We start from the raw sequence: 60,948 nt of genomic DNA, 5'->3' as shown, positions 1-60,948 counted from the left end.
TAATTATATTAAGCGTGCTTCCATAAATACAAAAAAAATTCAGGAAACAGCTCATCAAATATAAAATATTTGCGTATAGGGTTGCCATTCAAAGTTCCGAAAAGTCGAGAGATAGTAAAATTAATATCTAATTATATCACAGAATCATAATACTGTACGATATTTTTCGACGTTTTGTATGCCCAGTTTTTCCATAGTTAAAAATTTAATAATTATCCTTCAAATAATTTAAAATGAAAGCTGCTTAAAACGAGTGATTAAAACGATCTGAATGAAATAAATAATCCAAAATTTTTTAATTTATTGATGAATTTATGTTGATATCGGGAGTCGGGAGAAACTACACGATTTCTGGAATCTCCCGATCAAGTAATAATATTGATATGCAATAAACGTGCGTAATTTTTAGTAAATAATGTTTATCCTTAAAATTGAGTCAAGAATGATATTAATATATTATTTTACTTTTTTTACTTCTACGCAATTAATTTAAAAACTGCACACATAATAATGGAAGTTACATGATGTACATACAAACTTTTGATAATTTTACAAATGAAAAAAATTCTATATTAATATTTGTAATAAATTCGATTAATAAATGATAAAAATACATAAATATAATCAAATGATACAAAAATATTTTTAATCATATTAATATTATTTTATAATAGTAAAAAATATAAAAAATATATCTCTATTATTGTATAATTAAGAATGCAGGCCGATAATACCCGAAGTCTCTCAATAGAAATGGAGTCTTGTATCTAACATTCATATATGGTGTGGATTTAATAAATGATAGTTGAAATTACTCTAAAATATTGTGATTTTATTTAAAAAAATACAGTGTACGTACATTAATTATACAAAAAGACTATAATCAAAGGTTAGTAATGTGCATTATATTTATTAATTCTTTAAAAATTATTTAATATGATTATTGAAAAATAATAATAATCTATATAATATCGTATATAGTGGGTACAGTCCAAATGAAAATTAAATCATATAGAAAGTTTTTATTTACTAAAATTGTATAATATTCGTATAAATAAAATACGATACGTGTTCTTTTTATTAATAAATAATAATTATTGTATCAATTATATTGATTTTTATTAAATTTTTTTTAAAATAACTTCTAAAAACAATATGGCAATTTTAGTAAATAAAGGAGTGTTTATTTCCCCTCACCATGTTATATACTTATATAGTAAACATTATAAATGTTATATTAGATTTTTTTACAATAGTCAAACAACTTTTATGTATTTCTAACGGTGATTGTTTAAATGGTTGTGATTCTCGTATTTAATGTTCAGGTTGCTTAACATTTTAATACGGTCACTGACTAGGCTAAAATTACTTATTATGCTTCGGAAATAAAAAGACAATTTTATTATTTTAAGTAAATGCATTTTGTCCTAATTAGATTCTAATTAGATGACTTAAAATGCGTATCCTAGTGGTTGAAAACTGCTAGAAAAAAAAATTATTTTTTAAAAACACACCCTTATTTTCTATTTTGTGTATATACAGAGTCCTCTGCGATGTTTTGTAAAAGTTTTTACTTGGTAGACAAAACATTATATTTTCTTTTAGTTTATTAATGGGGCTTCATTAAATCTCATCGAGGACTATTTAAAATTCTAAATGTAAATTATTAGAATGTAGGTAGTTAGTTATTAGTTGAAATAAAAGTATTTTATCATATTAGTACCAAGGATATCTACAATACTAATTCTTATCAAAGAAGCCTTAACCTATGCAACTAGATAATGCACTCCTATGTACTATAAAATTGCAAGCTATATCGCGGTATAATTTTTGTTGAATATTAAAAATATTCCTCAAACTGTTACGCTTTACGAGTCTAAGACGATGAAGTAGTTAGAGTAAATAAACTTTTTCTTTTTCTGTTATCGTACCAAGAATTCCTGAATCTGGGAGTGGCTACGACAAGACTGTGATTTCATGATATAGTTCAAACTATGCATGTCTACAACAGATTCTGTTCGACTGCTCGATTGAAATTTACTTGGTTCAGTTGAGAAGGATAGTGAGTTATTAGAAAACATCGATTAAATCACCGCCTTAATAATTTGCAGATCTGAGAGATTCCTCTAGATAGAGTGTTTATGGAAAACGTAGCCATAGACTCCGGAAGAAAAACTGTGTGATTTCTACATTGACTCCAGACGACTCAGCCTCCGTGGCGAGTCTCAAGGGGGGCACAGAGGAATTTTAGGTCTAAGTGCTAGGTACCCGATTGAGTTACCTCTCTTATTGTTTATTATTAAACGGAGTAGAGCAAAAATCTTAAGGAGAGTGACGAGCCAGTAATTATTAATTTAAATGAATTTGACTGAATTTTTGTTTTATATAATATGTTTCGTTAACTGATCTAATTTCGTTAACTCATCTACTAATTAATTTTTTTTATTACTGGCAAGTCACCCTCCTTAAGTCTTTAAATTTCCGAGAGGAACAAAGATTATTCATACGGAATCATCTCCAGGCGAGTCCAACTTGCACTTGACCGCTTTTTCTTTAAGGAATTTTCCGTGTCAACTTCTCTAGCGACTGATAAGGCAGAGTAAAAGGGCAAAGTGCAAATTACCGTATGTTATAATCTATGTAGGTGATTAATCACCATAATATTAATGATTGAAAAATCTAATAAGATTCAATCGCAATTTTATAGAGTTTAATGGATAGTTCTAAAAGAATTTAAAAAAATTGTTTAAATCGGACAAAAAAAATCTTTTCTCTTTATTCAGGGTGCAATCTTAAAATGCAAAAAGCGCTCACACAAAAATCATAAATCATCATTATTTTTATTAAAAAAATATCTGAATGAAATGTAAATAATTTTTCAAAACTTAATTTTTGTTTATGAAGAGCACCATTTTTAGTAAACAGTTCAACTTCATCTTAATTCAATTCCATAAATTTTTTGGCTCCGTATTTTGAGTTTGATATTTTTAACGGATTGAAGTTTCCAACTATTATGCTATTCTATTTAACATTATGCAACGCTTTTTGTTAATTACAAAATAAATTTTAGCCACAGTTTATACAATTTTTGAAGTTTTATCATTTTATCAGAATATACCCATCTTATCTGTAACCAATAATAATGTATAATGTTATCAATTTTGAAAAATTATTTAATAATGTTTAGTGCTATTTCATTAATTAAATTATTTGTATTTGATTTACATTACATTACAAAATTGAGTTAATTTTAATTGATAAATTTTTATTGAGAATTTACACATCATTTCAATTATGTGTGATGGTCTTTTAAAAAGTAAACAGCAACAAAATTAAATATTGCAACCAGGCTTGCCAGATTGTTTCGTACAATAAACGAAAGATGACACCTTAACAAGTGAAAACAAACAATTGACTGAGTTAATTGTTGAAATACCATGTATAGTCAGTGTTGATTTCTTTATCACATTACATATACCAACATGTGACACATACATAACTGATAATCAAGTATAGTACATATTATAAAATTTCCGCCCTAATTGTCGCCCTCATGGGTAAACAGTGATGTTTACGAAAAAATGTTTCAAACTAAAGTTGTTTAATTTTTGATAAGGAACATTTTTTACATTTAAACTTTTATTCTATCTCTAACGGTTTACAAGATGGGTACTACGGACCAATGACCCCTATTACTGGCAAGTCACCCAGAATTCTGAAGTCCCTGCAGACAGACACTCTCAGTTTCCTACGGCTTGATTTCTTTTTAATGGCCATAAAACTAAAACTTAAAAATATTTTGACGTTTCAACTTAAGGTAGTACGAGCGCCAAGACAAGTTTAGACTTGTGGTTGAAATAAGTTGTACCTTGTTTTCAACTTTGATGATGAATTTTGTTATAACTCACTCATCAAAACTCTTAAACTTACTCATCAAAATTTAAAATATATATATTTTTTAATTTGTGTCCCCACTACCATACATTCTTAATTAGTCGGGCACAACGGGTTTTTTTTTGTTTTCAATAATTTATTAAGGTTATAACTTAAATAGTTTTTTTTTTTTTTTTTAATTTCCATAGACTAGTTTTAGAGAAATCTATGAAATATGCCTACTTTTAAAGTCCTTTAAGTATTTAAATAATCCTCCCTAAAATTTTCAGAATTGATTTAGACTTAGTCCAACTTCATGTGAAAAAAAATCAAGCCTTTTATCCAAAATTAACATAGCGCAAAAGAATTGTTTTTGATAATAGCCGAAATCAGAATCTGTTTCGACTTTAGTTTGTACTTTAGTAGAACAATCCATATCTGGACGTTACAAATGCGAGAATATAATAATTAAAATTACCCTTCGTAATACATTGGGTATATAAATAACAGTCAGTAACTCACTACTCACTTGTGACTTGAATTATTGCATTTATAGGAGTGCATTCATGTCACGAGAATGTGTAAAAATAACATTTAGATATAATTATATTGATATTGTGTAATACAATTTAGTTTTACTTGAGGGTAGGGTAGATTTATTACAACTTACAACTGCCATCCAATTTCAATCTGACTTTTTAAGCAAACTTATAAGGTAAAAAGCTTTGATTTTGTTGCAAATATGTACGATGTGACCTTGTAACTTATGCAGCTGGTGGTGGTTTGAAATGTATCACTTACCTTGTTTTCACTGTTACGGAAGATATAACCATCTTTCTCAGATATGTTACAGACTATTTACAGACTTGCAGTGTATCTTTATGCCTCCTCCTATGGTCTATAGTTTATCTGTAGAAAGTTAATTTTTATAAATTTAGATCAATTTCAATACTTGCATTTTTAATATTTTTTATCCAACAACAATATGCGAAAATTATCGGTAATGGGTACGGTTGTCACCTCAAAGTTCCGGGAAATAGTGAAATTAATCTAATTATATCACCGAATACTAATACTTTTTCATAATTAAAAACTTAAATATTTTAAAATAAAAGCTGCTCTAAAATGTCGAATTTACCTGAATATGAAATACATAATCAAAAAAAATTTTTATTTACTGAACTCAGGAGGATTTATGTTGAACACTCTTTTATTGCATATCAGAAGAAATGATTTAGCCATTTATTATCCGATGATCTTCCTATCATAATTAATAACCAATAAACTGAAAAAGTGGGCTATCAAAAATTTTCCGTGAAAGTAAACGCTTCGCTACCGAAAATAAAGAACTCATAAGTCTCAATGTCTAAAATTTAATAGTCAGCGCGGTTAAAAAGATTTCTGATAGACCTAAGTTAGTAACTCAGCCATGGACATAAAGAATGGACTACGCAATATGTCTCTTTTTTTCGTAAGTCTGTGCATAGACCAAAAGAAGAATCAACTTGGCCATTCTCTATGTCTGAGGAATAACACCTACTTTACTAGATATGAGGTAACTGAATTAGAGTATTAATCCTTCCTTTTGCAAAAAAAAGATTCGTAAAAAAATTCAGTTTTGAGCTTTCAATGAAAATATCTAATCAATCATTGAATTAAAACAAAGGGCGCAGGAGAGAAGCATTTGATTTCTGAAGTTCTTTCAGGTTAACGGTCCTGCGTTCGCTTCATTACCTGAATTGTTAAAAAAATTCATAATTTCACACTTGATCGATATAATTTGCATACTATTTTGGAGAAACGGTTACCAATTGGAAAATAACATATCCTAATAATGCATACACGTGTTTATTTTCACCACTAGATGGCTAACATAACTACTTAATATAAAGTAAATAATTCCAATATTATGATACTTTATAATAATAATAATTTTTAAAGTTAAGAGACATTTCAACTTCTTTTGATATTCTCAAATCTAGTCATGTCCGGCATCTAGCAGTGAAAATAAAAACGAAAATATGTATACATTACAATAATATAGATTTTTCCAATACATCTCCACAAAAAATCGATCCATCTAAAAAAATCAATTCCCGTTTTTTCAAAATTTCAAACAACGGTAAACGTCTATATAAGAATAAGTAGTATCCCTTTGACTGAAAGGCCTCTTGCATTTCGTTTGTGCAAGTTTCTTGGAAATTGAATTTTTCAAAGTGGCTCAATTTTTGTTTAATTAGTATAATATAAAAAAAAATCTAGTATTATAGTTAAATCCTAATATTCCATCTTTGTTTTTCACAAGCATGGTTATTTTATAAAACATATCCATAGACCATTTGAATAATGATAGCAAAACTTATTATATTTGCATGTTAACAAGAAGGATCGAATATCATGATATGCGTATAATTCTTACTTTTTCACACACTATATGGAATATATTATTATTATTGTAATACTGTTTTGTTTGTCGTTCAAGTGAAGCGAGTAGCGAGTAGCGAGCGAGTGAGCGAAAGGCGAACTTGGTTGGGCATAGCAACAAGCTTATGAATAATAATAATGTTATTTTATCATAATAAAAGATAACATATACTATTTTACACGTTATAAAATTTTATGTCTTTGTCACCCATGTGAATACTTATTAACTATCTTAAGTATTATTAAATTTCAGTGTAGCATTATAAAAATAATATAGGTATATTTTTTTGTCACTATTACTAATTTTATTAAATCTTTTATTTTGTAGTGAAAAAAATAATTTTACACGAGACAAAATTTCCTTAACAAGATAAAAATTCCGGTTATTTAATGAAAATTATCATTCAGAATTTATGGAATATACCTCATTTATTTATTTTGTATAATTTACTATCAAACTTATAAGGGATGTCCAAATTATTGACAAAATAAAAACAAGCTGTTTTTTCTCTACAGAATGAATTTATTTCTTGATATTTAACATTACAAAAAGTTTATTTAGAGAAAATTAATATTATTATTTTGAAACTTAAAAGTATTACTATATCTCAACCAATTTTAGAACAGTTTGCATTACAAAATTTCTATTTTAAGGTAGTTCAACGTGAAATGGCTTTCGTTAAGAATTCGATAAAATTAATTCAAGTATTCTTTATTTAATAAAAAAAGGAAATTTGTTCACAATCTGTGGACTAAGAACATTCAAAATGTGCATAATTAAGGTGTTTGTCTCCCTACAATATTGTAAAAAATGTTTCGGATTGTATACAAAATTGCAGTAAAATAATGAATAATTTCTAACTATACTGTACTATTTAACTGTTTGTTAAAATTATGTTAATATAGTTATTTCTTTTGAACCAACATAGTCCAACTATAGACGTTTCTTATCAACAACAAAATGTTTTAACTTTGCGTTATTATATCTCAACAATAAAACGGTCAATTATTTTGGTTTTTATTTTTTTAAATTCGAAACAAATATATCAAAGCTCGTTAGTTTTTGAAAAATATTTGACATTGAAGAACTTTTGCTCGGCACAAATTCAAAATTTGTGATTCGAAACATTTTACACTATTCATAGATGACGAAAATGAAATTTATAAAATACTCCAATTAAAAAAAAGGCTAAAATAACTGCTGGTTGCGCCAAAAATAAATTATAAATGAATAAGAATCATATCGATGACCACTTCCTGCAACCATCAATTGATAAAAATCCCACAAACAAATATTCCTGCCATTACCCAATAAATAACACCAGATAACACTATGTACACGTCGACGGAGGTATTTTGCGCAATGTTAGGTTTCATAACTAAAATTTTTTCTTTACAATTGTTTCCACATATTCTAGAATTTTTGAGCTAAAAGTAGGTACCTATAAAATAAAATAATATACTCATCAAATTAAAGGCAAGTTTTAAAAACACAAACTTTTACCAACATTTCAAACAGCTGAATCTTTGCGAAAAATATTCGGGTTGTACTGAGGGTTGAAAGGGTAAGAAATGTAATTCCTAAATTTTATATAAAGTTCAGAAGCGTAAACAAATTTTTTAAAGTTATTTTTACAGCAAATCTTCCAAGACCACTCGAAAGTTTTTCTTGAAAATGAGCTATAAAAAATTCTCTAACGGGCCTTTTTGGCCATGATATTTAGGTTAGGTCAGGTTAAATTGGCTGTCCATGAAGGACACACTTAGGCTGTAGAGCCCATTGTGATACCATATTGTATATGTGTCTCTCTTTTTGTTTTTGAGTAATAGTGATGACAGGTGGACAGACAGACAGACAACTGGAAATGGACTACTTAGGTGATTTTATGAACACCTATACCAAAATTTCGTTCATATACCTTTTCATATACATGGTATAAACATAAATAATAACACTTTTCGATTTTATTATCACTAGAATTTCATACTCAGGAAAAAAAATCTTTTTTACTTTTTCGACCAAAGTAACTAAGTTTCAAAATTCGGTTCAGAGCACTTCAGAAAAAGTATTATTATTATGACTTATTGACAAAATAATGAATAAAATGGATAGCTTTAAAGCAATATTAATTTGTTATCATATTTTAAAACAAATACATATTATGATTCTTAATGATTCCCCTATTAGCAAATGCATGCATACATGTGGTTGCTTAAGGTTCTCTCATTGTACTTAAATATATGTATTTGTAATTATTTTATTCCCAACTGTACTTTCTAAAAACTTATTTACCTTTTATGAATTAGTAAAGAGAAAATCATTGTATCTCTTTTACTATATACTTTTCTTTGTTTAGCATTTTGTCCTTGTAGTTTGTATTGAAAAATACTATCAATTTTAAAATAAGGATTATAATAGGTAGGTATTCTAAAAATTCAATAGGATTTACCTAAAATATTTTAAGGTAGTTATGCCTTTAGAGAAAATCAATCATCATAAATATAATTTAATATCCGATGAGTAAATCGGTAAAATATTATTTTATAAATCCTAAAACATTCAACCTTAAGACCCAAAAAGTTTAATAGCAATAAGATTTTTATTTTCTTAATAAGGGGAAATCGAAAGAATTATTTTCAATAAATTATTTTCTATCGGAAGAAAGTTATTCTATTAAAATAGTAAAAGTAGTAAGAGGGAAAATTTAATTTTCCCATAATTTTCCTGTGTACTTATATGAAATATACATCACGGTATATAAGTTTAGTCCCAAGCTTGTAAAGCTTAGAAATATTGATGATACGAACAAAATTTTGGTATTCGTTGTGTGCGTAGTCATGGTAGGGATAATAAAATCGATGCCAGCGCTTTAAGTGAAAAATTTTGGAGATAAAGTGGGCTGTTATGACTAATTTGCAATTATTTACATGTTAATGATATAGAAACTGTCAAATTAAAATGATTGAAAAACACTAATTAATTAAACTTAATGCATTAAAAATTGTGAAAATAAGAAATCAAATTGTACAAATATTATTTTTCAAATGTTAATTATCGTAATTATTTATTTAAATTTGTGAAACAAGAATATTAAATTTTAAATGTAAGTTTTCAATGCAATCCACACAATTATATATGCATCCATTAATTCTATAATTAAAGTAGTGTATCGTTGTCATGGAAACGAAATTCACGCTCGGAGCGAATAGAATCAACTAATTAGTCCATTTTTATAGCGTGCTCAGTACATAAAAAGTGAATTTGAGTTTGTAAAAAAGCAACATAGGTCAATTAAGTCTTGGGTGCGTAGGACCCATCTTCTAAACCGTAAGAGATAGAACAAAAGTTTGAATACAAAAAATGTTCCTTATAAAAAAATAAACAACTTTTGTCTTAAACATTTTTTCGTAAACATCACTGTTTACTCGTAGCGGGACAAATTAGGACAATGCTTAGGACGTAAAAAGTGAGGGCGAGTTCGTAAATGAGCAACATATTGGGTCTTGTAAACCGTTAGAGATAGAAAAGTTTGAATGTAAAAAATGTTCCTTAAAAAAAATAAAACAACTTTTGTTTGGAACATTTTTTCGTAAACATCACTGTTTACCTGTGAGGGCGTAAATTAAGCGCAAATTGTATAGTATGTATTATATGGGAATATCAGTTATGTATGTGTGACATGTGTGTGTGTGTAATGTGACAGTGTAATCAACACTGTCTATACATGGTATTTCAACAAATAACTCGGTCAATTGTATTTTAATTATCTTGCTTCCAGACGAACAGACAGACAACCGGAAATGGACTGATTAGGTGATTTTATGAACACCACTATTTACAAACTTGGTACTAAACTTAGTATACCTTGATATATTTTATATAATATACATGGTATAATATTTATTCTAACGAAAATATAAGAAAGAAAGTATTCTTGATAGTAGGATGTTGTTGATTTTTTAACGGGTTGTTTTCGGTTACACATAAATGGATAACAATGATCGTTAAAGAAATAATATTTTTAGCTGATGAATGTGAAAAATAAAATTTTATGCTAATTAATTATTCACAATTTTTAGTTTTTTTTTTTTTTTTAATTTAAATAAAATATATTTTATTAAATAATCAATATTTCTAATTATTATAATTTTATTGTATTAAATTGAATTATTTGCAAAGATATATAAAATGATTTATAAACAACTCAGCAGAAATATGATCGTTTTTGTTATTTATTAGTAAAAGATGACAATAATTTCGTACCTATTGATTTAAATATTATTATTTAATAATATTATTATGTACGATGCAATTTATTTATGTAAATTAAATACAATTACAGTCAAAACAGATAACGGCGTAACGTGTAATCGCAAATCGGCGAGATGGCAATATCTATAACAACAATCGGATAAAACGATTAATCGAGGCAATAAAACCAAAAAAAACAGTCTGACCCAGGGATCGATTTCTCGACAGTTGATTTTTATGAATTAGAATAGATGACAAAATTTTAGCTTAAAAAGGCGAATTTTTTTTTCAAACACTTATATATATCGAAAACGGTGAGGTTTAGTGAAAATTGCCAAGAGTCAAAAAAATGCTTAGAATCGTCCAAAATATAATATCTAATAGCTTTCAAATTAAATTTTTGGTCGAAACCACAAAATAATCTTTATTTTCGTCAATAACGAGTTTTCGGCGAATTTTTTTCTTCAAATTTAAAAATTTCAACTCGGTCAAATGCCTTATTTCCTCGACTAGATATAAAAGGTCGGTTACAACGGCCAAAAATTTTATGAATTAAACAGTATTTTGGCATAAATATATACTTAGCCAATAAAATCAAAGACAATTATGACCTGCATTCCTCTTTGTACGCCCATGAATGTCGAATATGTTACTAGAGGTTTATTTAGTGGCCCTTTGACTAAAATTGCTCTTCTCCAAACAAAAATTAAACTCCGGCTGATAAAAGACAAGTTTGAAAACCAAAGGGTGGGGTCTTTACGCTTTCATTTTTCATCGGATAAGTGTGATTTTTAGTGAAAAAATCACAAAATTAACTACTGGTGATATTTCTCTCATAAGATTATTATAACATTTCGATAAAATGGATATTTCGCTTGCCGACACCTTTCAATGTCGTCATAGCTTATTTTGACTGTATTACAACTTTGATCAAACATACAACTATTATTATTATCTTACGAACCATTTATTTATTTATTTACGTAACTTATGGGACCATTTATTTATTAATAAATAATATTTTTATATGATTTTTTTTTAAATAAATTATTATTGTTTGCTGCAAAAGACATTTTTATATTTTGTTGTCTATATCTATACAACATTTGTATGTTATATATGTGTATGTAAGTATGTGTGTATTTACGATTTTATATCAATGTTAGTACAATGTTTTAAAGGTATCTACTAGGGTTGTAAATACACGTATTAAAAAAACTAATCTATTGGTAATCCGGGAGCGAACCGCAAAATCTTTTGTCTCATCGGTAAACCTCTTTCCTGTTTGTCGCCTTATTAGCTCAGTTGGTTAAGGCGTAACCAATTCCGTTCGCGGTATGCTTAGGGTAGCGGATTCGATTCCCGCCGTCGTAACAAAAATTAATTTAATTAATAGTTGTGATGGGCTGGTGTAGTGCATGATATATGCATGACGGATGTGCACTCAGCTTCTGAAATTGAGGAGCTGATAAATGAAATTATCGGCGGAAAGGTGGTAAAACACAATGGTATCCCAATGGGCTCTATAGCCTCAGTGTGTCCTTCGTGCACAGCCAATATAACCTAACCTAAACCTCTTGTTTGCAACTGTGACAACCCAATGAGACTGGTTGCAAAAATGAGGAAGGGGCAATTTTCAATGCAAAATATATCAGGCCTTAGTCGAAAAACTTTGACTACCTTTAGTTTTTTTTTTTTTGCGGTACCATTTTGGATCATCAGGTAGCCGGATAATTTTCATGTAAAATTATAGCTTTCAATCTGGCTTTCTAGAAAAAATAGGTTATTAGGCCAAATCAATTAGAAAAGTTAGGCAACCCCTATACATAGTATGCATGAATTTGTATATTCCGTTATTTACGATATGAGCATTTATTACATTTAAAAAAAGTTTAGACGGAATTAGATATGAAAATTTAAGTGCTAAGTAGAATGTCAATATATTATTACGAAACAAATTATTAATTTAAATGAAAATATATTATGCGTAAAATTTATAATACAAATGCATAAACACTTGCGGAAGAAAAGTGACTAGTCATAGACAACTTTTATAATTTTGTGTTTCTTAGAACACTGAAAACTCTAAAAAATCGTGCAAAATAAACCAGATTTGTTGAGAATGGCTTTAAGTTACTGTTTTCAAACAATTATATATTTATTTGTAAACCGACTTCATAAAAATGGAGGAAGTTATTCGACTGTTTACGTGATTACTACGGCAATTATGAATTGATTTTGCTGATTCTTTTTTTGTTTGGTAGATCCTACTTCAGAGGTAGTCCCATATAAAATATCATTAACCTCCTTCAAAAAAGGGTAAATTTTATATGGGAACACTTCTGACGTATTACATACCAAACAAAAGAAGAATCAGCAAAATCAATTTATAATTAGTGGGAGTAATCGCGTAACAAGTATGCAAAAACAAACAGTTGAATAACTTCTTCCCGTTTTTTTGAAGTTGATTAAAAAATAAATATACAATTGTCTGAATATAATAATCTAATTCTCGACATATCTGGTTTCATTTGCGCGCTCTTTTAGAACGATCAAAAATGCCATAAAAGTTTTAGATCTTATCTGACCAGAAAAACTTTGATTGCAAATATCTTCAAAACTATTTGAAATAAAAAATTTTTTCATTAAATTTAACCATATTTTTGTCTACAAAGTGGTTAATTTCAGTTATGTATATAAAGATAAAGAGACTTCATTTATCGATTGAAAAAGATAATAATTTTATTTAATTACCAGTTTTCGTGAATTAGTTTTTGATTTTAATAACAATTAAAAATAAAATTTAAATTATTGCGTTTAGCTAATAAATTGGAAAACCCTTGTTTATTTATACTGTATTAAACTCTAGCGCACCTGCTGTGCGCAAGTCGGAGGAATAGATGTTTGGGCCTCCATACCTCTTCTCTGTCCCCCCTTACCGTGCCGTGTGCTACTTTATTGCCACGTAAACCAGCGATCAATATTTTAATACCAAATTTAAAATTTGTAAGACTGTCATATTAAATATATTTCATCACATAATTTTTAAGTAAATACTCTAAAAATTAGTAGAAAATAGTTGGATAAATAAATTTTCATAAAAAAAATTTTAATTTGCAAAATATAATTTTCATATAAAATAATATTTACAAAATGTATGTACGACGCGGTGAATGTGTTCGTCAAACATACTACTTTATTTTTACTGGTTGTTAACTTCGTTAATCTTCGTTACGCCTTCCATTACTGAAATGTAAGTGGAATCTTTTGACGAAATTTCATTGTTTTTAATCAATTTTAAGGTATTTTTTACAATAAAATTTCTTAATTAACAAATATAAATATGTGATCAATTATTATTTTTATAATTTGTGTAAATTTATATGTTCATATAAGTAAAATCTGTGTTTTTAAATTTTTGTTATTACTTCGGTTATTTTCGTTTTTGTTTGCTTGTATGTTTCTTCAGTGTAAAATTATTTTCTATGTTCTTGTACTATTTACGAATGTCGTATTTATAAATTAAAATAATGTGTTTTCAAAAAAAATTATTATTACAATTTTGGTAAATTTTAACCTACTTTAATATATTTTATTACCAAATTTTCATGTGATACTATTAATTTTAAGTGTTTACTTAAGTTTATGATTATTTAAAAAAATTATCAAAATTTTTTTTTTTAAACTAATATTTTTTTTCTTTTATTTTCTAGATCTCCGCGTGGGCAGACTGACATGGAGCACTAGCCACACAATGAGTGAGGCAATAAAAGCCAGTAAGAATAGACCCGCGCGCTTCTCCGAGCCATCTCGAGTATTTACCTCCCACGTACAAAATATAAAGGTAAATATATCAAGAAAAAGTATAACCTTTTTTAACTTAATTTTATTATAATAAAACTATGGTAAAAACTCAAATTTTGAGTTTTAGTGTCGTTTATAAACTAGGGTTAATGCTTATTCTCGAAAGACTCTTAGAAAAGAAGAGTTACTTAGGGCAATGTTTAAATTAAAAATTGCCGAGGTTCCATGACTATAAATGAGGGAGATTTTAGTTTTCTATGAGGAAGAGAACACATATTGTAATTTGTAGAATTTTTTTTGTTATCGAGGCTCTACCGTATTATCGATGTTGAAAATCGATGTAGAATCTCGGAAATCAACTGTCTTCTAGGACCACTTAAGCAAATAATACATTTTCGAAAGTTTTAGAAAATATTTCTGTTTTATGGTCAGTATAGACCGTGTCGTCTTTAATTAAAATTTAAGTTTTTGTTTCGGGAAGACTATTAAACTACTAATTTGCCTAACAAATTACTAATATCTCTTATTTTCGTAATTCAGTGTAAAATAAACAAGTGAAAACAAACAATTGACTGAGTTAATTGTTGAAATACCATGTATAGACAGTGTTGATGACGCAATCGTCTGTTTTTTAACGTCACGTAAATAACAAAAGATATCCACTTTTAAATAGCCACACACACATAACTGATATTCCTATATTAATACATACTATAAAATTTAAACAGGTAAACAGTGATGTTTAAAAAAAAACCTTTCAAACAAATGTTCTTTATTTTTTTATAAGGAATATTTTTTATATTTAAACTTTTGTTCAATCTCTAACGGTTTACAAGATGGTTTTTGAGTTATCGTGTTGACAGACAGACGGACGGACGGACAGACAACCGGAAATGGACTAATTAGATGATTCTATGAACACCTATACCAAAATTTTTTTCGTAGCATCAATATTTTAAGCGTTACAAACTTGGGACTAAACTTAATATACTATGTATATTTCATATATACATGGTATAAAAAGAACCATAATTAAAATGGAAAGGACTAATAGAGGTCGATTCACAATTCATCAAATACCAATGTCATGATACACAAATCGCTAAAATATTAGATATCATTTATACATCTTTTATAAACTTATTTGTTTCAAATTTCGTTATTAAAAAAAAATTAGGGCCAAATTTTTAAATATGTTTTCAAATTTGAGAATAACATAGTTCAAGGTTGTATCTAAGGTGGTAGAGAATCTCTCCTCCAGGAAAATGATAATAAATGTGTTACTATTTATTTGTACAAAAATTAAACTTGTAGTATCTCTGCTCAAGTTGTAGTATTCTTTGACTATAGAGATAATTTTAAAATTTCCACTAAATTTCAAATCAGGTCGATAATTTTATAAAAAAATTTTTGTGGGTTAAATATTTTTTTTTACGGTAAAAGTTCTACTTTTTTTTTATGAAAATATCGTTCCAAAGATTATATAGTTAGTTGTTTGTATGCAAATGTATATTTATGTACATGTATTTTTGTTGAAAATTGTTTGAAACAATTTTAATTTAAAATTTCAGGAGGATGTAGTACGTGTGAAAGCACAACATTGTTCCACATTTCCTACCGATCAAGTGCCTCAGCCTGTTCCGAGGGTAAGGGTGTAATTCATTGCTACTTTCAATGTGTGAGTTTATTTTCTAATTAAAACTAATAATAATTTTTAAAACGATTTTAGGACACAATCGTTTTAACAAGAATGGCAGCTCCGACTGATTTCCGTGGCGCCGCCTGCCTGCCTCAGAGCGCACCCACAGTACAAGCACAAGTTAATAGCACAGGATGTGTAATCACCTGTGATGACTGTACTCAAGCAACCTTCTATCAATATCAACGTGGGCCAATGTGCCCCGTGGACCCCCGGGGGGATCGAGCTGGCCCCCTTGTGGCCCTACAGCCCCTGTCTGTGATACCCAGCTCAAGTTGCCCCGCCTCCGCCCGTCCACTATTAACCTCAAACCAAATTGACAGTATGTCATCTCTCACACCCTTGACTACCTTTAAAACACTATTAAATCCCATTTTTAGCATCACTGCCACCTCTTCATTTGTTTCAGTATATTCGTTCTCTGTGACTTCATCCAAATCAAATCAACAATCCTTTTCTGATATTCCTATAAATCCTGTTATCCTTTTCGGCGGCAGCTCTATTCTTAAGTCTAATAATAAGATGCAATCTGTGAACGTTAATTGTAGTTTAGCGGTAAATAAATATAAGGGTAATAAAAATAATTTCTCGAGCGAAACTGCTGTTACCGAACCAAATACTACTGAACCACAACGTAATATAATTGTAGAAGCGGCTGAAGTCGACGTAACTAGCACAGGAATAGACAACGTCGTCACACAGCCAAACAATAATTCTTATAATAGTGTTAAGTTGTTAGAATTAGTTAATGTTAAAAACGTTAATAATAATGGTGCTTTAAACCTGTTCCCGAATGATGATGATCAATATAAAGCAAATCAACTATATATTCCTGATATAGACATTCCCGTCGTATTATTATTGCCAATTGTCCAGGGTAACAAGTACAGTAATTACTACCCACCCAAATGTAGCTTTAAAAACAATACAAAAAAACTGTTTGAGATTGATGAATACGCTTCGAATTTCGCTGAGTCTGAGAGTAAATCAGGGATACATCAACAACACACCATTACTTCCAACGATATACAGAGCAATACTTGCGAGAACCACAACGATTTTATCTACATGACGACTAAGCATACCATAAATACTACAATGAGTATTAACAATGCAATAAACAATAATTTAATTAAAAATACCAATACCAATGTTGTGGCTTCATTCAAAGCTGCTAAACACCGTCACCATGACCAATATTATACGTTTAGTCAATTGATTGAGCAACAGAATGAAGCACAAACCAGGGAGAAACAATGGATACGCTTACATGGAAATGGAAGACGATTACGTTTATGTGGTGGTGGAGAAAGTTCATTGAATACAGGTACATCCGGTTGGGGTACACCACCAGCAACTAATTCAAATAATAATAATGCAAATAATTCAACTGGTTGGGGAAGTACTCCTGCTGCACAAAATCCAAATAATCAAAATAATTGGAATAACAATTCAACTCGTAATAATACCACTGGACCAGGACAAGGTCCACCTAATTCACAAGACTGTAAGTAAATGAAAATATTGCTTTCATATCTTAAATTCTTTCTTACAAACATTTTTGATGTATCTCATTTATAATTTTTTTCAAAAATTTACGACGGTTAAAAAAATTCAAAATAAAAATTTGATTTGCGAACACATTTTTGGAAAATACACTCTCAAGCACAGAGATTAACTAAAAGATATTTCCTATAAAAACGATGAGGCTAGTTAAAAAATGTTAACGATCAAAAAAATCGCCCAATGTATACAATCCAATAGTTTTTTTAAATGTTAAATAAATAAAAAAAATGGTGTCCGGTAATAAGATACTTTTGGCCCACTTTATGGACGAAAATCGAACTTTAGTTTGTACGAATATGATATTGTTAAGAACAGGCAAATATTTTCCACCGACTTCCATAAGAATATAGTAAAGGCGAAATCGATTCCTAGTTCAAATGCCTTATTTCCTCTATAAGTTAATATTTAAATATTTTTATATTTTTGGTAGAAAAATCTCGCTTATAAAGGATACTCGAAAAGTCGAAAATATTTTATCGTTTTAACAGAAAAAAATCTTGTACCCGATAACAACAAAAATATTCGCCCAATTTAATTAATATTTTAGCCATACTATTAAATGATGATCTTTTACATTTACCAATGGATCCTTATGAACTCAGATTTTTCTGATTAAAATTCTTATCTGATAAATTATAAAGATTCATAAAATCATTTTTAGATATTCTTAGATTTTTAACAATAAAATATTTTTTAGCATCAAATACAAACAAAACCGGAAATTCAAACGCAAATCCATCACAAAATGCGAATCCAAATCAACCACCGACATCTAACACGGCTGGTAATCAAGGATGGAATCAAAATAATGCAAATAAAACCTCTACTAATGCCGGACCAAATCCTACAGGTCCATCAAATCCGACAAATACAGTAGCTCCAACTACAACTTCAACTAAACAACAATTGGAACAATTGAATTCTATGCGTGAAGCGTTGTTTAGTCAAGATGGTTGGGGTGGTGTAAGTATTTATTAAAAAATTTGTATTTTAATCATATTTCACATACATTTATTTGAATGTCGTTTCTCCACGGGCCTGAAGACACTGTCAAGTGATATATACTAGTTAAATAAGGGATCATAAGCTAGAAATTCGGCTATATTCCGTTCGTGCCCGCTTTGAGTATTTATATCAATACATATTAGCTCAATGGCCATATCCAGATATTTTTAGCCACAATCTTGTCTATATGATGATCTTTTTCATGTACCAATGGATCCTTATGAACTCAGATTATTCTGATTAAAAAATTTATCTGAAAAATTTTGCACAACTATTTTCGATCGTTTAATTCATTAAAATACCTGTTTTTGATCAAATTTGTTTTATTTTAGCAACACGTTAATCAAGATACAAACTGGGATATACCATCATCTCCAGAACCTGGTCAAAAAGAGGGACCAGGTGGTGCACCTATTTGGAAACCACCTGTAAATAATGGTACAGAACTATGGGAAGCTAATTTACGTAATGGTGGCCAACCTCCAGCACAACCAGTACAAAAAACGCCATGGGGTCATACACCAACCACAAATATAGGAGGAACATGGGGTGAAGAAGATGATGTTAGCGATTCCTCAAATGTATGGACTGGTGTTCCGAATAATCCACAACAATGGGGTGCTCAAGGGCAAAATAATAGTAATGCCATGTGGGGTGGCCCTAAAAAGGAAAATGATTGGGGAAATAATGGTACCGGTAATAACTCTGGATGGGGTGATCCTAGAGCTGATCCACGTGCTGCAGCTATGGATCCACGTGAAGCAGCAATGCGACCAACATCAATAGATCCCCGAAATTCTGGAACTGGTGCTGCTGATCCAAGAGAATCTATGAGAATGATTGGCGGTGATCCAATGAGAGATGGCATGCGTGATCCTCGTGATTTACGTGGTATTCCAGATATGCGTGGAGATCCACGTGGCATTTCTGGTCGTTTGAACGGTGAAGGTATGTGGGGAGCGCCTCCACATCCTCCTCATCAAATGAGCCATCATCAACCTCCTGGAAAAATGGTTGGACCTGCACCAAATGGTATGTTAACAATAGATATATCAGATACTAGACCAAACTATTACTTTTTTAGAATACCTACTTTATCACTTAGAAAAAAGAAAAAGTCTTAATTGATTTTCTACGTGTTATAAGTACTTATGTATTCCATTCTTAATGATGATAAAATTTCTGCCTAAAATGAATGACGCTGATTAATTTCACTTCCTTGGATGTCTGATAACAATTTAATAACAAGGATTTTAACGAATTTATTTATGATAGTTACTTTAAACCGTTTTAATTTTTTAGGTGTAAATCAATGGTCAGGACCGCCACCCAAAGAAATAGGGATGACTAATAAACAATCTGGTTGGGAAGAACCATCACCTCCATCTCAGAGACGAACAATGCCAAACTTTGATGATGGAACATCGTTGTGGGGAAACCCAACTCAACAACCAAATCGTATGCCTGGTAAATATTTCATTGCACAGCCACTGCTTACGCTTTTCATTAATCATTCCCCCACCTTTTTAAAAATATTTATTGAGATTTAACATTATATAATTTCATCTTTTCACATTTTATCGTAAAATCAAAACGGTAGACAGATCTTGCGCATTTTAATCATAAAGAATTGCTTTCTCGAATAGATTCAAATGGTACGAGGAGTAAAGTCCCATTGCGAAACGATCCCTTCTTTACGTTATCAAAATGAATTTTTGGCTATAACCTTATCTAATTTTAGTGTATCGTGAGCTTTACAAATCAGTAATTTTACATTTTTAATAAAAAGAAGTTAAAAAATTTTATATCTCAATAAAACCTTATTAAGATTAACCACCTCATTGCTTGCATTAACATCCGCACAAAAACATTTTTCACAGCCTCAGGCAAACTATCTCATTGGACAGACTTACCTTCAGGAGGACCAATGGGTAACCGTGGTGGAAATGCTTGTCCACCAGGAATGGTTGGCAGTAATCGTAAACCACCAACCGACGGGTCACTGTGGGGTCGTAACGGTTCATGGGGTGATGATGCACAACAACATTGGAGTGAAGAAGCATGGAATACAAAACCAAAAGCTCCACCTGTTGCATGGGATTCAGAAATCGATTGGAATAAACCAGGACCAAAACTTACCAAAGAACATGTATGGAATAGTAAACAATTCCGTCATCTTGTAGAAATGGGTTACAAAAAAGAAGATGCAGAAAATGCATTACGCTTAAGAGATATGAACTTAGATGATGCACTAGATATTTTAAGTCCATTACGTCCGTCTGTTGATACCTGGCGTAACAGTACTGGTGGATCAGCCAGTGCAGTTGGAGGACGACATGATGAACATGGATATGACCATGCTAATGCAGGGCCTTATGGACAACGATTTGGGCCTGGCGGGCCAGGTCAAATACAATTTCCTCCTGTAAGTATAAAACTATTTTCCTCTTATTATTCAAATTTGTTAATTTCAAAAGAGATCTCGTTCTTTGTCTATTTTTGTTTAAAATTTAGAAAAAATTTAAAATTATACTTTTGAATGATGATAACCATTTAAATTTTCGTTGATACTGATGATTTTTTAACTTCCTTGGATGTCTGATCTTTTTTTAAATATTTGAATTACGTTAAATATATAAATAATTCAAAATTGATAATTTAATTAATTTGTTTTCATTTTTTAAGGGTGGAAATGCACCTAATTTAATCAACAATATGAGTGGAAGTGGTGGAAATCCATCAATACCATCCATTAATAACATGTCTCCTGCAGTTGTCCAGAAAATATTACAAGCAAGTGGAGGTGCAAATGCTGGATCTGCAGCGGTTACTAATATACCTGGTTATGGTGCAACAGGTTCACAAGCACGATCACAACCACCACCAGCACAATCTCAACCAAGTACTCAACAATTACGTATGCTTGTACAACAAATTCAAATGGCTGTTCAAGCTGGTTATTTAAATCACCAGGTAATAAATCATGATATTAATTTTCTGTTATTAAAATATAAAAGACTGGTATTTAGACCGAAGATGGATTGGTACATTGATCCTAACAATTCACATCAAATGTTGATATTGGTTCAAAGAACATTTTTTGTCTCATCCGACATTTTCACCTTTACTTCGAAAAATAACGATTTAATGATTGTTTTTTAATTCGGAAATTGAATCTGATCGCCATTTGTAATTTTATACTAATGATAAATAATACAATTAATCTGCAACTAGATAAATATAGATAAATAAAGAATACAAATCTGGACTAGCGCAAGGCAGACTGTTAAACAAAAGTTAACGTTTTCAAGTTGAAGGTAAAGTAACTAACCATGCTTTATTCCTTTTTTTGTTGCCATGATTTTGTTTTGTATTGATATAGTGATAAGATTTAAGAACAAAAAATTCAAATCCTTTTATTTCGAAGTAAACGTGAATCAAAATTATGGGAGTTGGCCCAAATTGATGTTTGAAGAAATCTTCGAACAATTAATGTGAGTTACACTAAAATTAGAATTCCGATCCATTTGCGGGTCAATATAATTATTTTAACTTTAAAAAATTTCATTTTAAATGATGATAATCATATAAATTTTTCATTGATACTGATGATTTTTTAACTTCCTTGGATGTCTGATTTTAAATATAAAAAAATATGTTTTAATATATTTATTTAACATATGATTGAAATTGGTATTTTTATTTTTGCAGATTCTAAATCAACCATTAGCTCCACAAACATTAATTTTATTAAATCAATTATTGCAACATATTAAATTGTTACAATCATTGATGAATCAACATAGCGTCTTTCAATCACAAAGTTCATTAGGAAAACCCAATTCTCAAGCAATACTGCAAGTTACCGTTAATATCACTAAAACAAAACAACAAATTACTAATTTACAGGTAATTATATATTTTTTGAGATAGATAAAATGTGTGTACATCATTTTCTATTTATTTAGGATACACTCAAAAATAACACTTTTAACAAAAACCGCAACTTTAAAAACAACACTTTAAGTGATGATAACCATACAAATTTTCGTTGATACTGATGATTTTTTAACTTCCTTGGATGTCTGATTTTTAAATAATTTATTTCATCAATTAATTTGTTAAGACTTCAAGTAATCGATAGCAAAATTAAAATAAAATTCGTTTCAGAATCAAATTGCTGCCAATCAAGCATTGTATGTAAAACAAATGGGAGGAGGCGGTGGTGGAGCTGGTCAAGATTTCTTCAAGACCAACATGCATGATCCAATATCAGCTTTACAAGGAAATTTCTCTGATTTGTCATTAAACAAAGAACCACCGGTAAAAAAACATTGATTTACAAAAAATTATAACAATCAGTGATGTGCCACGTATTTAATACGCCAATTCTTTACGGATTATTGAGTTAACATGTAAATAATTAATTCTTTTACATTATTTATTTACCTGATCTTGCTAAATTGCGTTTTAAATTTTTTTTCAATGTATAACATATGCAGGAAATATAATTTGAGAAATTTTTACCCGACTTAATCACTGAACAGTGTGTCATATTGATATAGATTCGAAATATGGCTAAGATATACTGTTTTTGTTTGATAAATTTTGGAACAAACAACGAACTCTGGATTAAAATTAGTCCGTAGTCCGAAATTTTCAACATTCACATTAAATTGTCTTATTTACAAGTAAAATTAGTTATTATTCATAGTTTAGAGCGATTTTTTTTATCACGTTGTATGTCTTGGTTAAATATATTTTCTTTATAATCCTTCGAATTTGTTTAGGATGTTAAGAATTAATATTGTATGCGTAAACGCCATCACTGTTTAAATTAACAAATGCAAATTTGAATCACTAATCATATTTTTTAGACTTCATACGCCCAATCATCCCAATCACGATTACAACAATGGATTAAACCTGAAAAAGAAGATACCACTGGTGAATTTAGTCGTGCACCAGGCTCTATTGCAAAACCGCCAGTAGCTCATTCGTCACCATCAATGAATCTTGGTCTTGGTCAAAGTGATGGGTAAAATAATTTTACTTTTATATTTTTATTACTAATTTTTTTTTCTTATGTTAGAAAGGAACCTAGTTACACTTGTTCGTTGCTTTTTATTTTTATAGTTCCGTAGCTAAATAACAAAAAACAAGTTTAATCTTAATAATTTTCTATGATTAAAACAACGGATCCAATTTATGATAAGAAATGAATTCCAAACATTGATTATGAGATAAAATTATTTAATAAATTCTAATAAATTGATTAAAATTTGAGAGATATTTTAATTTGATATTATTTTGTAGACCGTGGTCTACTGGTCGCTCAAATGATACTGGTGGATGGCCTGATTCAGGAACTGATGGTCCTGACGGTGCTGGAAAAGATGCATGGCCTTCGGCTCAAGCATCACCTGCTACATTCTTAGATGTAGTTCCAGAATTTGAACCTGGAAAACCATGGAAGGTATGCTATAACGTAAACAGATGGTAAACTTGAAAAGTGAAACACAGGACCAAAAAAAATTTTATATTTATTTTTTAATTGTGGCATGCGTTTTGTAAAATGTATAAAAACTGTCCACAATTTGTATTTATATATGGGCTTCATTTATAAAAAGAAATAGTGTTCGATTAAGATTATGAACAATGTTGTTCTTATGGGAACCGTTGGTTATCGAATATTTTTAACAGGTGTATGTATTACAGCTTTTGGCATGGTCAAGCATGCTAGGTGGTCAATTTGTGTTCTCTTTAAATGTAAGTTCATCCTAAAATTCTTTAATCGTTTACTGGACATTATTCAGGGCAATCAGATGAAGAGTATTGAAGATGATCCAACCATTACTCCGGGAAGCGTTGTACGTTCACCATTATCATTGGCTACAATCAAGGATACTGAAATATTCAGTGCTCAACCTCCATCTACCGTTCCATCAAAAGCATCGCCTCCTGTTGAACCATTAAGCATCTCTTCTTCTACATGGAGTTTCAACCCAATCTCAACTACTTCATTTACCAGGTATGTAATTTTTTATTACGCTTCTGTAGTTATCAAAATGAAATTAAATAATTTCTTCTTTTTAGTCCTTTAAATAAAATTGGAGCTACAAAGGGTACTTGGGGTGATATTACACCTCAGCCAACGGCCAATGCAAACGAATTATGGGGTGCACCAGCAATGGGAAAACGTGGTCCACCACCTGGCCTTGTTAAAGGTGGAATTGGTGGATCAAATGCTACCACAAATGGTTGGAGTGGAATTGGTGGTGCTCGATCAGCCGCCTCGGGCGCTTGGGGCTCTGCAAATTGGGGATCTTCATGGCTTCTTTTAAGAAATCTTACTGCACAGGTATTTTATTTTTCTTGTTTTTATATAACTTACACTGGAACATAAAAATTTTATATATTTTCCCTTTTAGTTATTAAGTTATTTGGTACATTTTAGACTGGCCTAGCTTAGATTGATGCTTCAGAAATAGCGGTTCTAAAATTGAATAATAAATCATTTAACATCAAATCATATTTAATTAAGAAAATATGCTCTTATACTTTTAAATTTTGACCCCCCGACAAGAAATTTCTATGATTAAAAAAAACGGATCCAATTGATGATAATAAATGAGTTTCAAACGTTTATATTTTATGAGAGTACTGTAAATAAACCACAACTAAATAATTTTAAAAATTATTTAAATTAATTTTCTAACAATTATTATTTTCTCAACAGATTGACGGCTCTACACTACAAACATTATGCAAACAGCATGGACCTTTACAAAGCTTCCATCTTTATTCTAATCATGGATTTGCACTTGCAAAATATTCATCTCGGGAAGAAGCTATCAAGGTAACGCATCATTTTTATACCCTGCTTATAAATGAAATACAATAGAGTGTCGATAATCGGGCCTCCATGAAAACTGGGGAAGTTTCGATTATTGAGATTGAATGGAAAAATTCATTATAAATAAAATAAAGCATTGAAAAAACAGTATTGGAATGTATGTATTTAAGCTAGACTGTACACACTGCATAAAAAACGTCTTATTGTGATGCTATTTTAGAATCATAGCAATGAATATTAGATGTATATAGAGAGCTGTATGGAAAGTTCTGGTGGACGAAAATATTCCTATTACCAGACATTTGTGATTATCGAGACTCTAACTGTATATTAGAATAAAGTTTAAAGTTTGTAAGATTTGTTTAAAAATATTTTAGGTTGTAACAAATATTTTGATACAAGGGTTCATAAAATGACCTATTGAAGATCTATTTGTTAAAAATATATTTAAGGTAGTATCCAAATTTTGGTACAGGGGTCATAGAATCACCTAAGTAGTCCATTGCTAAGAATATTTTAAATTTCCATAAATTTCTTTTTATGTTTTCTATGATTTTCAAAGCTACCTTCACTTTTTTTGGTATAGTACGACTTTAGAAATAAGTAAAGACAATTTGGGTAAATGTTTTAAAGACTTCCAATGATTAAAACAACGGATCCAATTTATGATGATAAATGAGTTCCAAACACTAAATATGAGAGTAAAATTTTCTTAAAAGCTCGTTTATATCCGCTGCTAATATATTCTACTAATTATAAAATTTCCATGTAATTATAGGCGCAAACTGCATTAAACAATTGTGTATTGGGTAACACAACAATTCTTGCCGAATCTCCCGGCGACAGCGATGTCAACACATTAATGCAAAATTTAGCACAACAAAGTGGATCTAGTGGTGCTGGATGGCGTGGTGGTGGTGGTGGAACAAAAGGTGCTCCCGGTGCCAATCTAAATGCTGGCACCGATACATGGGGTAACGCATGTTGGCCACCAAATCCAACCCCAACAGCTAGTTTATGGGGGGCACCTCCATCCACCATGGACAGCGATACTCAACGAGCCACACCATCAAGTCTAAATTCATACCTACCAGGAGATTTGTTGGGTGGTGAGTCCATGTAACAATTATAAATTAACAATCCTGTAAATAGTGATGGAAAAAAAAGTTTAAAAATGTTGTAAAAGTTTTTATATCGAAAAATTGTGTATGAATAGAGGAATTTTTCGATTGAAAGCTTTTAGGGACCAGCTTGTAAAAACATAAAAAAATCATGATAATGCATTAATTTTTGTATAATTATACAAATTCTAATATTTATGCAAAATATTTTAATTAATATTATTAAAATCGATCCTAATAATATATATTTAATTAATTAATACAAATATTTTTAAACTTTTTTTTTGTATTATCTATATATTTATAAAAACAAAAACAATTGCAAGTATTTACCTGTAAAAAAAGACGGACAATAAAATAGTCCAAAAAAAAAATATACTGAATACTCGACCATATAATTAGTAGTATTGACGGCTGCTTAAAAATGGCCTTCTTCAATTTTATTATTTGTGATTTAAAAAAAAAAGGCTACGATTGTAGTTAACGAATGACTAAAAATAATGTTAAATAAACCAATTATTTTATTAGTGATCCCATATATACATTATTTGTAGTCAATCTCTGGACTACATCGTATTCCATTTTTTAAAAAAATTATATATTTGGTGATATTGTATATTGAATGTGACTTGTTTAAGATTAAAAATCTCCACTCCATTGTCATGTCATAACAGAAATAAGATAAATGACGATAGCGGATGAATTGATGATGGCGATTTATATATACAACAAAAAAAATTATAAAGACTGAAATAAGAGCTGATTATATAATTTTGTTCATGTTTTGTGAACACAAAATATTATCGAATTGTATTTTATAATCGCAATCATTTTTATTAAGTATTATTTAATTATGTAATCTCTACCAATCATCATTTTATTGTATTATAGATAATTAGCAGCTCAATTCAAGACTCTTCTCCATTTCATAGCATATTAATTTAAAAAAATGACATGACATGCGTATTACAAATATATACGACAGTTAAATGGTTGTGGCTAGAAAACACTCCGATGCGTTTGCACGTTTTTTTAAAAACGGACGCACTCTTTGTTAATTTACCATCCGCATACATTGATAACCTTGTCTTTTTCTTACAGAAAAGTACACAAAGAATGTTAAATTTACAAAGAGCTCGTTCTCACGGAGTATTAGATAATCACCACGACCCTTATTTCAAAATAACATCACACATATAAATATTATTTATCTCACATTGCATTTCTACTTATTTTATGATGATATAAATGTACTTTGCATATCACTTCGTGTGTACTGTTACGATACTAGTCAAGTTTTGTTCTTCAAAATATTTGAAAGGGAAATTTTACTATCTTTGTTTTTTTTTTCTTTAATTATTATTATTATTATTATTTAAATATTATTGTATATTTTGATAGGGAAATGTGTGATAATTAATTATGTGACGAACATTTATCTTAGCTACATCACTTTTAAAAACAGGTGATGGAATATGCAAGTGTTGCTAGTGATGTCGTGTGTGTTGATTCTTTGACGTATTTTATATTCTAGGGCGATATATGACATTCTAAACCACTTTTTTAACTATATTCTGTACTGCAAAATTTCGAAAACAATTTAGGAATGAACGATATATATTAATTCATATAAATCTTGTGACTGAACGGTGCATTCAATGCTCGTGATGATTTTTTCCAGCTCTCTCTGCCTTAGTATCAATTATGTTCAAGGTAATCTTTATTGTCAAACGTATCATGAATTTGGGAAAATTAGCTGTAATAAAATTGATTTCTACATTGCAATGAATTCAATGCAATGTAGTCGCCTTCGTTTCCGTACTTCGAATATTCTAAAATGTACAGAATTAACCATTATTAATCATTTATGACTAAAATAAATAAGCGTTTCCAATTAAGACGCGAGTGTTTCATGCCGACAATAAATGGGAAAATATCGAAAATTTTATTATTCTTATGGTCAATTGTTGGATTTAAATTTTCTTAGTTCCTAATTGTTGATTTTAATATGCGTAAAAAACAATATGTGTTAATCAAGGAATGTTCATGTATCGCTCAGATTATTATCCAAGTTCAAATATAATTGATTCTATTATTCAGATAAACGTTGTTAATTTTATATCATGAATCATTCCATGATTTTAGAAAGTTGCATCAACGTACATATATGATCACGAATTTACTGATGGATGCGCACAGACTTAATTAAAATGAGTTCAATGTGTATTTATTTGAAATATACGTATTTTATTTATTCAGAACACATTGTCTAAAACAACTTTCTAAGAATTAATAACATCGGCTTGATAATAGAAACTTTTCTTAAAACAGTAGCAATCAGTACTTCAGTTCAAATTTTTTTTTAACAAGTTCAAAATGTGATGATTAAGTGCTTCTGTTATGCACTTATTTATTTGACTGATACTTTCTGCTATGACTGACAATTGAGATTTGTACAGGTGTGTCCAGAATTGAAACTTCATAAATATATTTCAGTTGGAAAAAAAATTTTTAAATTACAACGATGAGAGTTCAAATTATAATTTAGTTTCTTTTTTTTGTTTTTTACACATGACTAAACTACAACTGTATTTTTTTCCTCTTTTTTTATTTAAAAAAAAAATTTTCTCTGTTTTTCACCAAATTAAACGTATTATTAAAAAAATATTATTATATAAAAAAAATATATTTAAAACTATTATTTAACGAAAGTTAATTTCTTGTATTTTTATGTGCCTGGTTTTCAATGTTTAATTAATATTTAAAAAATAAGTATGTTACTATTTTTAAAATTGTACCTTAAAACTAGTTATATTTTGAAAGTCAGATTATATTTGCTATTTACATATTTGTCAATAATTATTATTATTATTAACTTTTAATTTTTTTTTTAATTATTTTTTTTTTGTTTATTCTCGCACAAAAGAGTCCAGTGTTTTTAATTGATATATAATATATATATATTATTAATGTATGATAATATTATGCATAGTTTATAGTTTTTAATTAAGTATAAGAAAAAAGCTTATAACACTGTGCGAAACGATTTTGGTATCCAGAATGATATTAGATATTTTCTAAATTAAGCAGATGAACGCAAGTCACAAATTTTTGTATTACGCCACGGTTCTGAATTATAAAAACTATTTTCATGTACTCCATGCAAAGTTGATCCATTCTCCCCAAATTACTGCAATCCTTGGTTTTTATCATAAATATTTATTTTAAACGTGAGATCAGCCCGTGAGTCTAGATGGAGTTAGGCATTTACGAAATTCAAGCCCATAAGATTAATTTCAGTGCTTCTTACGCTTTGACACACCGACCACAGTATAAGTTTTGATGTTCAGCATGAACCTTTGAGCAAAAAAACAGCCTGTGGAACAATTTTAAGAAATAAAAAACTTTTATTCGTTGAGTATATACCGTAATACATAACTTTTCATATTCAGAATGAGGGTATATGAAGATAGTTTTTACATAATATTTAAAAAACGAGATATATTAGAAAAATTTGATTGCTATTTACGTGATCAGCAAGTTCAGTTTTATAGAAAATAGCTACTTTATAATCAAAGGTATCAAACAATAGTCGACATTTGTCGCGCAGTGTAATTATTATAAGAGTTGTAGATTTATCTTGAAGATTTGTTTTTGTGCACAGGCTGTACAATAAGAATAATTCGGATAGCGATGGGATGGAATATTTAAAAAAAGGAAGGGTATTCATAATTTTTACTCAGACTTGTGATAAAAAAGACATTTTACTTTACAAGCGTCAATTCTTGATGCTTGTAAAAAGCATTTCATAGCCTAAAATAAATATTTTAAATTAAAATAAATAAAAAAATAATACTGTGTTCAAAATAATAAAAAACGCAATGAAAGATTTAATCACAAAAAAACAAAACGTAAAATACCAAAATAATGTTGTTTTTAATATATAATATTTAATTATACTTTGTGAACAAACATTTAACAACAATGGCCATATTTAAAAACAAATACCTTAATAAAAAAAAAAAAAAAAAAAAAACATCACGAAAAAAATTATAAATTTTAATAAAAGAATCTTATGACTGAATATCCATTGAACTATAAAACAAACAAATTCGACAATTCTAAATCATAACTGAGATTTTTCTAAAATAAATTATTTAAAAAAAAATAAATAAAACAATGAATACCAATGTTAATTAATATTTTAAAAAATAAACATAAATAATTTTCTGATTCATTTAAAACAAGTGGGTTATTTAAATTTAGATAATAAAAATTTAAATCATAATCTATAAAATTTGGTACTGTGTTTAAATAATCTTAATAATGTAAAAATTTATTAATAAACAAAAAGCCCTTTTTGCTCTGTGATCTCAACTTCCTAAAAATATCAAAAAGTATATAAAAAAAATTTAACACAATCTTCGTTTTTTTTTTTTGTAACCTTGTATTGTTTCGAACTCGTTCGAAAACTTTATTCTTGTGGCTAGTCACCAAAAGCATACATATTTTAGAACTGGCGATATTAATCTCAATTAAAGCAGATATTATAAAAATTCAGAAATAAAATAGATTGTAATGAATCTAAAAGGGACATTCCTACAACGAAACTTGGCTGTAAATCATTAAAAGCTGTAAAGTTGATTCCAAATTTTTTTAATCAAATTTTATTTCTGAATTTTTATCGGAACAGAACTGCATTTATACGACAGAATCGTAGGAATATCGCATCCCTCATTTTATATCGTTGATTATCAGACGTTACGAAACCATTTATATGAATGAAATTAAGTCAGGAATTTAAAAAAAAAATTGATAGCTAAAAATGTTTATAGTCATGAAATTTCGATACGAATTTGATTGGTACAAACAACTCAACCAAAAATCCAATCATCTTATGAATTTGTATGTGAAATTTTTGATGTTTTAAATCTTAAAAAAAAAATTTAACACCACAATCAACTAGACTGCACGCAGAGTATTAAGTTATTTAATAATAATCATTAAAAAAATCTAGTAATAAATTAATTAGAAAATAAAAAAACATATAAACATATTTTATTCTATTATTAATTATATTATTGGTATAACTAATTAATGAATAAACGAGACATCGTCGTGTTTAATGTTCTAATTTATATAAAAATAAGAAAGTTTTAATTCTGAATCAAGTAATGAATTAAGGAAGAAAATCTATATATTATATATAAATATATATTTAAACATATTTAATTAATATCGAAAATTGTGGTTATATGTGAATTTATTAGATATTAGCTTATTAAAAAAAATCATAATATTAATTAATAATAAATTAAATGTTAACATATGATGAAAAAAAAACTAGTATGTCTGTGGTATTATTAGAAGATCAATTCTACTAATTTTGGTGATTAATTGAATTTTTTTTATTTTGTACTTAACACTCACTCTTTTCATGCTATCGATATCGAGGTTGATTACTATAAGATTTATAAATTTTATTTTCGTACTTCAATAGATTATAGAAAATTTGTTACAAAATAACGCGTTAATAAAATTGGTAATGAATTGAAGTCGAAGTTCTTGCGATCCTTAACATTAGTGAAAAAACGAATTAAATAAATTGAATCAGATGTCAGTGCCGAAGTGTGTCTTCGACATATATTTCATAGGCACTCTTTTTAAGGAAACACAATATACCGCTTTTTGGCAATTTTAGTTTAGTGAACAAATCTGTTGAATAACACATTGTCCATAACACAAAACGTTTTAATAAGACAAAATAATATTTTTTTTCACTGCGTGTCTTTTCGAAATTGAGCGACTTTAAGTGGTTTTTATGGTCATCCTTTAACGTACCATTCGTAAACTCGCATTTTCGATAAAACTCAATTGAGGCCTTTTCTAACGATTACTCGACTCGTGTAAGCGCTTCATAATATTTTTAAAACATTGAGAATTGCAAGTCAGTAAATCTTTCCAATTCAAGTAAAACGAAGACTACATGCTCCTGTTTAATATCTCTTGAAACAGAAGATAAAGATAAGAATAGGTTAGTAATATTTATAAAAAAATTTATTTTAATAAAACAAAACTCAAACACTCGAATAACAAGAACGGCGCCAATGAGAAGGAAAAAGTGTCTGTTTGGAAACGAAGATTTACTGATGTACACAATCAACATCTAAATTCTAAATTATATTTGAATCTTATCTCTCGTATATAAATTTTAAATTTAAAACCTTGTTATCTCATTAATAAATTCATGTCTAAATTTCTAAATTGAAATTTGGCAAGATATCTTAAACAAAGTTAGGATTTCGTGCGGACCCTTACATAAAATCATTGAATCAACCTCTCAGAATTCTAATTTAACTTCCCAAATTAATTTATTTTAATTAATAAAAAAATGCAATATCATTTACATATATTTAATAACGACCAACAATAAAAAGTTTAAAAAAAAAACTAAACGTAGATTGTCTTCCATTAGTTGAGTAAAAAAAAAAAAAAAAAAACTAATTATTATTTATCGAACATTAATTGTTAATATCAGAACTAAATTAATCTTGTGAAAAGAGGTGTATTAAGTACAAATTTAGAAATATATCGTTCTAATCACTTTAATGTTATAAAAGTGTTCATGATATATATTTAAAAATATATATATGTATATACATATATTATTATATATAAAAAAAGTATAGTTTTTAAAGTATTGAAAATTTGAAGAGACAACAGTTAAATCCGTACGCGTCCGTTGTTTGAATTGAGAAACAAACAAACAAATGTTATACTTGATCGATCTAAGGCTAAAACACACGCAATGATTTTTATCGGATCGACATTTTTTTATTGCTGTCGTTCAAAAACGACGTTAAAATTATCGTTGCCAAGAACAAACAACAAACAAATTAGCAATTTTTATAAAACTCGATTATCATATCATATTAACTACGTTAAACGTGTCTTATATTTAACTGCATTATTTTTTTAATATTTGCCTAGAATTTTGGAGTTTTAAATGAACAAATAGTAAATTATAACTTTATTATCATCTATCGAATAAAATAGAATCGAAAAAAATCGATTATCTTTAGTTAATCGAATGTTTCCGCTTTTTTTTAGACCGTTAAAGTCACGGCAAATTGTGAACACCAATGAATGGGTTTTTTCTTATCATCAACGACAAATTTATAGTTTGATATTTTTTATGGTTCAATGTGCAAACTCCTGTGTAATTTTAATGCATTACTGTGGCAACAACGACAGCGATAAACATGTTTTTATCGCGATAAAAATTGTTCTGTGTGTAATGGCTCATAGTCTATTACGTGCGTAGCACTTAATCAATCAAATACTGGCTATTTACTACGGTATGTGTATTTTCATTACAACCAATACAATTTGATTGATAAAATAGTTATGTAAGGTATAATCCCAAAATTTAGATTTTAGTAAATATGGAACTTATTACATATTGTATTTTATGTACACAACTGTGCTGTGACTAATGAGTGGCTTTTTAATTTATATAAAAAAAATGTTTTTTGAAACAAAAAAAAAAATTAAAAAAATGGTAAAAATATATTATGAATTTATCAATTACACATAAAATAAAAACATTACATTCTTAAACATACAACAACAAAATTTCTGCTTATGTTTCGGTTTTTCCACTGAACACAACAATTTTTCACACAACATAACAAAATTTTCATAAAATTGATTTAAAAATAAAAAAACGAAACAAATAAAAAAAAAAAAACAACAAGAGTAAACCGTAAAAGCTGCGAATTAGCTTTTAATTTTAGGATATAAATATATTTTAGAATTAAGATTCTAGATTTAAGTATAATATAAATGGTGCAAAATAATTTTAGCTGGCCTATTTTATTAAAAACCTTACTGACTTAAAATTTATCGAAATTCTTTTTGATTTATTTGTATGTCAGTGGTACCATACCAAAATTTTTATTACCTTACTAAGACAACTGCTTATATTGCCAAATTATTTTATCCTAAATTATCATTTTAATCATTTGAGCGAAACAAAAGAAGATATTTTTTGGCGTCAAATAATAATACCCCAGTCTCTTTAACCCGTCCAAATAGTATTTGACATCTTGTCATTCAAAATAGGTGTTTACGAATGTGATGCCTTGCTTAGTAATGAAAATTTGTACCTTACGGGCAAAATTTTGAGCCTAGCAAACAGGAAAATCGCTGGGTATTAGGTATGGCCAATAATAGTATGTGATCAAAATGGCAAATATATTCTTTTAAGATTCTTGCAGATTCCACTATCTCTACCCTTAATTCGACGGTCGCCTAATACGATTTAATGAACGTTTCGATGTTATCAGCTTCCAAACTTTCACTGAGGCAAATGATGACAGAACAGGCCGCCTAACTCTAAAAAATCGACTGACACCTACGACAGCTATAACTGGGCGGATAGCAAAGCTGAAATTTTCAAAAAAGTATCGTTCAGAACATGTGAGCAATCAAAAAGAAAATGCTTTTGACGGCAAACGCCTTTTTTATACTGGGGATTGAAAATTTTCTGAACACCTTTGTAAATACTTGATGGACTCAGTGTTAGAATAATATTATTAATTGCAAGGTAATTGACGCTAAACCTACCAGAAACGTACACTGTTGCCAATATATTCAAATTCTTAACGAGCATCTTAACTAATCAGTTTCAAGAACGTACTCTAAATGTTCTTGCCACATGTTAATACTTTTGGCAAATTAACTACCTCGAACAAATTTTTGATTGGCTTCTATTATCATCACAATAAATATAGGAAAACTTTTACAAAGTTGAAATTTCCAAAAAACAAAAAGATTTTAGAAAAGCATTTGATACAAATTTTAAAATATTCCATTCCAATTTTAAAGCTACCATTTAAGTATTATAAGTTGTTTTAGTTCAAATAGGATTAAAAAAACAAACAACTGTACAAGGCTGGCTAAGTTGAAATTATCATGATATAATAAATTTCATAAATGCATAAGTCCCTGATTGAAACAGATTGCCAATAGTAGCTAAGGCTCTTATCTTATTTAAATGTTTTTATGTTTACATTTTTTATTTCGATGAATTCCAAAGCTTTAATTGTTTTTTTTCCAAAATATATTTTCAAATCTGTTATTTTAAATATGTTTTTGAAAGTATCTTAGATCGAAAAAAATTTATTGACGAAATGCCAAAGTTTTTAAAATAAAATTTTGTTTTACCCTTTGAATTTTTATTTAAAAAAATTTCACTAAATAAAAATTTGCAAATTTCCGTTTACAATAGAGAATAAGATACGAGAAAGCAATATGTGTTCATTCTGATGACTGTATTATGAGGAAAAAATTGTCATTTTTGTTTATTTTACGTAATTATCCGCGCCATTTTTTAATGACAAAAGAAAATATATTTAAAAAGAAAAATAAAAGACAATAAGTTGTAAAAAAAATTGACCAAAATTTTTATTTTCCAAATTGATCGTTATTTAATTTTTTAATGTGCCAAAATTATACGTTCAAATTGGCTCACACATACATACATACACACACGTAATTTTTGTTGTGTTTTTTTTTTATTACAGAATTTTCTCTTATGCAAATTTAAGTATAAAAAATACCTCTGTGACCAAAACACATTGGTTTTGTGATTTTACAAAATAAAGGAAAAAAAACTTAATTTTAAAATTACGTTTAAAAGTCTGTTTCAATTTTAGTCTCATTTTTTAATTCGTAATATATAATTTATTTTTAAAGTAAATGCAATTTTTTTATTAGGTTTATATTTATTACAAAAATATGCGTGATTGGCGGAGTTTGAAATTCCAATTTTTATTTTTGTTTAATTTTAATTTAGCCCAATCGTATTAGACAGTTTTAAAAGGAGGTTTATTATTTTGTTAGTACTTATAGGCTATAACCACGGTATAAGTAAGGATTAAAATGTCTTTCGACGTTTCGGAAATGTAATTTTTGATTAATTTGTTCAAAATAAGATCTTATATTGAGTGTCCACTGTGTGGACAATCAAGAAAAATGGAAATTTAGTATCGCTTTGACTACAGGAAATTTTTGTCTACGTAATATGTGTCTCAAATCAGTTGTTAAATGTTGGGATGGCTGTGTGTACACAAGTGAAGTTATTTCCAATAATAAATATCATTAATGATAACTCCCAAAAGGCACTTATAACAATAAATTGTTTCCATGGACTTTCCAGCTAATAGAAACTCCATTTAAAAAGTTAAAATAAGAACTAAAATTTGTGTTAATATTAATTGATAAAACGCACGTTATGAGAATTATGTGGTTAAACAACATCTGATCGATACGAATGTCAATTTCTTGTCAAAAAGCACACTTTGTGAGCACATACGTATAACTTTTACCATGACCAAGTAACTATCATAAGACAGGAAAATTTAAATAATTTTTGAATATCATGACAAAAAAAAACTTCGAAAGTTCTGAAAATTTTGAGACTTTATTATGGCTTTAGAAGCATTTGTTATCGTGGTTGTAGCCCATAATAAGTAAACTGAAGCCTTCGTAAGTTTAATATGATCAGATCTTATCTTGATCAAATTCAAAGGCACTCTTTTTTTTAATAATGAATATTTGATGTAGTTCTGTGTTGTACGTTTTTTCCAAAAAATGCAAAAACCAAGTATTCAGATAATTTGGGAAATATTGTACCAATCTCTTAATTCCTCATATTTACGTCTTAACACGAATGTGTCTAATCATATGTACCTACCCTGTTGATAAATATATGCTCCTAACTTAAACTAATGTTTAAAATAAGTAATTTAAAATTAAAAAAGCAAAAAAAAAAAAATAAAAACAAAACATAAAAAAAAATTAAAAAATAATTTTAAAAAATCTATAAAAAAAATTAAAATAAAATAAATATTTAATTAAAGTAAGCTCAGCTTAAAAATGTTTTCAACTTAAAATATATCCAATTGTAACAGAGTACGACTTAAGTAAATATAGATTAGTTTTTTTTCATCTTTAAAATGCACAATTTTAATAAGAAAAAACTATTTAAGCCCTTTTATCTAAGTTTAATATTTGTCATAACATTTATGAAATCGTTATCGTAAAATAAAAGTATTAAATAATTCGGTATAACGATTTCAGAAACGATATTACTTACATTCCCACCCAAGATATTGAAACTAGTCCTAATTTGAATTTATTTACACACAAAAAAATCATTTTAAACATTTAATCAGTGGTTTACACAAATATTAAACTTAGAGCAAATTCGAATTAATAACGGAATTTATACGAACTGATGAATAATATTTTTGTTTTCCAAAAAAAGAAAATATTTAAATAAGAATAATCACAATAACGGGAAAAAATCGTTTGTGCCGAAACATAAATCTTGTCGCGTGGTATGTATAAAAATGTGCAGAAACAATTGTATTTTTTTCTGTTAGAATATTAAATTTTACAGTATTTGTGATAACAGTGCCACCTGTGTTTCAGATAAATCTATTCAAAATATATTTCATATATAAAAAATATTTATTATTAGTGCATTTTTGATTAAATATTTAAAAAAATACGGATTATTTAATCAGCTCTAAACGCACGGTGGTTTATTTTAAGATATCAGAAGTATGGGCAAATTTCTCATTCTCTTCCAATTTCTTTCGCAATATATTTGAAAATTTTGAATTCACCCTGTGAAATATTTTAAACGCCCAGTTAAATAAAAATCCATATTACCTTGATTGCTATGCTTTGAGAATTTAAATACTCGGTAATACAAAGTACAAAACATTTAAGTCATTATTCCAATAAACATATCTTTTTTTGTAATTTTTATCATCCTTCGGTGGTGTTAAACGGAATTTGATCTTTCCACCAAAAAAAAAATTAAAATGTTCACGATAATTAAAGAATACTCTCTCTTAAACTCAGACGATCAAAAAGAAAATCCGTGCGTTTTGCTGAAATAAAAATACGTGAACTAAAAAATTGGTCAATTACTTAAAAATAACTCATTTTTCGTTATTTAATTTTATAAAAAATCATTTTAGTCATTAATTGAATAAAAAAAAATATTTAAAAAATAAAAAATGATCAAAAAATACAAAAAATAATATTTAAACTAATATCTCTACAATCTGTGAAGACTAAGTAAATACGACATAATATTATGATTATTATAAACTTTGACAAATGATAAAAATATTATAAAATAATCAATATTATCTCTTACAAAAAAAATAAATAAAACATAAGATAATACAATTTCATATATAACTATAGAAAATAGAAAATGAGGGTACTTGTTTTTAAAAGATATTTAAAATAATAAATAAATAAATAAGGTTACAATAAAAATTAATATTTTTTGAAAATAAAAAAATATAAAAAATATGTGTGTACTTTAGAATTTAAGTGTTTTTTTTCTTGAATTTTCCTTGTTTTTTTTTTTGTTAACTCTATTTTTTTTTACTAGCGCCATATCAATTTGGTCTGAAAAAAATTAGTTTTTAGGGAATAAAAAAATATACACGGGATATTATATATTTTAAAATACCGTTATGTCTGCGATCTTGTGACTGCTGGCTTGCCCCGTGATGATTGAACCAATTTAAAAATTTTACTTTTTGTATTTAATATAAAAAATAATATTTATATTATTTTTTAAATAAATACAAAATTGTTTTTGGAGAAATATTCAATAAATAAATATTTAATATAAACCTAGCCGTCACGTAAATGCCATAAGTCACCTTTAAGTCTGCCAAAACTTATTGATACAAAATTATCTAACTTAAACGTTTACTATTCTATTAATATTGTATTTTTAAACAAAAACTTGTAACAATTTAATAATAATAATAATAGTAATAATAATAATAATTAATAATTTATTTAAGAAACAAAAAAAAGTTATACACGTCTCTCTAATTAAAAAAACGACGTTTTCAAGACAAAACACAAAAATATATGCCATTTTTCTCTTGGTTATCTGTTTTAAGATTTCTCAAGCTACTTCAATATTTAGAGTATATTATTAATTTAAAATAAAAATAAAAAAAAATTAAAAAATTAAAAAAAAAAAAATATATAAAAAAAAGTCAAAAAAGTGAAAAAAATTATGTTTAATTAAAATATATCACAAGGAGCAAGTAAAAGCCTTCCGTAGGATATTTAATAGTTTAAAAAGTAGAACAAATAATTATACTTTATTGGTTTTGGGAAAATTGTGATTTTAAAAATAATTAAAATATAAGCAAAAAATCAATATTGAATTGTGCAGCATATACACACGAAAAGTTTTTTTAATCAAAGAAATTTTCTTCATCATGAAAATTTTTTTTGAGGTGTGTACTGTATGTAACATAATTTGTGATATGATTTTAAAAATATTCTTCTTCGAGAAGAAATTTTCTTTAAATTAAATTTAAAAAAAAATAAAGTACTGATTTTTATTACAATATGTTACATGATCAAATTTTATGCTAATCCAATATTTATTTATTGTATAAAAAAATATTAAATTACACCTAATTATATCCATCAATGTTATTTACAAAAAAAAAAATTAATAAAATTCATTGTTTAATAGTTTTTAAGTAGATTATTATTCAAGTCATATTAAAAATAGTGTTTAATATTACCCATATAATATAGTTGGAAAATTTAAGCAATTTAACTAGAAATCTACTAAAATGCTTTAAATAAGTTTAATATGTTAATATTTGTAAAAATTACCTAGGCTATTATGTGGATATAATATTAATAAGACGTATTTAATACGAAGTGGAACTATTTTACTTATATTTATTAATTAAATTAGGAAAGCTATCCACTTGTGTAAATTTGGCCAATGTAAATTCAAAAGTTTACCATTTGGTCTAAAAAGTTATAAACGAAAACAAGTAATAAATTTAAATGAAAGTGTGATAAAATAACATATTCAACATATTCAAAATAATTAATTATTAAGTGTGTATGATGCCTAAATCACAAATAACAACTGATTATTGGGGGTTAGATAAGGAAGAATATTGATCATTGTTAAATTCATTTAAAGACTGATTTGATGATTTATTGAATATATAATATATATATTTATATAAAAATATATTGTTATTTACAAAAATTATTATATTTGCTAAAAATAGTTTGAAATGTTATGAATAAGAAAATTTTAAATCATCATTCATCGAATTAATTTTCTTTAAATTATTCAATGAATGGTGAGTGATGTTTGCGGCCATATGATTTCCTTTAAACGGACCTATCTTAATATTTTATCCGAGCCAACAGTAAAACCTCATGTCAACGTATAAACTGTTTGGTCCATGTTATAACATCGAGTTTTAAAACGCTTTCATTTGACTGTCAAGTCATTTTATTATTGAAATCAAAATGGTTCGCTTTGATCGTAATTGTGATGTGTAAAATAATCAGTTGTATTTTACGTTTAGGTATCATCACATCAAAAAACTGACATTTAAGGCATTTGAAGTCACTACACGAATATTTTATATATTAAAGAAAATTTAATGTATCCGTTTCTAAAAAGTGAAGAAAAAAATTTTTCGATGTTAATTCGTCGTACAAAAAATAGCAATATTTAACAATTAAGTACGTTTCACACCAAAAAAAAAAAAAAAATGAAAAATATATAAATAAAATAAATAATAAATTTTAGTGGCCTTTAAATGCTTTGTATAATATTAACATTATATAATTGAAATTATTTTATAAAAGGATGTTATGAAACGTAAAGAACAAAACACTAAGAGATGCTGACAATAACTGTATTTTTAAGCACAAATTTTTAATTTATCTTGATCATTGATTCTCAACACATCACATAGTTGACATGAAAAAAAAATTATCTCATGACAATAAACAAGATCATTTAAGAACAAACATGAAAAATGGGACTACCTCAAGAAAAACTACAACAAAATTTGATCAATGATCAAGATTTTTTTTCTAAAATAATGTCTGACAAATTTTTGGCGTGTATTTTAAGATAACATCCATTTATAAATAAAAATATACTACAGTGAAAGGAAAAAAACAAATAACAATCGTCTATTTTGCCTGTTCCTTAACGTTTTACGCTTTCAATTAGAAAAAAATGGCGATGATCAATTCTTGACTCCATAGGCCAATTTGCCAATCTTTTTAATCGCCACAATATATTTACAAAATCTGATAATTGATATAAATTAAACCAAATATTGTGCCTCAAAAAGTTTCACTTCATAAAAAAAAATAGCATTGAAATAATTTCTTTGATATATTAATTATTGAAAAGTGGCAAAAACTTCCATTAAAAAAAATTTAAATTTTCATAGTAATTTTTGATATTTAAATGTTCATTTTAATGTGTCCAGTCGAGGCCTTTTGCATATAATTAATTAGCTGCGATTTAATGAATAGCCTTTGTTAGGGAATATTAAAAAAAATAAACTGAACATAATGCCATTATAACAATTTAAAAAGAAAACCTCGTAACATGATGATCAGAGCTTATACAATTGAACAAATATTTTATTTGAATTTTTTAATATATATTAAAAATATTTAGTGTATAAAAATAATCTGAATTTGTCGTTCTCTATATTCTTGATAAAAATTTATATTTTGTAATTTAAAAAACAACAAACAAATCCCAAAATTTTTCCAATAAATACGTACTATGTTTGTTTTACGAAAATAAATTTTCATCAAGGATATTAAGAAATCTCTTATGTAAAAAAAAAAAACAAAAACAAATGTCACTTTAAAAGAACCCCATTCTTACTATGATTTTAGTTGCTAACAAAAGTAATTCTCGAATTCTGTTCTACTTTTAATATGACAACTACAGTTAATAATAATTCGAACATACATTTACAAAAAAAAAAACTGGTTTTGGTTGTTTAATTTTTAAGTTACTTCTTGCCATTTATTATTAAATAATTTTTATTTTATCATGACAATATTTAAATGTAACAAAATTTCTAGATCCAATTTAATATACGTTATATGTAATATACTACTGAATTTGCAATAGTATCTTTACTTAAATAGAAGGTTTGGATATGTTGGTATTATTTTTTGTATAGATAATACGCAGGTATGCTTTTTATACACAAAGTTCGAACGTAAAAATTTAATCCTTTGACAAAAGATCCGGGAAATCATCAATATTTATTTGGTTGCCTTAAAAAATACGCGAGCTCAAATCAGTGTTTGAAACACTTATTTAAGATATTTATCAACATAGCCTTCAAATTTTGTAATATGGCTTTGATCGACCTAACGAATATCATGGGAGTGCCCATCTGAGATTCGATAACACAAATAGGTCAAGCGGCCAATTTCTTTCATTTTTCGGTGTTGACTACGACTGTTGCTTTTGATAAAATTAAAGCCTTTTCCTAGCATAACAGCGAGTCGGTGCAAAAAAGTTCACAATATTATTAAATGAATCAGCTGCTGCTAATTAGTATTAATTAATTCAGCTGCTGTAAATAAAATGATTGATAGATTGAGCTAATTTTTTGTCGCAACTATTGAAAGAAGAAACGATTACTAACCATCGTTTAAAGCCGACGAACGTAAAATGTTTATCTTCGTTTTGGGTTCAAGTATAAATTTCATCAAATTGCATAAATTTTCAAATGTTTAATCTATCGAATTCTCGTATTAATATGACACGTAAATTATCAATTAAATTTTAGTTTGCAGCAGCTAAATGTAAAATTTTCTGGTCTTAAAATGATTCGAAAAAGCATACCTATTAATATTAACCAATTAATATAAACTTGCCTTTTAATAAATTATGAACAAACTAAATAAATATTATCAATTTAAAATCGTGAGTACATATCCTTATGTTTTGAATTTTTGGTTTTTGAACGTAAAAATATTAGGATCCAAAATAAAAGAACACCATTAGTTTTTATTTGTGAGTTTTTTATAGATGTAAAAAATTATGGGCACAATTATTCATTATAATTAAAATAATAATTATATTTAAAGTGCCTCAAATAAAAACAAACAAAAAAAAAAAATGTAGAAAACACAAAAACATTTGTGCAATGTATATAAGAAAAAAAGTATATAAAATTCAGGTACTAAATATATTGTAAAATTTGTTTACAAAATTTACAAAAATTAAATTTCTTTCCTTTTAAATGTAACGAACTATTTAGAGCAATTTTGAATGTAGATATAAAAAAAAAAACATACAAACAAATCTAGTTACCTATTTGAAATGTGCAAATTAAAAATTATTAATCAAAATTATTCATTTAAAAATATTTAAATCTTAAATAATAATGGACAAAAATTATACCAATATTTATAAAATAATCTTTTTATATTGTTTTAATTGATTGTAATAATGTAAGGGAAATATTTAAGTTTGTCGACTTGCATCGGTCAGATGTGAGAGCTAGCGTGTACTGCCAACTTGTATAAAGAAAAAAAATATAAAATTGATAACAGAGTATCTAATCGTATGTCACAATTAAATAGAGGGAATAGTTTAAAAAAATAATCAAAAAAAAAAAATTTAATTAAGCTTACTTGTCGGTTTTATTTTTATGAACAAGTTATGAAATACAGAATCTTCTCGTCCAATTTTTTATACATCGAATTTGAATCGGGAAAAATAATTGATTGGGTTTTCATAACTTGTTTATAGAAAAGAGTAGTAATTGTTTGTAGCATATATTAAATTCTTATTATATAAAATATTTCATAATATAAAAGGGCCGTACGTCGCTTCACTTTGTAGTAAATTTGGGATAACACACTTAGTTCAGTCAATGAAGGGAGATATAGACTAAAATATCGATTTGCCAAAAAACTATCAGGCTTAAGTAAGGAATAAACTTATTTGGATCCTTTAGAAACTTCGGGGACTCATATTTAATTAAATTATTCCTTTGGCGTCCCAACATTTCGAGAGCTTTCGGGCGCACGTATATCAGAAATCACGAGTAAACGGGGATTACTCTTTCCTGTGTTTCTAAGTTTGATGAAATACGAAATTCCACCTAAAAATTTGTGTATAAATCCGTTCATTAATAGAACTAAAATCAGTGCCGGATTAATCAAATAGGCGAAGTAGGTAAGCACATAATATAGAAAGCTCAGTAATAGTGCCCCTTAAAAGATATGCCTTAATATTCGATTCTGTATCATATATTTCAAAATTTATTGCGCCTATATCTTGCCTAATATGGCCAGTAATGGGAGAAATATAATTTTTGTTACCAATATGTTTTTTATTTTGAGATTTTTATAATAATTCTTTGGTTACCGAAATCAAATTACAAAAAAATGGCGTATTTTCAATAAAGAGACTGTTTCTACTAAAAATATTAATCGAAATGCATTAATTTTGAAGATCTCTTATCATTTTGTTCAATTGAAATGTTCAAACGTTATTTTTGTCTTAAGTACGGATGTGATAAGTGAATTTTTGTTCAGTGTGAATGCATTGTTTGTGGTTGGATTTTATGCTCAGGTGCTGTAAAATAAACGCTATGAACTGTATCTCTTAAAATGCACCCGCATTCAGTTTTTCTTTCGTAATCAAAAATCACGTATAATTCCCATTTTTTTAAAGTATTTATTTTTTCATATGAATTAAATAGAGGATTGATATTTGTCATAAAATTTATTATGAAATTCGGCCAAAATTTGTTAATATTTAAAATTAAACAACTTCTCTTGACCTAGTCTTCTCAATTGTTTAAGAATATTTATTATGCTAAAAACAGTTTGAATGATAAATGGGACACATTGTATTTTTTTTAGTAACATTGTTAAATTCTAATTGAAAGGTAAATTTTCTAAATTAAATCTAAATAAAAAAATAAAAATTGGTATATATATATCTATTAAGATTACTAAATTTCTATAATTGGCCTATTAAAAAAAAGTGTAGAATTAGATGTATTCTTTTTCGAAATTCTGCTAAGGAATTCTTTTTAAATTTTCATTCTTATTGTGATTCATTTGAAACGAATTCTTTATTAAATCGTCACCAAAATAGGGTAAGGGCGAATTGACTCTCCTAAGTTGAATTTTCAATTATAAATCACAATTTTGATTTCATTGTTGATTCAATATATTTCGAATCGCCTTCGACGATTTTTCATCCTTATATACCAAGTACAAGACTTAGTTTATTTTTTTACAAAACGTTTTCTATAATATTTCAAGCTATTGAGCAATTTAAGAACTTCCAAAATTTTTTTTTTTTTGGGATAATTGTTATATGGATTGTCGATTCTTTTAACAGAATTATATCAGAATTCAAAGAATGGAATGATAGAACCCAGAAATAACTAACCAATTAAACGGATGAGAATATGAAAAAATTAAAAAGAGTTCAATAAGCAGATATTATCGAATTAAAAAAAAAAAAAAATTAAAATCAGGGATGTTAGATAATTTAAATGTAATAGTTAAGTATGTTGCGTTTGGTGTTAACGAACACCGTTTGTGTCATTTTCGTAAATGAAAATGGCAGTCATAAGACTGTAGGACGAACCAGGTGATTAAAATATTCCATTGAATAACACATTTGAGTGTAACTTACACTTTTAATTGTTATTCAGTATATATTTTAACAAATTATTTAATTAATAGTATATTATTATTCACTTATGTATTTGCACCCCCACCCCCGTTCTTATAAACAATTATATTTAATTAGTATAATTTGTTATGTGTCCTAAATTATAACATTTCATACATTTAACGGTACTTTTAACGTGGAATACCAAAACTTACTTTCCTTGTTTTTGTTCTCTTATAAACTTCCAAAAAAAAAAATACTTTTTTCGCTTAAATCGCTTGTAAATATCGCGCAAGTTATATTAAAATAGATATTGAATTTTAATGTACTTAATACTTAAAATATGGTTATTTGCCCGTTCTTAGAATATAAGGCCCGCTCACTGTATAATGTGGTGCTCATTTAAAAAAAGACGCTTTCTGAAATTATTTTATCGTTCCTCACTTAATATTTTAGCAAAATAAAAAATTTTTTTGTTTGGAATATTTTGTTGAATCTCTCAAATATAAAAAAATTATATTTTTAATATAAAAAAAAAAATTTTGTAAAAAAGAGCATTGAATTTTTATACATTTTGTATATAATTTTTGCCTTGATAATTAAGCTTTTTGTGTATATTTCTTATAAAAATATATTAGAAATAATGAAAATAAAAAAATCTCCTTTTTTTATTTTCTTTTTTTTTAGTTGTTAATTGAACAAATTCCAAACGGTAAAGTGCACATAACTGTAAAAGTGACCAAATTAGTCTCGTGCCAAAATATTATATTTGCTTCTTTGTCACTATTTGCTCATTAATTAATAATATTAAGATAATTATTATGTAATCATAAATTAAATGTACAAATTATTAAAAGAAAATCGTGTATATCAAACGCTTTGTTTTTTCATGTTAACTAAATGCAATACTATATTAATAATTAATAAAAATACTGACAATTAGTTGTTAATTTTTTTTTAATTTAATTAATAAATTATGGGTTTTTGGTATAATTAAGTAAAAAATGAAGCACTCTAAGTATTATAACTAACTGGCTGTAGACTTAAGTTAAGTACAAAATAAGTAATATTAAAAAAATAAAAAAATAAATGTATGTTCGAAAAATTTTTAACAAAAGTTGTCATCGATTTGTTTATATATCTTATGGTAAATATGGTTGAATCGTCTGGCCTAGGAGTTAGAGAGATTTCATATTTCCGTCTTTGAACTTCTAAACAAACACCAACTAAAAACAGTTCCATAAATTTTCTTGACGGTTCAAAATTTTGGTGCTCCTATATATCTTTTTTTTTTTTTTCTTTTTTACTTTGCGCTTAGCAGCATCTAAAGTATTTTAATTTTATTATATTATGGTATTCTAAAATTATTACCAAATCAAGTCTTCATGTTTTGATTTTAATGTATATTCTGTGATATTTATTTAAAATGGAGTGACCTAATTAAAAAAGGCTTTGCGCAAAAAAAAAACTCAGTAAAATTATTTTCGTAACATTTTTGTCAATTATTGCAATAATAAAAATAAGTGGTGCATTAATTTTCGAATATCAACAGCTTCATACTTAATTTCATATCATTTTTCTGGCTGTTTATGCATCATTTTTCCCCATTGGTATTATCGAGAATTATTATCTAGTCTAATGAATTATTAATGTCCGAAACATTAAAAAACAACAAATTCTGTGACATAATTTTATTATTGATGTGTACGCTCAATAAATTTTTGGTACAAAATTTTTTGCACACTTAAATAAATAGTATTAAAACACAATAAAACTAAATATAAAAATCAATTTTGATTTATAGGACAATTTAAAAAAAAAAAACGTGGTAACAATTCTAAACAAAAATTTATAAAATAATTCACGCCTTCAAACTGTTACTTATAAAATAATTATAATCAGGTTAATAATATATTTTTTATTAAGTTGTCTTTTATTTATTTTTTAATTTATTTTTGATATCATAACTTTTGGCAATATTTAATAAATGCAAATTTAATACTTATATATTTATCAGGAAAATTGCTCAGATGCTACGAATATATAAAAAAAATACTTTGGATTTTACAATAAGGATTCATTAACGATCATAAAATTTTACAATTTGTGTTTTTTGTAATCAATCATTCGTATCATACATCGTCGCTTACAACAAAATTTAATATACATTTGAAACTGTTAAGCCTGTCTGAGCACTCAGGGGACCAGGGTGGCAAGCCAAAATCATTTCAGTTACTTTAAAATTAAAAAAAAAATTAAAACATTCTAGATTAGATAAATAATATATATTATATATATTTATATTAGAAATCAAAACTAAAAAATATTTTAGTTGAGATTTTTGATTCTAGTTGAAAAACAAAAAAAATTCAGTAAACTTGTGATGTTTAATAATTGTATTTTCTTAAAAAAAAGATATCCACATTTTTCGAGGATGAAAAAAAAAATTGTAGAGCGTAATTTAAATATGGCTGTAAAAATACTTTATAAGATTTAAAACTAGATCAAAACCATCAACTGAATTCTCAAATTTCATTTTAAACATCTAAATGTTTGTAAATTTAATCAGGAAAAAAAAACGTAAAAAGTTTAAAAAAAAAGAAAAAAAATTTATTTAAAAAAAAAAAGAAAAATTACATAAAAAAATATGATATTAGAAATATATACAAATCAATCTCAAGCCAAAATATTTCTATGTTAATAATATTAATTTATAAACTATATAGAATTAACCGTTCCACAATTTTTGGAATATTATGGTCTGAAAATAGTCTGCCTGTCTGAACTGTCGTTGCGGTAGTAATTAAGTATTACTTGATAAATGATGAACATGAACATTGAATAAAATAAATAATATTAAAAAAAATCAGTTTTCAAGTTTAAAATGGCATATATTTTTAATAATAATTAAATTAGATGTTATTGTCTTTATAAAAAAAAAATTAACAAGTAATTAAGTTTAAGGTAAGTGCTTTTAAAAAAAGTAAGAATTACACAGCAGAAATAATAATATATTTAACGGGGTATATTTGATTTCGATATATTACCAAAATATGTTGTAAAAAACTGTATTGTATCGTCTTGTGTGTAACGATTGACCAGTATGCATTCAATAAAGGTTGTCCTAAATGTATTTATGTTTTTTTTTAAAACCTTACAAATCATGCTCCTGTATTTCCTCGTTTATTTAAATGTGATACTTGAGATTTCGAGATAAGTGTGAAAATAAAATTTACCGGGTCGTATAACCAACGAGAAACAAAAATTCTAAATTATTATATGGTTTTGAAAAAGAATAAGAGCTTATAATTAAGAGGCGGTATTACTACAGGTACGATATCAGGTAACTTTTCATAGATGATGGAGATCCTTTTTACACAAGTTTTTCTTTTGTATCTTTGTGTGTTGAAGTTTTTATGGTAATTCAGTAAACAAAAACAGAAAACATGAATTAGTTCTTCGTTATATACAGATGACAAGACAATATTTAAATATTTATAGATTATCCTACCTGCCCTGGGTACTTTTGTAATTTTCATTGATCACATCCACTTTTTCTTATTCCACTGTACCTGGATGTGAAGAATGAAAATTGAGAAAATAACATGATTTTCGAAAAACAAAACATACCCAGGGCAAATAAAATATGAATAGTGTTTGAAATTCAATTGTAACTTTAACCATTCTTATTTGGAAAACCGCTTTTCTTTATAAATTTATTTTTCACCAATAAATATTTAAAAGGTGTCTTAAAAAAATTTTAAAGTTTCACGCCAATCAAATATGTGTATATGTAGAACAGCCTTTAAATTAAAGTCGAAAAGACTTTAATTTAATTTCGGTACCTTATTGTTGGTGGTAAAATGAAACCGAAAAGTTTCATTCCTTTTTTTCCTCAATTTTATAAAAACTTCAGCGTCTTCATATCAACTCATACTTTAACTAAATTATGTTTCAGGTTATTGGAAATTCCTTTTGCGCCGGAATTTAATATTTCCACATCGTTTATCTCCTCATTTCCTGTATCCAAACACCCATAGCTGATTCTCAAGTTTTTTTAACAGTTAGTCATGTATGAGTGACTCCTAAAAAAAATTATTTTCTATTTTTTAGTATAATAAAATCTTTTTTCTAAAACCCGTATATATATTCAATATGGTGAAAGTGATTGGAGAAACGGGTCATAATTACAAACAACTGACAATTGAAACTAAATAAAAGCTTGTAAAAGTTAATATTTCATTACATTTATTTATAAGATGATTTATAGATTCAGTAATCTTATATATGGATGAAGTCGTATTTATGAACTTGGAATTCATTCGTAGTTCTACTATGCATTCTTATATTTTACCTTAATTATTTCACTTCTAAGAAAATTTGTAGAATAGTATCTGGTGCGATGTTAGCAACGACAAAAATCTAGCAATAATTATACATTTATATTTCCAAAAATTGTAAAATGATTTTAAAATAATCAATTTTCATCTGTATTATGTTGGATAGAGCTACGGAGAAAGTCTTCGTGTATGAAAAAGTGTATGTCGAATGCGACAAATTGGTAGCGCCACGTTAGCAGGTGGTGAACCAAAAGTGTAAGTTTTAAAAGAAGTGCTCGAAGTAATAAGAAAAAGATAAAGATCTAAACAAGTTGTCAGAGAAATTCACATCAAACACAAAGTAATAAAGATATAAACAATTTGTTTGAGAAGGACAGAGAAGTATATATATCATTCTCACTTGCTACGTTAGCGCTATTTTGGTGAGTTTTTGAGTTATAGTTTGCTATATTTTGCTCCTTACCGCTGGATACTTGTTCAAATTTCCCCCATTTAAGATGGTTCTCCTTATCTCTACCCTAATTAATCTCTATCTCTATCCTAATATCCATAATTTACGAAGTGGGGATGATAACAAGAAAATACAGTAAACGCAACAGCGGTGCCAGTTGTACTTAATCCTTATGCCTTACCTAATTTCAATAAAAAAAAAATAAATAACTAAAATACAGCCGATTTGACATCAACTTTTACGTGATGTTACCAGATTTTATACTATAAGACCCAGATAAATTTAAATGCCAGATTTTAGTTTCTCCTTTACTAGAATCACAAAAATAGGTTTGTATATAAAAAATTGAACAAATTTTTTTTCATCATTAATTTTATTTAACGTAATAATAAAACTGTATGCTTATAATAGTACGTTCATTCAGTAGTAGAAAAAAATGACATGATAACAATAAGATTTTGTAAACTAATAATTGTAAAATTAAACAATATTTTGTATTTCATTCTACTACTACTTTGTACCAATATTAGTTATTTTATATTACAGCAATAATTACAGCAGCATTTTAGCATCTCTTGTTTTTTAACATTGACATAAAATATATATAATGAATGTTGCTGCGTTTTATAATTTTATCTTACATGTTGATTCTAATACTAGTTATAGTGAACTAATAACAAATAATAGTCACTAATTAATTTTATCTGGTTTCATTAATACATGTATGTAATCAATTTATTATACGAAAAATATATTCAATAATATTCATCTTCGAAATATGTTTCAAATATTTTACGAGTAAATCCTTTACTAATATTAGGTGGAGTTGTCTTTCTTTGTGGTTAAACTTCCCTCCCTCGAAATAGATTTTCCTATACTAGGGGTGACGAATCTTTATGCATGAAAGTCCATTTTTTCTAAAGAAATGTTTAATGAGGCCATAGGGCATAGATGTACCGTCAATAATTTTGTCTTATTATTGGGAATATAATAATACTACTAACTTTGAAATTTTCTGATACCTTTACTATCTTAAATTTTTGTTTTTTGTTCAACTAGCCATATTAAATAAAAGTTAAAAATCGTAAATATAACACAAATAAACTTTCAAATACAGTTGTATCAACGAAATTATTATGCTATGCGTAAACAAACTATGCGTCATTAGCAACCGTTGTCCACGATGTAACTACAATAATAAACGAGTGCGCGTTCATTTGTAGTATAATACTTCATACCTTGTGATCGGTGGCGTGCCTAAATTATCGTACCGCGTGCCTTCAATGGCACGTGTGCCATTGGTTCGCCACCTCTGTCCTATACCCTTCCCAAATTTTTGCAAAATATTCTGTAAATATCCATTTTCATTAAGCCAAAACGTTCGTTTCTATGACGGTATTTGTATTGTTTCGACATGAAAATTGGCCAAGTTTCTGTATGTGAGACCCATGAGCTGCGTAGAGTGTTTTTTTTTTTTAAAGTTCTCTGCGCGCCGGTATGAATATTTTGTTTGCTAAAGCCGAAATAATAAATCATAGTATTAATATTATGAAAAAACCTACGTTAATTTTCATTTGCGATTTTTTTTTTCTTTAATTTAATGGTGAAAACATGCACGTAATAAGCACGCTTGGACCTTATTATAATCGAAACAAAGGTAAAAGTAAGTAGAAAATATGAAGGCAAAATAAAAAATTATTCGGCTTCATATAAGACGTGCTGGAAATTTGCAAGACATCAGTTCATCTTGATGTCGTAGGAATCAGCTAGTAAGTAATAATCTACGCCTCTAAATGTGAAAATAAACGATAATTATTATTTAAAATTTGTAATGGCTTATTGAGAAAAATAGAAAATCAAGTAACTTGTTATTACTTTACATTTTGACATTAATTTGGATTGTGGTAATGAATTCATTACGATACTAGTGCGGTAATGAACTATTTTCCCCACGCATACTGAGTGAAAAAAGTACTTCTCTTATATCATGGGCGTAGATAAATATTATTGAATATATTAATTTGATATTATTTAAAAGCAAATTACTAAACTATGACTAAAAATAGAAAATTTTTTACACTGCATTGTATAAAAATAATCTTTTTATATTTAATATATTTTATAATGATATGATTATTTAAAAAAGTAATAATTTTGTTGAAAAAATACTCTGTTTTAATGTTTTTGGTTGTTTGTGTATAGAGCAGTACAATTTGTGTAGGTGTATATGTTTACCATAAAAAGAATAATAAATTGCGAGTATCAAATATTTTTTTTTACTAATTCCGCTCAACAAATCATGCAATTTAAGCATGTTTATTTTTAAAACATTCTTATTACTGTTGCACGGATTTCTATGATAAATTCGATAAATTTTATCAAATAGTTTATATTATATTAAATTGTTGATTTTTAGGTTTTCTTAATTTAATAATTAAATTAATTTGGTTTTAATTCCTAACATGTTGTAAAAATATTAGGATAATCCCGGTTATATTCAGGTGTATGTAATCCTAGAGATTATTTTCACATTTAATGAAAATATATAGTAAAATATTTTTTCCCAAACCCGTTTTCGTAAAAAAAAATGGAATATAGTATATTAGATATTCTTTCAAGCCATTAAAATTTTTTTTTATAACTCTAATTAGCGCCCGTAAAAATCGAACCGAAAACCAAATTGGTTTTCATTCTAATTTAAGGCAATTTTAAACTTTTATGCAGAAATACTCTAGGAATAATTGGTTAATGAGGCCGGGTCTTAAAAAAAAAAAAAATAAATCAAAATTAATTTAGTTAAAATCTGACTCAATAAAAATCAAAGTTTTAAAATAAATGCCTTTTTGAAATGAAATTGCGAATTATAAAATTTGGTTCGGTATATTGAAAAACTTTTAATTTTTTACTTGACGTGTTGGTGTTTCCGCATTACAGCATTTTTCAAAGCAAAATTTACTGTATAATGTTGTTTATCTATTTTGTCACTCTTTCAGAAAATTGAGAACACGATGCAGAATGCTGTAGGAGAGAATTGTAGATGGAGCAAGGAGGTAAGGGGGTTTACTTCTGCTTCATACAATACAACAACTTAAAAATTGTTTAACTGCAGGACATCTTGAAGTCGCAGGATTTTATTGAAACACTTTTAATTTCTTACTAGGAATGAAATGATTGTGATGTTTACAAAAATGTTTTTTAACAGGCAACCAAATTACGCTTATAATAAAAAAATTGATATTAATAAAAAAGTAGTACGCCCTAAAAATTTTTGATTGTTTAATACAGCTACTATTGAATACTGAATTTTGGTAGAAAATAATGTACAGAAAATTATTTTATATCTTACTCATTTTTCAAAAATATATAAAATCTTAAAAGTAATTAGAATCAAAGTATATATTTCCTCGATTTAGATGAATTTCATCTTTATTACCTAAAATTTCAAAGATCAATCTTATTAGATTAGATAGCAAAGAATATTTAAAAAAAAATATTTTCTTAAACTTTTCCGTTTTTTTTAAACATAAAATTGAAAGCTTATTTTAGTTTAGTCATGCCTTTTACAGAATTCAATAATACCGAAAAACAATAATAATAAATTTTAAAAAAAAGTATTTAATTAGAATTACCAAGTATTAATATTATTGTATTCTTTTGGTTTTTGAAAAGAAATTAATCCTCTAACGTGACATTCTTAAACAAGTAGGACATTGATTCTTTATTATGAATTCGGCGAATAGCTTCAGATAATAAAACTGAAATATCAACAGTTTTAATCTTATGGCACTGCATTTTCTGCAATTCATGAGGAACAGTATTTGTTACAACCACCTGAAAAATTGAAATATGTTATTATTCTATAGTGCCGAAACTTAATCAATCTTCAATGTAAATTTAATAAAGAGTGCCAAAAACGCAAGATTTGAATTTTCGCCCATTTGTGCGTAAAGTCAAGTATTGATAACGAAAAAATAAAAATAGCGGCACAGCTGATAGTTTAGTTTTCACTGTTGAGTCTGGTTTTATTAATAATGAAGAGTGACATTCACGCTATTTTTGTGCAAATTATTCATTGAATGCAAAATTTAAAAAAAAATTAGGGAACTAGACTGTAATTGACTCCCCCTTTCTCAAGTAATGTGATTTAACAACGTTTGATTTTATATTCGGATTTTTATGCATCAACGAAATTAAGCCATTCATATGTGCCAGCAAAACTTTGGAGTTTTATCCGATAGAATAATTTGCTCTTTTACTGTTGAGAATTGTTTTATTAATAATGAAGAGTGGCATTTAAAGCACGCAATTTTCGTGCAAAATTTAGTTGGAATAACAATTTTTCTTCATTAAATGTAAAAAAAAAAAATATTTGAGAACTAGACCATAATTGACCCCCCCAAATAATTTGATTTACCACCGTTCGATTTTTACTTCGGAATTTTTTAAAACTTCAAGCTTTTGTCAACAAGCTCGCAATCGCCACATACACCTGTAGGGAAGAAATTTAAAGCTGCATCGACGAAATTAAGTCATTTTTAAGCAAAATGGCCGAAGAAAAGTTCATGTGTGCCAGCTAAGATATGATTCCGTGTATAACTCTTTGTATACTTTATATAAATCATTAAAAAACTTCGAACTTTTAATTAAAACTTGTGTTTTCTATCAAATTTACTTCTTGCGTTAACTTTGGGATACCCTTTAGAAACAACTACTACCATAAAATTGAGTCACTTAGCAAAATGTTTAGGAGTATTAAAAATTGGTTACTTCGTAAGTCAGTTATTTTTGAAAATGTGTCAACCTTGATTTTAAACCTTGAAAGCTTGCTCCATCCCGATGTTGGAGAAAAGTGATCGAAAAATATTTGTAAAATTTAATTGCAAATATAAATTACCTCATCAATTTCTGAATCTTCAATCAAGCGCGGTGCATCCGATGACAATAATCCATGAGTAGCTAATACGTATATTTTATAAGCACCACGTTCTTTTAATACTTCTGCAGCGGCCACAAATGATTGTACATCATCAATTAAGTCATCCTATTTAATAAAATACAACTTTTAAAACAATGCTAAAAAATGTTACATATCTTTGACTTTTGTAAAATTGACGCAATTTTGAAGAAGGTTGTGTACACATAGTATGAGGGGGCAAGATCTGTAAACAGATTGCTATACCTCGGGTGTCGAGAAAAATAAAAACACATATTTATTCTCACCTTTGTTAAGAGAATGAGCAAAACAACTTTCGAATAATCGACCTAAACATTTTTATAAATAATTTTTGTTACTTAAGTCAAAAGTTTTCGGAGGGATTTTTATCACAAACTTTAAGGCTGAAATCACATGAGCATCAATTTTAAAGCCCGTTAATTTAAACGCACGTTAGAAATTTATCGGTTTATCTCAATGTATTGCTTAAACTAAAATTGCCATTCCTAATATTTTGCAATCTCAACTCCTTTCGGAATTCGATCTATGGTTATTCATTGCAAACTTTCGAAACAAAAAACCTTCTGTTAAGAGATATAAAATGAAAAATATCAAAAATTGCCTCTACATACCACCATAATAGCAATACGTCCTCCAACATCACCAACAACACTAATTGGAGGTTTTTCTTTAGCTGGGTGTGCAGGCACTCCACCACCCACTTCCATAGTTCTAGTAGCTAAGTCCAATGACGTAGAAGGTGGTGGACTGTACCGACCATCAACCTCATCTGATTCAGATTCTTTTTGTTCTCCATGAATGACTGCAATACCTAAACGTAAACGTTCAGCATATGATGTAGCTTTTTTTGCTGAGCCAGGATTACGAGCTACAATGACAGCATTTCGATAATCCGGAATCTAATAAAAATAGTAAAAAGTATTAAAAGACAAAAAATTAGCTGGTTAAAATTTTCTGATGACTATATCAATTTCTTAGTATTATTTATAATACTTTTTCTTAATTTTTTTAGAAATTCAGGGATTTTAACGCTAAGATAAAGAGCGTCAAGAGTATAAAAAAATGTAAGCCATACTTGTTACGTTCAGCTGATTTTTTACTACTTCATTTTAAATTTAAATGTGCTGTGCCAAATTTGCTCCGTTAGTCTTTTAAAATTGCGATACTTTTCGTAGTGTTTTATATAAACTTTGTAGTTTGTGTTCTTATATAAATTTTATATACTTTTAAATACGTCACGATTTACTTAAAGAATTGCACATTGGCACACTACAACGACATAGTGACCCAAATTAAAATAAAAACAAGTGAAAATAAACAATTGGCTGAGTTAATTGTTGAAATACCATGCATAAATAGTGTTGATTACTCTATCACATTGCACAAACATATACAATTTGTATAAGACATATTATACAATTTACGCCTAATTTGCGTCAATTTGTTTCAAACAAAAGTTGTTTATTTTTTGATAAGGAACATTTTTTACATTTAAACTTTTATTCTATCTCTATCGGTTTACAAGATGGGTCATACGGACCTATAGGTCAAGATCCAATTGACCTATGTTGCTCACAAACTTTTTACGTCCTGAGTACGCTGTAAAAATTTCAGCTTGATATCTTTTTTCGTTTTTGAGTTATCGTGGCCACAGACGGACGGACGAGCGGAAAACCGGAAATGGACTAATTAGGTGATTTTATGAACACCTGCATCAATATTTTTAAGCGTTACAAACTTGGGACTAAACTTAGTATACCTTGCATATTACATATATGCATGGTATAACAATTATTTTAATGTTTGATATAATCAATTAACAAAATTTTTGTTGTCAAAAATTGTTACATAAACCTATCTTAAAATGTTGTATATATGATATGCAATATACAATATTGTAATCAACATTTCCGTTAAATATTATACATCTATTTGAGCTAACACCTATAGTTCCTTTTTCTATTGCTAGATAGTTCCAAACCTTTTTCCGACCAAGAACTACTTTGATTATTTTGTGATGTCTCAGAGCCAGAAAAACCGATTTTTAACCCAATTTGATTGAACAAATTTTTTTTAAATTATATATCACTTACACTTTCTTGAATGTATTGAAGTAAAAATGGGGATGCACGTAGATTATCAACAGGACAATCAAAAAATCCTTGTATTTCTTTTTGATGCAAATCCATAGTAATAATATGGGTTAATCCAGATTTACACATCATTTTAGCTAACAGTTTACTAACAATACATCCACGTTTTCGCATTTTACATTGTTTGCTATATGGTAAATACGGAATCACAGCAACAATTGACTTAGCTGAAGATGTTTTGCATGCATATGCTAAAATTAGCAGTTCCATAATATTGTTGTTCACATCTCTGAAAAATATATTACATGTTTTTTGACCACTTGATAATATTAATAATTAATCAACAAGAAAATATTCTTTTCGACAAAAATACTGCACCGATGAGCTTGTCTATCACCTCGAACTACTTAAGTGATTTTGTTTTTCAATACTTTTTACATAGTTTACTTTTTCGAATTGTTTAATAATTTTTAATTTTATAAAATGGTCAGAGTGTCCGACAAATTCCCTGCTGCTTTTTTTCAGAGCGCTAGCTTAAATATGACGTAATCATACTTGTTTGAAAACGCAGCACTTTCGAAAAAATTCGTAGAAAGTTTGGTAGACTAGGCAAAAGGAAGTCTTTCACGAAGTCAATAATGTATTAACCATTTAACAAAAAGAGTGCTGCCCCGCGGACTAATATAAGAAACAAGCTCAACCGAAAAAAAGTTTCGTAGAATAGAGGTAAAAAAAACCAAAAGTTCTTAAATTAATATTAGGGGAATATGTATTAAAAATAGTAATTATATGTTTAGAGTATTAGGAGAGGATCTGTAAAAACTAACATGTTTGCCTAATAATGGTTTGAGTATTAAATGTTTAGAGTATTAGGAGAGCATCTGTAAAAACTAACATGTTTGCTTATTTAAATTTATGATATTTTTTCGTTCAAATTATTTGCCTAGCGACTTTTTTCCTAATCGGTACATTTTTAGACTGTGAGGATATTTTTCTTCAAACCTAGACATAATAAGCTTGAAAATGAGGGGTGAATAATGGAATTTGATAAAGGAATAAAGAAGATTGGGGTAGGACAGGAAAAAACTTACTAGAAGATTGACAAAAACAAAACCTTATTTTGATGAAAATTTGATTTTGTCGAAATTAACGATTATTATGTGGTTTCTATCAAATATTTGATTTGAAAATAAATATTATCAAACATAATAAATGAGAACTCTACGATAAAAAAGAGCATAAAATGAGGGGAGGCTCCCATTACTGGCAATGTTAAAAAAGGGAATACGAGTTACAATGTTAAAAAAGGGAATACGCCTCTAGTGATTGGGTCCAGTTATAAACGCTCTTCACCTCCATAATTTTGTTTATGTGTTATGAGCTTAGTACGCTTCCATTGCTTATACTCATTGTTATTATCTAAATATGTATTTCGACCACCATGTAGTTATCATCAGTAGGAAATAGCTAATCGTAATTACTCTTACAATTATACACAATCCATGTACACACAATAATCGTTAATTTCGACACTAACAAAGTTTCATCAAAATTCGGGTTTTTTTTTCCATCACTATCTATAAATTTAAAAAACGATGAGTTTTAGGAAAAAATATCACGAGTCCAATGGAATAAGGTAAAAGCTCCAATGGCTGGTTTCTCAAATTTCGTGATTTTTCTGCAGAATTAGTTTTGGCGAACTTTTCATCTAAATCTGATCAACATAACTTTGTTCTGCACACTCATACGAATATTTTTAGCCCGGTTCTATAAAAAATATTATTATTTCATAGAATTACAGCCTTTAATGCTTAATTTCCTACAGTATATTATAAGCTTGTGTAAAAACTTACTTAGTACCAGTTTGTATAATGTAAATATCTTTTCCACGAACCGAATCACCAATTTCTACCATAGATTCACGATTCGTTTTATGATAAACAGCACACCCACTGTTTTTAACTCCAAGTCGACTACATATTAATGATGCTAATTCAGGATGTGAATTACCACTTATTATACAAATATCAGATGTTATTGGACCCTCCATTTCACTACCAGTACTTCGTTTTGTTAAACGAAAACCGTGTAATCTAAATTAAACAGATACATTTTAAATTAGCAATATTTTATTTTTTTATAGAATTCGTAGGCATTGAAACAAATACTAACATACTTCTCCTTTTCGACATGTATTTCCCTAGCACAAAATAAATGAATGATAGAGGTTTTCGATGTTTCTACTTTTAGCATCAAATTAAAATTGTTTTAATCAAACTACTCTTATAAATATATCTAAAAAATAATTAACTGCTTGAAATATTAGCCATTTTGAAAATGATATATGTTTCCTAGTTATATGATAACGTTTTACGTGTCGAAAACAGTAAGAGTAATAATATTTTTAAGTAAATTCTTATTAAAATAGTTAATTCATTAGTTAAGTGTCCTTGAATTTAAATTTAGGTAATTTGATTATGAGACCGGTTGCTTTGATTATAATAAAAAGGCTGGTTTATTTTGATTTTGAAATTATTTTTTATAATACAACAAAAATTGGTTTAATAATTTTAAGTGAATTTTACGTCTACATATATTTATAAATTTTAACCGTGATGTTTAAATTTTGTTACTAAAGTTTTGTCCTGAATACAAAAATTTTGAACACATAAAATTTTATCATAATAATGAAAATGAAAGTTGTCTGAATCACGTGTTTTTTCATAATTACATAAAATTGTGAATTTGAAGAAAAGATATAAATTATAAAATCATAATTTGCAGTTATACATGAAAATAATTTTTACGTGACAGAAAGAAAAATTTCCGATTAGAAATAGTTTAAATACCTTCTGTAAAGTATGACAGGGTTTATGAAACAAATTTTTATTTATTTATTTTTTTTGGTAGAGTTGAAATTTCAGAAACATAAACATA

General features: G+C 27.6%; 2 protein-coding genes across 9 annotated transcripts in view; one reads left to right on the top strand and one right to left on the bottom strand.

The window, feature by feature from the left end:
• The first annotated feature begins 758 nt into the window (after positions 1–758).
• LOC123296720 (protein Gawky) lies at positions 759–29,116 on the top strand. 6 transcript variants are annotated; one of them, XM_044878323.1, is made up of 18 exons: positions 759–889; positions 14,263–14,393; positions 15,925–15,999; positions 16,083–17,559; positions 18,316–18,581; positions 18,956–19,655; positions 19,926–20,090; positions 20,504–21,048; positions 21,309–21,596; positions 22,335–22,532; positions 22,794–22,946; positions 23,501–23,661; positions 23,940–24,099; positions 24,440–24,654; positions 24,720–24,984; positions 25,363–25,482; positions 26,258–26,588; positions 27,702–29,116. In XM_044878323.1, exons 2-18 carry the CDS (start codon positions 14,304–14,306, stop codon positions 27,758–27,760), a joined length of 5,268 nt encoding a protein of 1,755 aa, XP_044734258.1. In that variant the 5' UTR covers positions 759–889; positions 14,263–14,303; the 3' UTR covers positions 27,761–29,116. The 6 variants fall into 6 exon arrangements, with proteins under 6 accessions (XP_044734258.1, XP_044734261.1, XP_044734260.1 ...); XM_044878326.1 differs by lacking the exon at positions 759–889 and adding an exon at positions 13,649–13,802 and having other exon boundaries at positions 20,543–21,048; XM_044878325.1 differs by lacking the exon at positions 759–889 and adding an exon at positions 13,649–13,802 and having other exon boundaries at positions 20,531–21,048.
• Positions 29,117–54,476: 25,360 nt separating this feature from the next.
• The window catches only part of LOC123296725 (phosphoribosyl pyrophosphate synthase-associated protein 2), a 7,010-nt gene continuing 538 nt past the window's right edge, over positions 54,477–60,948 (bottom strand). The window contains exons 1-7 of one of the 3 annotated variants that reach the window (XM_044878334.1): positions 60,861–60,877; positions 60,184–60,306; positions 59,865–60,104; positions 58,012–58,300; positions 56,530–56,817; positions 55,859–56,005; positions 54,477–54,795 (exon numbers count right to left, since the gene is read on the bottom strand). In XM_044878334.1, the coding sequence (XP_044734269.1) occupies positions 54,637–54,795; positions 55,859–56,005; positions 56,530–56,817; positions 58,012–58,300; positions 59,865–60,104; positions 60,184–60,203 (1,143 nt within the window). In that variant the 5' untranslated portion in view covers positions 60,204–60,306; positions 60,861–60,877 and the 3' untranslated portion in view covers positions 54,477–54,636. Of the gene's footprint in view, positions 54,796–55,858; positions 56,006–56,529; positions 56,818–58,011; positions 58,301–59,864; positions 60,105–60,183; positions 60,307–60,860; positions 60,878–60,948 lie in introns of those variants that run through there. The other 2 variants (XM_044878336.1, XM_044878335.1) reach the window with 2 other exon arrangements.

The sequence above is a fragment of the Chrysoperla carnea genome, chromosome 3 (genome assembly GCF_905475395.1).
Source record: "Chrysoperla carnea chromosome 3, inChrCarn1.1, whole genome shotgun sequence".
NCBI lineage: Eukaryota > Metazoa > Arthropoda > Insecta > Neuroptera > Chrysopidae > Chrysoperla > Chrysoperla carnea.
This window is presented reverse-complemented; position numbering and strand designations above follow the sequence as displayed.

Bases quoted from the DNA above. Each gene is read 5' to 3' on its own strand.
- LOC123296720 (XM_044878323.1), top strand. From the start codon at position 14,304: ATGAGTGAGGCAATAAAAGCCAGTAAGAATAGACCCGCGCGCTTCTCC. The intron at 21,049-21,308 runs GTAAGTATAAAA...TCATTTTTTAAG, and splicing joins GTCAAATACAATTTCCTCCT to GGTGGAAATGCACCTAATTT. The intron at 24,985-25,362 runs GTATTTTATTTT...TTTTCTCAACAG, and splicing joins TAAGAAATCTTACTGCACAG to ATTGACGGCTCTACACTACA.